Source organism: Pecten maximus, chromosome 5, assembly GCF_902652985.1.
Source record: "Pecten maximus chromosome 5, xPecMax1.1, whole genome shotgun sequence".
Taxonomy (NCBI): domain Eukaryota; kingdom Metazoa; phylum Mollusca; class Bivalvia; order Pectinida; family Pectinidae; genus Pecten; species Pecten maximus.
Genome location: NC_047019.1, coordinates 16,121,212 through 16,193,300, shown reverse-complemented (window position 1 = coordinate 16,193,300; position 72,089 = coordinate 16,121,212). Strand labels below are relative to the sequence as shown.

Here is a 72,089-nt window from a genome sequence, read left to right as displayed (position 1 = left end):
GTTATAAGATCAAAGACAATCCGTGTTTATATATATGTACACAACTACCTTATTTGGGGCTATCAGGTTGTAGTAAGCTCTATTATAATTAAACATTAATTGATCAGCTTTTCCATAAGAATCTCTAGTGTTTGAGATCGAATTCGATTAAGGATAAGACCCTGTCGACTTATGTTTACGTCTCGAGCGATTCATTTCCCGAGGTAGCTTTAGAGTGCATTGTTATGAGGTAAATTTCAATTATCCCCCTCAAACCAAATAGCTAAGTTTTTCAAACGCGGCGAGTTTTATTACAGCCGATTCACTTTCAGTGCGGAGCGTTCGATTACATATCCAACTACAAGCACTCATGATGTGACGCAACTCCAGAAATGTTTACATACTCAGCGTCTTATCTTGGATAACAATAATTACACGAAGTGTTGTAATTGCTGTAGAGATTTGAGATGGAGTGTCTTGTTTGTACTTATATTAGCACAAGGATTTAATCACCCAGCCCCCGCGTTAGATAATACACAATCACAAACATAGGTCTCCGATCTATTATGTGGCGTTACACACGCCAATGATAGCAACCCGTATATCTAAACGGTATGGCGATCTGGTATCGGCATCTCTCGCGGAAATTGAAAGCCAATTCAAATAAAACATTCCAAATTTACCGAGGAATATAGCATGTATATATTCAATCGGATGTATACTCACACAGATTATCGATCTTTGATAGCCCTTATCGTGTTTGCAGCAGGGCCCCTCAAAGGTTTTGCCTTGAAATTGCGATCACATATTGACATAAGTGCATGAACAGTATTAAAATTTTAATCCCGAAACGGATATAGGCAAATGAAGTCCTCTGAAATTGTATCAACACCCCACAGGACTAGAATGCCGAATGGCTGATTTTGAATACATTAGTCTGCATCTACGTCATTTTGTGTCAATTTGATGGGAACTTATGGAAAATTTAGAGTGTTAAACTAGTATGAAATATAGAAAGTATATTTTGTGTACATATTTTATTTTTTTTTGTATTTCTCGAACTTCATTGCAAAACCCACGCAACGTCGTGCCACGCGTGATCTTGATGCCGTCATACGTAAGGTGTAATATGCATGACGTCATACTGACCTTTGACGCCGTCATACATGACGGGTTTTTAGGATATCGTCACTTATATACGGTTAGTACCCCAAAGATCTTGGATTTGCCTCCGTCAGCACAAACATATACGTACTACTACCATAGCTGAAGAATTGGCTTTCTGTCAATGGTATTATATAGTATTATAATAGCATTAGTGTGAAGGTTAATCAAAGTTAACAAACATCCATTGGACTCACAACAAACTGTGATACTATTATACAACAGAGCGTGGTCGAGATGGGCACGGTATTACGTAACTGATGGGCGTGACCGAGACAACCGTTAGAGTGTGACGGTAACCTAAGATGACATCGATATGCTAACGACAAATGTTTTGTGTCTGTCGAATTTCTTAACATTTCATTATTTGGTTGTATAACAGTACCTCCAGGATCATCTTTGGGTAGATCTACCCCGGTTTCCTACCATATCTCCATGTTCTATCAATATTGTGGCCGGGGAATGTCCTTCAGCTATGTCACAAGGGCGTGTTACACCTCGTGTCACAATAGAAAAGAATGCCTTGACATCCCGGGGCATGCTCTCTGACTTATGCCAATATTTGGTGATAAACGCCTCTCTTCACGCGCAGGGGTAACGAGCGCCCCTGTAGGTATCACGCACGCGACTATTGTCATCTTTCCTGACGTCACCCTGATCGCTGGGAGTCTTGGAAGGCAAGGAAGTGTTGACACTGGGTCCCCGAAGGTGAAGCGCCGGACGGAATTTGACACAACATTGACAAGTTTAGTGAAATGTCCTATTGACCAATTACAGGAAATCAACATTCCATCAGTCAATGGTGGTCAGTTGGTCAGTTATTGTGAAGGCTCGGTAAGGAGATCACAGGTCATTATCAGAAAATGGTCGCCCATTGTTATGTTGTAATCTTCTATTATTCCCCTTCCCAGGTCCCGGGCCAGTAACATCACAGATTTTCTAATTATAATTTCATGGTAATTTTCAAATTATTCCAAATCGTGTTGACATGTACAATTACCTGTTAGTGAAGATCAATATTGGTTTTTATACATTTCCTGATATCTTGAAAAAAAAGAAAGAAAAAAAATAGAAGATGATTACGTTAGATTCAGTGAACACAACCACAATTAGCGATTACTGGTTTAAATCAGATATACTTACTCAACATGTGATATTCACAATCAGAATATATATAGAGAATACATATCAGTTACAATTGTTTTTTCAATGTCTGAAAGAGACACTTGGTACATCCTTGAACCTGATAACATTCATCCCTGTATCCCCCACACCCCCGCATACCGACAAGAGAGGAAGGAAGTGTACGGCCGGGGTTAGATGGAACATCTTGTAAATGAAGTGATGTACTTGTGAAACTGTAACTCTGATATTGTTACGGAGAATATGTAAGGCTAGAGGGACTATGCTAAGTGACCATTTTAATTGTTGTCGACTTTGTTACTATTTCCAGACTTGGAATGCTGGCAGACGACATCTCGGTATGGTAGGCGGGTGAGATTCACATGCACTGTCACACGTTATAAGGACATGCATTACATGTTCTCTATAATATATACTGTGCTATTCTAGTGTAAAGGACGAAGCAAGGTCAAACAATTAATGTGTTTTGTATATTGTAGTGTATAAATGTGTATCGCCCGGCGGAAATTGTGTACATTGAAGACGAAATAACATGGGTTTGGACCTAGCGAATACCGGATTGCGCAATGCAAACTCATAATGGCAATGTTGACGACTGAAATAATCAAACTGCCATATGCAATATTAACACTAAATACATGAATGATAATAAAGGAAATTATAAGGTTCAATTCGCATAACACAATGTTAATGTTGCACACAAGAATGCAATAACGGATAATGTAATATTTACTTGAATTCCGTTCCATAGAACAGTGTGAGTCTCGCGCACTACATAGTGCATATAACAAAATAGCATGAGTCTGGCCCCTTACAAACTCTGACAATTGGAGCCCAAACTATGTGTTTCGTCCCTTAGATATGTACATTATCTTTGTATCTGACTAAGAAAGTGTTTGTTTATGGTTATCATTATAAAGTTCGTCTTGCCAGTACGTTATTTATACTTGGCAAGGATTTATTATAGATGAAATAATATACACGCCTACAATGTTTATCATATATTCAGCTTTTATCTGGAATAGACACTATGGAGAAAGTGGCGGATTATACAGGTTTCCGGATTATTTTTACCTTTTTTATTATTAGATTGACGCTGGTCATATTACAAAAAGTGTCGCCATGATTTCAACGACCTCAATAGCATCCATAAGACCGATCAAAGATTTTATAGCTAGACTTGGCTTCCTGACAAATGCTATCACAAACACATTCAAACTTATTACATACCTGAAGATACAAATAACTTTAGAGACAATAACTCCAAAAGGTGCTGACGGCAGCATAATTTAAAATCTCGTTAATTGTTCCTTGCGTTCTACTAACAGAATAGGTCATGTTGATATGACACCGATAAATGTCCCGATATGTCTCGTGGAATGCTGGAATCTCGAGGTTCAGGTCAGGTCCTATCAAGTCGACTTTATAACAAACACTTCCAAACAATTCTCACCTTTTCAACGTGAGTAATTTTTCATTCTGTAATCGTTTGAATTCGTCCTACACCTATTTTACTACCTGTGACTCTAGCCCGTGGTGTGATTAAAACTATATATCATTGCAGATAGATTTATTGCAAACTACATTTCACTGAATTACCTGGATGACGTAGTGATACGTCATACTTGATGAAATTGTTCTCTCAGGCCTTGGTACGCGTACCTTTCAACCAAACAGCTATTAATAAAATCTTTGAAATTGAAATTTAATCAATTCTCATTGGGAACGATTAAACTGTTAACACAAATGTTTTGTTTGTGTGTTTTATGCATGCATGTACACGTTTTATACTTTAATAAAAATACTTTTTCGGCAACGTGATTGTTTTATTACATATCTGTTTGGTATTAATTGATTAAACAGCTGTTTAAGTCCAATCGTATCAGTCTGACTTTTTTAATACCAGCACATTTGCTAAAGTCATTGGTGTGCACGTATTTCCAATAAAAATCATAATCAATCATAGTATTGGTGACAAAAGGACGTTACTCCATATCGTATTCTATTTTACAAGACGCTTTTTCCAAAGACATGAAGCATTGTACATTGAGACATATACTCATGATGATACAACATTTTCCATTTTGAGACACATATTGTAAGATAAGACATTTTCCATTTTGAGACACATATTGTAAGAAAAGACATTTCCCATTTTGAGAAACATATTGTAAGACAAGACATTTTCCATTTTGAGACACATATTGTAAGACAAGACATTTTCCATTTTGAGACACATATTGTAAGAGAAGACATTTTTCATTTTGAGACACATATTGTAAGAGAAGTCATTTTTCCACTCTGAAAGACACTTCCCTCAGACACTGGCCCGTATTCGTTATAATAAAACAAAACACATTAATATATTCAAAAACGTTTATTGTTACCAAGAGATGGGTATACACGACAATAAATAAAGGTAAGACATTTTCCACTAAAGACACATATACAAGACACGCGAAAGAGGACAAGACAATTAACAAACTGAGACGTATACTCACACAACTAAAAGACGACAAGACACGTTACAATTTGATACATACTCAAGAGGACAAGACACATTCAACTATAAGACACATACTCAAGGAATGGACACATATTCAAGGAATGGACGCATACTCAAAGAATGGACACATTCTCAAAGAATGGACACATACTCAAAAAATGGAAACATACTCAAGGAATGGACACATACTCAAAGAATGGACACATACTCCGATAATGGACACATACTCAAAGAATGGACACATACTCCGATAATGGACACATACTCAAGGAATGGATACATACTCCGATAATGGACACATTCTCAAAGAATGGACACATACTCAAAGAATGGACACATACTCCGATAATGGACACATACTCAAGGAATTGACACATACTCCGATAATGGAGACATACTCAAAGAATGGACACACACTCAAGGAATGGACACATACTCAAGGAATGGACACACACTCAAGGAATGGACACATACTCAAAGAATGGACACATACTCCGATAATGGACACATACTCCGATAATGGACACATACTCCGATAATGGACACATACTCTAAGAATGGACACATACTCAAATAATGGACACATACTCAAAGAATGGACACATACTCAAGGAATGGACACATACTCTAAGAATGGACACATACTCAAGGAATGGACACATACTCCGATAATGGACACATACTCCGATAATGGACACACACTCAAAGAATGGACACATACTCCGATAATGGACACATACTCCGATAATGGACACATACTCCGATAATGGACACATACTCTAAGAATGGACACATACTCAAGGAATGGACATATACTCAAGGAATGGACACATACTCAAATAATGGACACATACTCAAAGAATGGACACATACTCCGATAATGGACACATACTCAAAGAATGGACACATACTCAAAGAATGGACACATACTCAAAGAATGGACACATACTCAAAGAATGGACACATACTCAAGGAATGGACACATACTCAAAGAATGGACACATACTCCGATAATGGACACATACTCAAGGAATGGATACATACTCCGATAATGGACACATTCTCAAAGAATGGACACATACTCAAAGAATGGACACATACTCCGATAATGGACACACACTCAAGGAATTGACACATACTCCGATAATGGAGACATACTCAAAGAATGGACACACACTCAAGGAATGGACACATACTCAAGGAATGGACACACACTCAAGGAATGGTCACATACTCAAAAAATGGACACATACTCCGATAATGGACACATACTCCGATAATGGACACATACTCAAAGAATGGACACATACTCAAGGAATGGACACATACTCCGATAATGGACACATACTCCGATAATGGACACATACTCTAAGAATGGACACATACTCAAATAATGGACACATACTCAAAGAATGGACACATACTCAAGGAATGGACACATACTCCGATAATGGACACATACTCAAGGAATGGACACATACTCAAATAATGGACACATGCTCAAGGAATGGACACATACTCAAGGAATGGACACATACTCCGATAATGGACACATACTCCGATAATGGACACACACTCAAAGAATGGACATACTCCGATAATGGACACATACTCCGATAATGGACACATACTCCGATAATGGACACATACTCCGATAATGGACACATACTCTAAGAATGGACACATACTCAAGGAATGGACATATACTCAAGGAATGGACACATACTCAAATAATGGACACATACTCAAAGAATGGACACATACTCCGATAATGGACACATACTCAAATAATGGACACATACTCAAAGAATGGACACATACTCCGATAATGGACACATACTCCGATAATGGACACATACTCCGATAATGGACACATACTCTAAGAATGGACACATACTCAAATAATAGACACATACTCTAAGAATGGACACATACTCAAAGAATGGACACATACTCAAGGAATGGACAAATACTCAAAGAATGGACACATACTCAAGGAATGGACACATACTCAAAGAATGGACACATACTCAAGGAATGGACACATACTCAAAGAATGGACACATGCTCAAGGTTTGGACTCATACTCAAGGAATTGACACTTTCAATTTTGGGGTACATTCTCAAGAGTACAAGACACTTTCAACTTTTAGACACATACTAAGGAATGGACGCATTCAACTTTTAGACACATATTTAAGGAATGGGCGCTTTTCTCTTTTATACACATACTCAAAAGGACAATGCATTTTCCACTTTGAGACACATACTCAAGGAATGGACAGTTTCCATCATAAGACACATACAACACTCAAGAAGGCAAGACAGTTTCCATTCTGAGATACCTACACGGTGTTTCTTATCAGAGTTTATTTTACACCAATGGGAAGTGTCTGAAGGCGGAAAATTAACAGGGGACGCGGTGGCCGAGTGGTTAAGATATCCTGACACTTTATCACTAGCCCTCCACCTCTGGGTTGCGAGTTCTAAACCCACGTTGGAAAGTTGCCAGGTACTGACCGTAGGTCGGTGTTTTTTCTCTGGGTACTCCGGCTTTCCTCCACCTCCAAAAGCAGGTACGTCCTTAAATGACCCTGGCTGTTGATAGGACGTTAAACAAAATAAACAAATGAATTAACGGGAGACTCATCTTCAAGATCAGGAACATTTTGACTGCAGGAGATGCATAGAAATGGACTTGATATTTAATACAAGGAGACATATTTCAAAGCACAGCCAAGCGCTCAGATGTGTATCAAAATAGATGAACTTGAGTTCAAGTCACCAGAGAGAAGTTGTCTCCCTTCTGATTCTGATGATACCGAGAGTTGCCAGCTGTTGACCCATGCTATAGATTTGTTAACAGAAGATCTCAATAAACCATTGTTGGTAGCTGCGGAAGACAATGTGCTTGTTAATCTCTGCCCGACGTACGATGTATATTTCGTTTCATTTATAAATATGATTGAATTGGAATCGGGCTACATATTATTCCTATACTGTGATGTATTCATAATACAGAGACGTCACTCACGATGCCGTAGAAAACTACCCCTGGTAAGTGATAAAGATTGTTAATTGCATCTTAGTATTAAATATCATATATATTACAACATACAATTGTTATTTCTTAAGTTATTAACAATCTATTGTGGCCGTAAGGCAGTAACAAGCCCCTATCCTCGGGTCCCCACCCCGCCCTTCATCCCCTTCCCACTCATTGGTGACATTCGTTATCCCACACACAAGACTTTCTTGTTTCACACTCGAACGTCAGTAATCCAATCGTTAGGGACATTGTGATGGCGTTGATTAACTTGTCAAAATATTAAAAATCCAAAAGACCTTCGGGTGCTTACATCAACCCAAGGGAGATAAATCTTTATACTTTAAAACAGTAATAATAACGAAAGAAAAAAATGCCAACAAAAACAGCGAAAATGCCAACAATTTCATTTATTGATTATGGAATTTTATTTTAATTAATAGTCCGATATCAATTGCGACCCATATCCGGAAAGTGATTAACTAGTTACCTTCCTTTAACAATCAACATTTTCAGAAACTCTCTTTTTTATTGCGGTCATCTTTTCTATAATATCTATAAAATTGGGAGACAATCAATTCCCGGAGACAATCAGTGGGAATTGATTGTCTTAAAAATCAATATATGATTCCACGTCGCAATATTACCTACTTTAAGCTGTTCTGTACACTATACTCAGTTATTGTGGTTTCTGTATAGAAATTTCAAGAGTTACGGCGTCAAAATTGCTACAGATGATGACATATTCTGATGGATATAGACGTATAGGTAATTATGTATCATAGTTTGGTAGCGTATCTACAGGACATCACATGACCTTTGAGCCAGATTTAAAGCAGATCGCGTATGGCGACATCTTCAATGCACGCACTAATCACGGGTATTCCACAAAGCCATACACGAAGCCTTCACCTCGACAGAAAATTATACTGATGGTTCGACATTTAACGGACCAGGCAGATCTGATAACGATCGCTTTCTTTGTCAATAAATATACAAATATTCATGATTATAAACAAACATTTATACTCAGTAGTACAAACAAGTGTGATCGCACAGTAAATAGACAGATTTTGATCAAAGTGCTTCTAGGTTTTAGACGTATTTTGACACAGTCTTATCAAGAATCTGATCGATAACTCGTTCAGTGAGTTAAACATATTTTATAACGACAAAAGGATTGGACAAACGTTATAACAACTTATAACAGTCAATTCAATAACAATAACATTATATACAATAGATGCAATTTCAAAATTGATATACACTGTGTGTATATACAATGTATATATATATATCGGTAGTGACGTCATTATTTCAACATTAGTTTGACATTAGTGACATTCAAGGTCTGTGAAGTGTTTTTGCAGTTAACTCAAAAAGTGACCTCGTCAGCATCATCGTTGGAAAATAAATTGCAGTAGAAAACACTGGTGCTCTAATATATGTTATGGGACTGTACACGAGTATTGGAATTTCAAACGAGTTTAATTATTTGATACACCATGAACATTTAGGAAAACGGCATTATAAATTATTCAACGAGTTTGATAAATTCCATATTGTATTAACACGAATCTGAGATTATAGTTATCAACTAAATCATATTCACGAGAAAACATGCGAAAATTCTCATTTATCCCATCATCAGATTCGGCTAATATCAACTCGAATGGTAAGTTTTCCCTCACTAAAACAATCATGTGACGTCATCACGACGTCTTTTTTATGACGTCACACTATTGTTATTACACATGCATCAACATGATATAAAACGCTTTGAATGACATTCATTTATGAGATTTATAAGCATAAAAACGTTCATGGATGCATCCGCAGGATCTTTACCCGTTTGAACCGGATACTTATCATTGGATATTATAATGATTTATCGGAGACATTTCCGGACCAATGATGAATGTTGTTTTGACCAGGAAGTGAAAAGTCAGTCACACATGATGTTTTGGTGTTAGGCTACAGCACGTTCACTTTACATAACTTAATAGACACGTTAAAATATACAATGATATGTCGGGCTTGCAGAATATCCAGGTTTGAAGTACAAATGTACTTTTATATGTTGGATTTCTTTTCATTTTGTCAAAACATGCAATTTCTTAATTGAAATGTGAGAAAAATATCATCAACAGTTTATTACTTTATTGATATCGATCATCATTATTGCGATTTCAGGTTATTTTGGTAGGTTCATATTTCATAGTATTGCTTTCATAAAATGCAAATTACGACGGTGTCGTTTAAGATATTGAAAGACATTGCCATTTAAAAATACTTTTTATGTAAGTTGAAATTAACAGGACAGGTGTAAAATTACCACCTCTTTACCATCTGTGGTTATAAACAGGGTATATGTATACCGAAATCGACAACGTCTGTGTAACGGGATTTTACTGATAAAATATTGATATCAAAAACACACGAAAGATTATATGTTCATCGGTCCATGGCTTGAAGTGAAAGCTGGCGAATAGCGACGGGTTGGGGTCCATACCGGGTGTGTACTGTCTAAACGGGTGCCAGGCTCAACCCGTTACTGAAATATTTATCGAACGACGTTATGTGAATAGCTGTTAAATGCATCTGAGAATGTGTCGAAATAAAACTTCAAATTATCCCAACCTGTTGTCGAGATAATTGCACAAAATAATGCCGTTACATGAAATTTTACAGAAAATATTAAATAATTAAATGAAATTTTCATTGCTACATTGATAGCAATTATTTTTGCCTGATGTTATTTTTCTAAGCAGATGCTTGCCGTTTGACGTAAATTTAATCCCGGGCGCCGGACTGGCTCTTAAACTGTCACTGCTTACGCGTAGTGTTGACACAGATGTGGCCAGGCCGGAGCACGATTGGTCGCTAATGGACTAACACAATTGAAAGCAAATAAACTTTCAATTAGTCCAGACTACTAAAAGTGATATATAATATATCTTTATTTGCTTAAATCTTTGTATATATTTACCAACAAAATTTATCCAATTCAGTTTCCCGTAAAGCTTTTGTAGAATTTTGCTTATATTTCCAAAATGCTCAGAAACCATTGTCCGATAATAAATCCCTTTGTTTCTTAAATCGTTTTACACTTAACTATATCAAGACAGATCTAATTAATATCCTAAATAACAAAAGCGTCCTTAAAACGCCACACTCGCGCCATTACCACACCCTTCTGTATAGGTGCCTCCCTCCCCCTCCCCCTCCCGTTATAAATGTCCTCATTGTTCTCTCTTTCTCTGCCTGAAAAACCGTCCTATTACGACCCTGGGTGTTAAAAGATATTGTTGCCGGTCGCTTTAACGCCAACATCTCGGAGAAAACGTGACAATATAACGTGTTGTATAAGATTTTTTTTTTCTGAAACTGAATGCAAATGTTATTTGAAGTGTGTATTTCATAGACAGTGTTGGTAATGTTGTAATAACTCTTTTGACACTTCTTTTTGACAACCCCCCCCCCCCCCCCCCCCCCCAAAAAAAACCCAAAACAACAACAACAACAACAATGATTTATATGACATTCATTATCTCCATCAAATGATTGTTTGATAATTATGGTTGTATTATAATGGTTGAGGTATACAGTGTTACCTTTGACCGTTATTACGTCATAATTTCGTTTCCGCTAATTCATTATCGAACGGCCATGCCGATATAGAGCTCTATTTGATATGTAGTTGGGCACTGTCAATATGCATGTCAACATCTGATTTGGTGAACTGGCTATTTCTTTACCAGAGTTATGGTCATTAATCCTAAAAGATAATTTTTAATGAAATTTTTCACAAAAACAAAAGGACCAAAATTTGAGAGCGTTGACGTAGTAGAAAAAAACTCAGATAATGGTAACTACAAGTGAAGAATTTCTTGATTAAGGGAGCACTGTATATCATAAATAAAAAAAACAATATCTGGGCTTCACCTTCACCTCAAAACATATGTTTTTCAACCAGGCCAGCTGTCACCCTTGCTCAACCAATACCCGGTTCCTTTGTGTTAAGTCATAAGCAACGCAAGCCTATTCACATGTGTCCAAAGGGAAGTTACTCGTATTGGAATATATTTGGTAGATAGTTTCCTGTCTAGTATCACTTACAAGTATAAAAAAAAACACATGCAAAAAGCTATCGATTTTTTTTTTTCATTTTTTTTCCCAACAGGGTCCTGAGTACTAATTACAGTCTAGTTTGATTCGTCCTAGTGATCCTACTACCCACTGAATAGGGGATTTATATCTAGAGATGATTTATCATATTCTTTACTTCCTGTCTTCATCTTTCTATCCAGTCTGTTCTTCCTTTTGCGCTTTGATTTCTTCCGTTGGTGTCTCCATGATAACCGCTTTTATACGACAGTGTCTGTTACTCTCTCATTTACATCCGTCCTCATATAAAATCTCGCTGTTGGTGTCCCCTTGACAACCGTCCTTATACGACCCTGGCTGTTAGTGTTTCCTTGACGATCGTCCTCATAGGACCCTGGCTGTTGGTGTCCCCTTGGCAACCTTTCTCATACGACCCTGGCTGTTGGTGTCTCCTTGACAATCGTCCTCATACGACTCTGGCCGTGAGTGTCCCCTTGATAACCGTCCTTATACGATCCTGGTTGTTGATGTCCCCATGGCAACTGTTCTCATACGACCTTTGTTGTTGTTGTCCCTTTGAACCTCGTGCTATTACGACCCTGGCTGTTGGTGTCTCCTAAACAACCGTCATCACACGACTCCTGCTGTTGGTTTCTCGTTGACAAGCGTCCTCATAGGACCCTGGCTGTTGGTGTATCCTTGACGATCGTCCTCATACGACCCTGGCTGTTGGTGTCCCCTTGACAACTGTCCTCATACGACCCTGGCTGTTGGTGTCCCCTTGACAACTGTCCTCATACGACCCTGGCTGTTGGTACCCGTATTAACAACCGTCCTCATACGACCCTGGTTGTTGGTGTCCCCTTGACAACTGTCCTCATACGACTCTGGCTGTTGGTGTCCCCTTGACAACTGTCCTCATATCACCCTGGCTGTTGGTGTCCCCTTGACAACTGTCCTCATACGACTCTGGCTGTTGGTGTCCCCTTGACAACTGTCCTCATATCACCCTGGCTGATGGTGTCACCTTGACAACTGTCCTCATACGACCCTGGCTGTTGGTGTCATCTTGACAATCGTCCTCATACGACCTTCGCTGTTGGTGTCCCTTTGACAATTGTCCTCATACGACCTTGGCTATTGGTGTCTCCTTGACAAGCGTCATCATACGGCCCATGCTGTTGGTGTCTCATTGACAACCGTCCTCATACGACCCTGGCTGTTGGTGTCCCATTGACAACCGTCCTCACACAAACTTGGCTTTTATCGTCTCCTTGACAACCGGTCTCATATGACAATGGCTGTTGTTGTCCTCTTTGTAACAGTCCTAATAGAACGAACCTTGTTTTTCGTTTTCTCCTTAACTACCGTCATCATATGAACCTGGCTGGTGGTGTCTCTTCAAAAAACGTCATCATAAGCCCTAGCGGTAGGTGGTCACCTTGACAACCGTCATCGTGCGACCCTTGCTGTTGGTGTCATCTTGACAATCGTCCTCATACGACTCTGGCCGTGAGTGTCCCCTTGATAACCGTCCTTATACGATCCTGCCTGTTGATGACCCCATGGCAACCGTTCTCATACGACCTTTGTTGTTGTTGTCCCTTTGAACCTCGTCCTAATACGACCATGGCTGTTGGAATCCCCATTGACAACTGTCCTCATACGACCTTGGCTGTTGGTGCCTCCTTGACAACCGTCCTCATACGACCCTGGCTGATATATCCCAAAAATGGACTCCCTGTCAATGTTAGATGTATCCCTAGCATTAGTTTTCTGGGACAGCTGTGATGATGTCCGATACCCACCAACGAGGACCTGGTGTTATAATATATTACCAGAATGGGCCTAATTTCATAAACGTACCTTAACGTAGGCGAATTATTTTCCTTTCTATTTAAAGGGAAATCTTAGCTGAGGAACTTTAATACATTCTGTAAATCCTTTCCCGTGGGGAAATTTAAGTTAAGATATGTCTGTATAAGTTAAAGATGCTCTAAACAAAGTTGAAAATTACTAAAATGCACCAGACCACAAAGTTCCAGCTAACTATTATAGAGGTAGCAGACTGATTTAGATTTACCATTCAAGATTAAGGATGGAGTGCAGTTCCCTGACATTTTATTTAACTTTATCACAGAACCCTCGTAAATAGTCCATTATGCTCATGTAATACGTTGTCGACTTTTGAACTCGCTGTTTTAATACAATTAACTATCTTATACCCACTGAAATATTATTGTTTGGTGACAATAAACGAAAAATGAGGACAGCTGTTTGATTGTTTCCGGAGCTTTATCGATGAGATTCGAGTGATTGTTAATAGCTTTAACCGCACGACGCTTCTCACATTTAGACTGCACTATGCCATAGGCAACTTACCCGTATTCTATAATCCCACCTATTCACTTTCTCTCTACTCCTGATTTTTTCTACGTCCATCCATTTTATTCTCACATTTATGTATATAAAAATAACAATTAATAATAATAATAATGATTACCTAAACAGCTTTAGAAACGAAGTCGGATTGAGATAAGTTGTAGAAATTGTTTCTGGATCCGATTAATATGCGTTAATGTATATCTTTATATGAATGAAATAAATTTTATATACAAGAACAGCCTACACACTGCCTGTAACACAACTGCATAAAACTGTAGCCACGGTATCAAGTTAATAAACACCAACCAATGATGAATGAGTCGTGCGGGCTAAATTGTTACTTCTGTGAGTACAGGTATCAATTGTTATGCTTTTATAATAATAAGGTGATACAATATATATATGCAAATGCACTTACTGTGTTCTCCTGGAACATGTATTTCCAAACATATTTTGCCTAAATTAGCAACAGCTTGATAAATTATATGTTAACAGGCAGACTCATGTAGAGGCTAACTAGATTGTATTGAGAGTTACCTCCCCTATGCCATGCAAATATCATCGAAGTGTCATACGATTTAGAGCATCCAGATTAATCCGGCCATCCAAAATCTTTTAAAAAGGGTATAGATGCATCATTGTTACATTTTCTACTATTATAGAAGGGGCTTGGAGGCTCTGGTCATTTATTATTATTTATGTAACTATAACAACTGTGATTAGACCACGTGTTGTCCAAGTATCCTTTATGACTTTCATCATTTGTATAGGTCTATTGTTCGATATCCTTTTTTGATTGTTTGATTAATGATATATTGCACGGACCTGTTCCATGGACAGGGATATGCTATCTCAGCCCGATCAAGATTGAACTCAAACTCTTACACCCGGGTCGAGATATTCCTGTCCGCGGTACGTTCACGTGTTTGATTACTTTTCTCATTTATATACATGTACTGTACATAAAAAGGTAACAAATTGTAAGGTGTTGTGAATCTTGTGAATGATTTTCTTTTTCTTACCCTGTTTACCCTCTTATGTATCTAATATGGACTTTACATCAATGCAAGGAAATGCTGACGTGACGTTATTGAATTGTCGTGACGTGACGTCATTGTAATGTCGGCGTGTTATGGTATTATTGACGTGACGAAATGTAAATGTTGAGAGCAAAGAGCACGCGTAGAATCTAGCTTGTCTTAACCTAGGGTAAGATTAAAAGAATTTTTTCATCCCCTTTGGGGCGAGACAGGGGACTCTCAACCTGAGGGGGTGGGGATTCTTAATTTGCCAAACACGAGGCTTGTTCCGTGGGTCTGTTCCGTGGAAAGGGATATCTAAATCCGAGTGTAAGTGCCAGTGAGCACGAGGCTTGCCGAATGCTGGCCAGCCAAACTCTTACACGAGGGTTGAGATATCCTTGTTCTCGAAACAGAAACATGTTTGATTACATGTATTATGATTTTGTTTTCATCGCATCTTCTACACACTCTGCTGCTCACAATATCGTAAGGTCATCATTTTATGTCGAGTAACCATGTCGTAAACGATGACGTCATCAATTTTCACGCACATTTCAAGAAATCTTGTAGCCTAGATGGCTCGATGAAAACTTTTCATAAAAAACTTACATTTGCTAACATTTATACGAGAAAAATAATCAAACATGGGTCTGTTCCGAGAACAAGGATATCTCAACCTTCATGTAAGAGCTTGGCTGTCAAGCCTCGTTCTGACTGGCCAAACTCTTACATTCGGGTTGAGATAACCCTGTCCACGGAACAGACCCATTATAGACGTCGAGTCTATTAATCTTTCTCCTAGCAACCGCGGGATAAACCTGTGATATATTTGAGAATAACACAATCTTTCATCTCTTTTGGGTAGAAAGAGTTTGTTACGTTCCCAAACACGAGACTTGTCGAGTGATTAACAATCTTCCCCCAAGGGTTGAGATCCCCCTATGTCATCCCTAAAAGGGATGAATGATCTATATTTGACTCTTACCATGTAAACCTGTCGTAACCGATGACCAGAGTAAATGTAGATATGACAATTGTTTTATTTGATTTAGGCCTCACGTATTACAGTAATAGGTGTATTTGCACTTATATGTACATTTAAACTTTATTTTATTCGTTATCCGACATTTGCTGTGTCTATTGCTACTAAATACTCCATTTACTGGCGTGGCTATTGTGCAATCCTTTGACAGTAGTTCCAGTGTCCACATTACGGTATGGTGTCTGAACATAAAACGCCTAGTCCTTGAATTTGACTAATTATGCAATTTCAATCTGTGTTTGGCTTCTCCCTTCAAAATATATAGCAGCACAGTTTAAGGTGTTCAGGCGGTTGTGTGACGTAAAAGACATCACCTTGACCTTCACCAAGGCTACTGGGGTTCTATTTCCTAATCGGGTGTGACAAAAATGGTCACCTGGCCAACCACGTGGGTTTTCCCCGGGTACTCCCACTTCCTCACACTTCATTGACTAAATTTATTGTTAAAATAAATGAAATAATTAATTCACAATACTGATGTCCTTCCTGTTTTACCATGTATCATTGTTATCCATTTGTTAATGTTCATATTCTCTGTACCGTACTGTTTATGAGAATAAACAATTGTCATTGTCACATTAAAACTCTTAAGATATGAAGAAATCACCTGCGAAGATCAGCTGGGTTTGTACAGATTTTGACATCACTTGATCCAAACCACCATTGATGGACATCTGTGTAAATCCTTCGGTAACGCGTATAAACATCCGGTTTGTGCATTCGCTTACAAAGTTCACAGAACGAAGAATAGGCATCAAAACGCGCTTGATAATTCGTTCTCCATTTAAAATACTCCGAATATAAAGTTTCATTTTTACGAACGTAATTCAGAAACCGTCCTAATTGGTCAATGCCGTTGAAATCTACGGAATTTATAAATGATGCCGGTGGCAGATATAAGGAGTATAAATCGCCAATGCCACGGGTTATAGGTATAATGTCATGTTCGTTGCTGTAAATCTTAAAAACCTTTTCTGTGATATAGTCTCTACATAAAGAATTCTCGAATGACAGGTAAAACTTGTAAGGCTTAAGGCATGCGTGGTCCCTGCCCCTAGCGCACCTGTTCGTACCACAAGCTCCAAATATATCCACGGATTGTGTGGTCTGGAGTGTTTTTACATACTCTTGACGTTTGCTCTGTGTTTTGCAATGGGAGACAAACCAAGCCGTAGAACGGGCGTTCCTCGTCGGCTTTGGAACGTTTGTGGAATTACGTACGGTGAAAAACTTCAAAGTTGTGTTCGGGAGCAACGCAGACGGATTAGGAACATTCCTAAGTTCTCCGTACAGATGCGGGAAATCCGAATCCCTGCGGTAGGTCATTGTCCAGTTAAAAAGTCCTTTCCATTTTCTCATTGGAGCATGGTTTGGCGGTGCCTCTTTACCATGGAGGACCCATATCTGCCCTCTCTTCTTCGGCACCGGATTTGAACTAAGACGTGGGCCGAAAAATATCACAACGTCTTTATTAAGGAAATGTTTAGCTCCAGTAGACATTGAACAGTTACTAGGACAACCCCTGAACACGTTGTTTTTGTTGAACCATTCAGGAGGATTATAAAAATGCATGTGAACTTGCCGTGGCTTTAGTATGATGTTCTGTAGAATCGACACATTTTTGAAATCTTTGTATGATAATCCAAGGGCTGAAACCATCCCTGGAAAGGCTGCTAGGATGTCCGTCTCCATGGTAACGTATATCATAATTGCAGAGGGAAAGAATGTTACCGCCAGTACCATAGCCATGACACGCCTGCAAATATACAAATATAACTTAAAAAATCGTGTGAGCAAATGCACAGCTATCATTACATCATGTAGATGAGGACGGTGATGAGGACGATGATGAGGACGGTGATGAGGACGATGATGAGGACGGTGATGAGGACGGTGATGATGACGATGATGAGGACGGTGATGAGGACGGTGATGAGGGCGGTGATTGGACGATGATGAGGACGGTGATGAGGACGGTGATGGGGACGGTGATGAGGACGGTGATGAGGGCGGTGATTGGGACGATGATGAGGACGGTGATGAGGACGGTGATGGGGACGGTGATGAGGACGGTGATGAGGACGGTGATGAGGACAGTGATGAGGACAGTGATGACGATGATAATGTTTTGTTTCCAGATAATTGATGTGAATGTCTTGGCTGCTGTTGCTGTTGATGATGTTTCTAGATGAATGATTTGCTTTACTTTTAATCAATTGCAGTTAATGATGATGAAGACGAATTTTTTTCTACAGTTGTGAGCATCGAGTGCATTAGAAAAAGCATTGTAGTGTACACATAGTGAACAAGGAAGTGAACTAGACTAAACATTGTAATGTATACATAGTGAACAAGGTAGTGAACTAGACTAAACATTGTAGTGTACATAGTGAACAAGGTAGTGAACTAGACTAAACATTGTAATGTATACATAGTGAACAAGGTAGTGAACTAGACTAAACATTGTAGTACACATAGTGAACAAGGTAGTGAACTAGACTAAACATTGTAGTGTACATAGTGAACAAGGTAGTGAACTAGACTAAACATTGTAATGTATACATAGTGAACAAGGTAGTGAACTAGACTAAACATTGTAGTACACATAGTGAACAAGGTAGTGAACTAGACTAAACATTGTAGTGTACATAGTGAACAAGGTAGTGAACTAGACTAAACATTGTAGTGTACACATAGTGAACAAGGTAGTGAACTAGACTAAACATTGAAGTGTTCACATAGTGAACAAGGTAGTGAACTAGACTAAACATTGTAGTGTATACATAGTGAACAAGCTAGTACACGAGACTTAACAGTGTAGTGCACACATAGTAAATAAGATAGGACACTAACCTAAGCATTGTAGTGTACATAGTGAACAAGGTAGTGAACTAGACTAAACATTGTAGTGTACATAGTGAACAAGGTAGAGAACTAGACTAAACATTGTAGTACACATAGTGAACAAGGTAGTGAACTAGACTAAACATTGTAGTGTACATAGTAAACAAGGTAGAGAACTAGACTAAACATTGTAGTACACAAAGTGAACAAGGTAGTGAACTAGACTAAACATTGTAGTGTACATAGTGAACAAGGTAGAGAACTAGACTAAACATTGTAGTACACATAGTGAACAAGGTAGTGAACTAGACTAAACATTGTAGTGTACATAGTGAACAAGGTAGTGAACTAGACTAAACATTGTAGTGTACACATTGTGAACAAGCTAGTACACTAGACTTAACAGTGTAGTGTACACATAGTAAATAAGCTAGGACACTAGACTAACCATTGTAGTACATACTTAGTGAACAAGGTAGCGAACTAGACTAAACCTTGTAGTGTACACATAGTGAACAAGCTAATACACTAGACTAAACTTTGTAGTACACATAGTGAACAAGGTAGTGAACTAGACTAAACATTGTAGTGTACACATATTGAACAAGGTAGTGAACTAGACTAAACATTGTAGTACACACATATTGAACAAGGTAGTGAACTAGACTAAACATTGTAGTGTACACATAGTGAACAAGGTAGTGAACTAGACTAAACATTGTAGTGTACACATATTGAACAAGGTAGTGAACTAGACTAAACATTGTAGTGTTCACATAGTGAACAAGGTAGTGAACTAGACTAAACATTGTAGTACACACATAGTGAACAAGGTAGTGAACTAGACTAAACATTGTAGTGTACACATAGTGAACAAGCTAGTCCACTAGACTAAACATTGTAGTGTACATAGTGAACAAGGTAGTGAACTAGACTAAACATTGTAGTGTATACATAGTGAACAAGCTAGTACACTAGACTTAAGAGTGTAGTGCACACATAGTAAATAAGATAGGACACTAGCCTAAGCATTGTAGTACATACATAGTGAACAAGGTAGTGAACTAGACTAAACATTGTAGTGTACAAATAGTGAACAAGGTAGTGAACTAGACTAAACATTGTAGTGTACACATAATGAACAAGGTAGTGAACCAGACTAAACATTGTAGTGTACACATAGTAAATAAGCTAGTGCACTAGACTAATTATTGTAGTATACACATAGTGAACAATGTAGTGAACTAGACTAAACATTGTAGTGTACATAGTGAACAAGGTAGTGAACTAGACTAAACCTTGTAGTGTACACATAGTGAACAATGTAGTACACTAGACTAAACATTGTAGTACACACAGTGAACAACGTAGTGAACTAGGCTAAACATTGTAGTGTACATAGTGAACAAGGTAGAGAACTGGACTAAACATTGTAATACACATAGTGAACAAGGTAGAGAACTAGACTAAACATTGTAGTGTACATAGTGAACAAGGTAGTGAACTAGACTAAACGTTGTAGTGTAAACATAGTGAACAAGGTAGAGAACTAGACTAAACATTGTAGTGTACATAGTGAACAAGGTAGTGAACTAGACTAAACGTTGTAGTGTAAACATAGTGAACAAGGTAGTGAACTAGACTAAACGTTGTATTGCACTTGGCTAGACATTGCAGTGGTCACATAATGAACAAGCTAGTGAACCAGACTAAACATTGACGTGTTTTTATTTTCTGGTATATCTGACTACGTAATTTTAGATAACTATCAGAAAATCCGCCATTTTTCGACCGACTAGAAGTCGTCACTATGATATTGACGACTTAAGAACTGATATGATAACTGTACGTCCTGGTAAAACAGATACAGACAACCTGATTATACATGTACATAGGGTTATCAGCATTATCCACATAAATATAAGAAAATGAAAAAACTGGAGCAATGCCGGTTAATTTGTGTTTCTTCTTGACAGGAACGATCTCAAAACATATCAATTCACTTATAAGAACGAAATACAACGAATTATCTTTTTATCAGAATCTATTTTACATCATTGAAAAAAAAATGTTCTAAGCCAACAAACATATAGGCTGCAGATAACTTTAAAAGTAATTGGGCTGATGAGAGACATTTCAAACATTTGTTTTCTTGCAGATTTTCGCTACCTTCAGTAAACGAACATCGACACATCATATATTGATGCCAGTTCTGTGTCCAAAAAGGTCTCAAACACAGCATGTTCATAGCAAAATTTCTTAAACGGCAGTAATTTGTGGAATGTTTTGTTTGGTTACCGAACAACTTTCATATTCTCATGACGAACACAAGACGAGCTTCCTACAGGGGAATGGAGGGCCCCCGATGCGACCCGAAATGCAAAATCAATGTTTATATGACAGATTGGTGAAAGACCTTTCAAAAATAATTATAAATGTGCATACATAGTAAGATTATATAAATATGATATAATAATCACAAAAATAATCCGACTTACTTATCTCTACACCAACCCAGAGTATCCATTTCTTCTCGTCAATATTTTAGTGTTTGTACACGATTACTTAGTACACATTACCCTACAAAAGCCCAGTGTAACACTACACTGTATATCGTCAAGGCTCATCGACTTTGAGAATCAGTGCCTAAATCTACATGTGTGTTTTAAATGATTCAAGTCTGTAATGCTAGACTGGTCAGGGTTAAACAATGCATGTGATTTGTAAGATCATTTAATTATTTTTTTGTTCATTTTGTTTGCTGTGTACCCGCCAGGGTCATACCGCAGACATTTTTTCTTTACAGGTAAGTCAGTTCAATACTCTTCTAAAAAGAAATAATATTGTTCAAGATACTAAAGCTGGGAAAATAAAAACTTGACATCGATAGAAAAAAGAAGAAATATAGAAAATTCAATGGGAAAATATAGGAAGGTAGAAAAAGCTGAATAGGGAAAAGGAAGACTAAATGGGAAAAAGAAAAAAGATAGAGAAATCTTAATGGAGAAAGAAAAAAATAGGAGACCTAATGTGAAAAAGAATAAAGATAGAAAAAGTTGATTGGAAAAAAGAAGAAAGACAGAAAGCTGAATGGAAAAAAAAGAAAGATGAAAAGCTTAATGAGAAAAAGAAGCAATCGGCACATTTAGATTACATCGAATAAAATGAAGTATAATACGTACCCAAGCTTGTCGGATTGATAATTGTGAACGGCCAAATAATAATTTGTTGGCTTATTTGGAAAATTTTATCAATCTAAAACGAGAAAATTAGGACGTGGAAACTAAACAAGAAAGTATCATTAAAAATGTTGAAACATTTCACTGACAATTTTAGATAGATATTTGAAGACGATGACACCGATTTTAGATATTTTAATGATATTGGTTTTGATGGAAGTTGATAAAGACCAATGAAAAAATTGCAAATATGCTATTTTCTTGTGCGATATGAAGTCATGTGTGTACTATGTTGTAAGATTGTTAACTGGGGCCAGATAGTGTTTATATATTTTCCTCATTTCATTTTAATTATCTATATTTGATTTATAATAATCCCTCTTGTTGGCCCTGAAGGGGACACTAACACTGTGACCCACATGTACCTATCTTCATGTTGTAGAGGTCATCACAGTGATATATGTACAGGAACAAGTGCCGAACACATATAGTTGTTTGTATATCAGATAAACATCGATAAACAACTATGTTTACATTGTAACCGTGTTGATAATGACTCACACTGTATTCAAACAATGAAATTGAGACTTGTGTAACTCTTCGCTGAATACAGTAACTTTCCACTCGGAACTCCTCACCTCCGTCTGCCAACAAGTTTCGTAGAAAATGATGAGGGTTTCCAATTGGTAACTTTCATCAAAGCAAACCACTACGATATCGAATCGGCTAATGTGTTCCAAATGAGTATACGGCGTGGCGAGCTGTTGGTTTACCTGTTATATTCAGATATCTGTATTTAAATAGGGATATCTCTATTTCAATTCATATATCTATTTTTTATTAAGGCATCTGTATTAATTAAATAATAAGATAGATATCTCTTTATTTGATTAAAAGATATGAGCTCGCTTTTGTCATCGTGATCACTACTGTTGTGTCATCATAACGGATTTCACGGAATTGTAATGAGTGTTTCATTCCTTTCGGAGTGTTATCTGAGGTGAATCATAGTAACACATTTGTATATTTATGTATTTCGTATCTAGAACAGACTAGGCAATCATTTAGAAAGACAAAAGGCTTAAATGTTTTTTTTTCCCTTTTATATCCTGATAATACATCTGCATCTTTATGTATTACGTGTTCATATGTTGATAATCGCTCTAGAGCAGACAGGCGATTGTCTCATTCATTTAGAATGACAAAAGGCTTAAAGGTTTTCGTTTGTTTGTTGTTGTTTTTGTAACCAGGGGATATGTCCTTCATTCAAAATGAAATAAAGGCATTCTTTAATCTAAATTGGTTTAATATTATGTGTTTTCATTTATTCAATATCAATATCATAAAAAATGTATGCCTTTTGTTTAAGGTATTAACTTCAATCACAGTACCTGTACGAGTGGTGGCGTCAACATAACCGTTTCACTGTTGTGATATATTGTGGTGTTAATTGATAGATTTCATCTTAACTCATAAAAATACAATAAAACACTCTTGATACTGTAAACTTTTACCTTTTTTCTTATTCTAGCGTGGTTTTCTTTTTGCGCTGAAATAATTCCGCTTAAATATGATTGCGCTAAATACAATCTTTTACTCTACAGTGTATTTTGAGTGCATCCATTAATTATTGCACTTAATTGTCAAAATTCGGTGAAGTTTTAGTGGACTAGAATAAGTAGATTTGATTAACTATATCAAAATACCCATCCAAAAGGTGAACCAAATTCCACCAATGTGTCGTTTGTTCTGAGTAAACAGAGCTTGTCCTATAAGGAGGTGTGAGGGTTATCTAAAGAAGCAATGTGTGTGTGAACATAAAAGTTTAGCAATAGACAACTTTTTCATAAACGTATATATATGTAATTTTGTATGTGTAGAATATTATTTGGCATTCATTTTTGGAATTTATTTTCATTGTGCAAATCAAAATAACTGACCTCTGTTTCAGAATATGAACCCAATAGGGGACAGATATATTATCAGCCACACGCCATTTTTGCTTATATTAATAAAGTTCCGCGGGATGACGTCAAACAATAAACACAATGATAACAAATCACGTGATACAGATTATCCATTTTCACATTCATTAGTGCGTAACGAAACATCGACGCAATCGCAATCAACATTGAAGTCAGAACGACTCTGAATTCGATGTCAACAGTGATTACAGTGTTTAAACCGATGTACGTCATTCCCGGAACTTACGTAGTAATCTATTTTAAGAATACTGGGAAACGTCATAACGTACTTTCATTATTGAAGGAAAGTTCTACACAGGGGAGAGCATGTAAGTGTTTATTGACTACTATATCCGTAACCAATCTAATACTCTCTGTATACAAACGTCTAATGCTAACTTATCAGTATACCAAACACACAGATGTTAATAACTTGTTTAACTGAGGTTAAATATACATACTATCAGCTGATCTGTGACTCCGTCCATTGTTCGGATGTTGTGACTATTAAACCTGTTCATTTGTGAGGCTACATTATTTTATTTTGACAATTGGTAAGTTTGTGTGACTATATTTTACTGGCCACGTCAATTGTTAAGTTTGTGAGGCTATATCTTACTGGCCACGTCAATTGTTAAGTTGGTGTGGCGATATTTTACTGGCCACGTCAATTGTTAAGTTGGTATGGCTATATCTTACTGGCCACGTCAATTGTTAAGTTGGTGTGGCGATATTTTACTGGCCATGTCAATTGTTAAGTTTGTGAGGCTATATCTTACTGGCCACGTCAATTGTTAAGTTGGTATGGCTATATTTTGCTGGTCATGTCAATTGTTAAGGTCAATGCAAATAGTAAATTAAGTGATATTTATCCAGATTAAAAGTCACTATATGTATTCTGTTGCAATTAAACAGAACTAACTTTACCAATTATTGATATGTGCCATGGCTATCCATGGCTTTTGATTTTGATGTTTAATTTTTAATTTCGGCAAAACAAGTATAACATGCAAGTTTCAGGGAAAAAAATGAAGTTCATATAGATTAGACATATTGCACAAAATAACCTTGCCGTTACGGTCACAAGTACAAAAGGTCAACGGTCAAAAGAGAATTGACGTGTATGCTCTGTACACCATGTCCATTGTTTATTTGTGTGACTATACTCTGTATACCCTGTCCATTGTTTGTGTGACTATATTCTGTACACCCTGTCCATTGTTTGTGTGACTGTATTCTGTACACCCTGTCCATTGTTTGTGTGACTATACTCTGTACACCCTGTCTATTGTTTATTTGTGTGACTATATTCTGTACACCCTGTCCATTGTTTGTGTGACTATACTCTGTACACCCTGTCCATTGTTTGTGTGACTATACTCTGTACACCCTGTCCATTGTTTGTGTGACTATACTCTGTACACCCTGTCCATTGTTGTTGTGTGACTATACTCTGTACACCCTGTCCATTGTTTGTGTGACTATACTCTGTACACCCTGTCCATTGTTTGTGTGACTATACTCTGTACACCCTGTCCATTGTTTTGTGTGACTATACTCTGTACACCCTGTCCATTGTTTGTGTGACTATACTCTGTACACCCTGTCCATTGTTTGTGTGACTATACTCTGTACACCCTGTCCATTGTTTGTGTGACTATACTCTGTACACCCTGTCCATTGTTTGTTTGTGTGACTATACTCTGTACACCCTGTCCATTGTTTGTGTGACTATACTCTGTACACCCTGTCCATTGTTTGTGTGACTATACTCTGTACACCCTGTCCATTGTTTGTGTGACTATACTCTGTACACCCTGTCCATTGTTTGTGTGACTATACTCTGTACACCCTGGTCCATGTTTGTGTGACTATACTCTGTACAACCTGTCCATTGTTTTGTGTGACTATACTCTGTACACCCTGTCCATTGTTTGTGTGACTATATCTCTGTACACCCTGTTCCTTGTTTGTGTGACTATACTCTGTACACCCTGTCCATTGTTTGTTTGTGTGACTATACTCTGTACACCCTGTCCATTGTTTGTGTGACTATACTCTGTACACCCTGTCCATTGTTGTGTGACTATACTCTGTACACCCTGTCCATTGTTTGTGTGACTATACTCTGTACACCCTGTCCATTGTTTGTTTGTGTGACTATACTCTGTACACCCTGTCCCTTGTTGTGTGACTATACTCTGTACACCCTGTCCATTGTTTGTGTGACTATATTCTGTACACCCTGTCCATTGTTTGTGTGACTATACTCTGTATACCCTGTCCATTGTTTGTTTGTGTGACTATACTCTGTACACCCTGTCCATTGTTTGTGTGACTATATTCTGTACAACCTGTCCATTGTTTATTTGTGTGACTATACTCTGTACATCCTGTCCATTGTTTGTGTGACTATACTCTGTACAACCTGTCCATTGTTTGTTTTTGTGACTATACTCTGTACACCCTGTCCGTCCATTGTTTGTGTGACTATACTCTGAACACCCTGTCCATTGTTTGTGTGACTATACTCTGAACACCCTGTCCATTGTTTGTGTGACTATATTCTGTACAACCTGTCCATTGGTTGTGTGACTGTACTCTGTACATCCTGTCCATTGGTTGTGTGACTGTACTCTGTACATCCTGTCCATTGTTTGTTTGTGTGACTATACTCTGTACACCCTGTCCATTGTTTGTGTGACTATATACTGTACAACCTGTCCATTGTTTCGTTGTGTGACTATACTCTGTACACCCTGTCCATTGTTTGTGTGACTATATTCTGTACACCCTTTATATTGTTTGTTTGTGTGACTATACTCTGTACACCCTGTCCATTGTTTGTTTGTGTGACTATACTCTGTACACCCTGTCCATTGTTTGTGTGACTATACTCTGTACACCCTGTCCATTGTTTGTGTGACTATACTCTGTACACCCTGTCCATTGTTTGTTGTGTGACTATACTCTGTACACCCTGTCCATTGTTTGTGTGACTATACTCTGTACACCCTGTCCATTGTTTGTGTGACTATACTCTGTACACCCTGTCCATTGTTTGTGTGACTATACTCTGTACACCCTGTCCATTGTTTGTGTGACTATACTCTGTACACCCTGTCCATTGTTTGTGTGACTATACTCTGTACACCCTGTCCATTGTTTGTGTGACTATACTCTGTACACCCTGTCCATTGTTTGTGTGACTATACTCTGTACACCCTGTCCATTGTTTGTGTGACTATACTCTGTACACCCTGTCCATTGTTTGTGTGACTATACTCTGTACACCCTGTCCATTGTTTGTGTGACTATACTCTGTACACCCTGTCCATTGTTTGTGTCGCTATACTCTGTACGCCTGTCCATTGTTTGTTTGTGTGACTATACTCTGTACACCCTGTCCATTGTTTGTGTGACTATACTCTGTACACCCTGTCCATTGTTTGTGTGACTATACTCTGTACACCCTGTCCATTGTTTGTGTGACTATACTCTGTACACCCTGTCCATTGTTTGTTTGTGTGACTATACTCTGTACACCCTGTCCATTGTTTGTGTGACTATACTCTGTACACCCTGTCCATTGTTTGTGTGACTATACTCTGTACACCCTGTCCATTGTTTGTGTGACTATACTCTGTACACCCTGTCCATTGTTTGTGTGACTATACTCTGTACACCCTGTCCATTGTTTGTGTGACTATATTCTGTACACCCTGTCCATTGGTTGTGTGACTATACTCTGTACACCCTGTCCATTGGTTGTGTGACTATACTCTGTACATCCTGTCCATTGTTTTTGTGTGACTATACTCTGTATACCCTGTCCATTGTTTGTGTGACTATACTACTGTACAACCTGTCCATTGTTTCGTTGTGTGACTATACTCTGTACACCCTGTCCATTGTTTGTGTGACTATATTCTGTACACCCTTTATATTGTTTGTTTGTGTGACTTTACTCTGTACAACCTGTCCATTGTTTGTTTGTGTGAATTATACTCTGTACAACCCTGTTCATTGTTTGTGTGACTATACTCTGTACACCCTGTCCATTGTTTGTGTGACTATATTCTGTACCACCTGTCCATTGTTTGTTTGTGTGACTATACTCTGTACACCTGTCCATTGTTTGTGTGACTATACTCTGTACACCCTGTCCATTGTTTGTGTGACTATACTCTGTACACCCTGTCCATTGTTTGTGTGACTATACTCTGTACATCCCTGTCCATTGTTTGTGTGACTATACTCTGTACACCCTGTCCATTGTTTGTGTGACTATACTCTGTACACCCTGTCCATTGTTTGTGTGACTATGCTCTGTACACCCTGTCCATTGTTTGTGTGACTATACTCTATACACCCTGTCCATTGTTTGTGTGGCTATACTCTGTACACCCTGTCCATTGTTTGTGTGGCTATACTCTGTACACCCTGTCCATTGTTTGTGTGACTATACTCTATACACCCTGTCCATTGTTTGTGTGGCTATACTCTGTACACCCTGTCCATTGTTTGTTTGTGTGGCTATACTCTGTACACCCTGTCCATTGTTTGTGTGGCTATACTCTGTACACCCTGTCCATTGTTTGTGTGGCTATACTCTGTACACCCTGTCCATTGTTTGTTTGTGTGGCTATACTCTGTACACCCTGTCCATTGTTTGTGTGACTATACTCTGTACACCCTGTCCATTGTTTGTGTGGCTATACTCTGTACACCCTGTCCATTGTTTGTGTGACTATATTCTGTACACCCTGTCCATTGTTTGTTTGTGTGGCTATACTCTGTACACCCTGTCCATTGTTTGTGTGACTATACTCTGTACAACCTGTCCATTGTTTGTGTGACTATACTCTGTACACCCTGTCCATTGTTTGTGTGACTATACTCTGTACACCCTGTCCATTGTTTGTTTGTGTGGCTATACTCTGTACACCCTGTCCATTGTTTGTGTGACTATACTCTGTACACCCTGTCCATTGTTTGTGTGGCTATACTCTGTACACCCTGTCCATTGTTTGTGTGACTATATTCTGTACACCCTGTCCATTGTTTGTGTGACTATACTCTGTACAACCTGTCCATTGTTTGTGTGACTATACTCTGTACACCCTGTCCATTGTTTGTGTGACTATATACTGTACACCCTGTCCATTGTTTGTTTGTGTGGCTATACTCTGTACACCCTGTCCATTGTTTGTGTGACTATACTCCGTACACCCTGTCCATTGTTTGTGTGACTATACTCTGTACACCCTGTCCATTGTTTGTTTGTGTGGCTATACTCTGTACACCCTGTCCATTGTTTGTGTGACTATACTCTGTACACCCTGTCCATTGTTTGTGTGACTATATTCTGTACACCCTGTCCATTGTTTGTGTCACTATACTCTGTACATCCTGTCCATTGTTTGTGTGACTATACTCTGTACACCCTGTCCATTGTTTGTTTGTGTGACTATACTCTGTACACCCTGTCCATTGTTTGTGTGGCTATACTCTGTACACCCTGTCCATTGTTTGTGTGACTATACTCTGTACACTCTGTCCATTGTTTGTGTGACTATACTCTGTACACCCTGTTCATTGTTTGTGTGACTATACTCTGTACATCCTGTTCATTGTTTGTGTGACTATACTCTGTACACCCTGTCCATTGTTTGTGTGGCTATACTCTGTACACCCTGTCCATTGTTTGTGTGACTATGCTCTGTACACCCTGTCCATTGTTTGTGTGACTATACTCTATACACCCTGTCCATTGTTTGTGTGGCTATACTCTGTACACCCTGTCCATTGTTTGTGTGGCTATACTCTGTACACCCTGTCCATTGTTTGTGTGACTATACTCTATACACCCTGTCCATTGTTTGTGTGGCTATACTCTGTACACCCTGTCCATTGTTTGTGTGGCTATACTCTGTACACCCTGTCCATTGTTTGTTTGTGTGGCTATACTCTGTACACCCTGTCCATTGTTTGTGTGACTATACTCTGTACACCCTGTCCATTGTTTGTGTGGCTATACTCTGTACACCCTGTCCATTGTTTGTGTGACTATATTCTGTACACCCTGTCCATTGTTTGTTTGTGTGGCTATACTTCTGTACACCCTGTCCATTGTTTGTGTGACTATACTCTGTACACCCTGTCCATTGTTTGTGTGACTATACTCTGTACACCCTGTCCATTGTTTGTGTGACTATACTCTGTACACCCTGTCCATTGTTTGTGTGGCTATACTCTGTACACCCTGTCCATTGTTTGTGTGACTATACTCTGTACACCCTGTCCATTGTTTGTGTGGCTATACTCTGTACACCCTGTCCATTGTTTGTGTGACTATATTCTGTACACCCTGTCCATTGTTTGTGTGACTATACTCTGTACAACCTGTCCATTGTTTGTGTGACTATACTCTGTACACCCTGTCCATTGTTTGTGTGACTATACTCTGTACACCCTGTCCATTGTTTGTTTGTGTGGCTATACTCTGTACACCCTGTCCATTGTTTGTGTGACTATACTCTGTACACCCTGTCCATTGTTTGTGTGACTATACTCTGTACACCCTGTCCATTGTTTGTGTGACTATGCTCTGTCCACCCTGTATGTTGTTTGTTTGTGTGACTATACTCTGTACACCCTGTCCATTGTTTGTGTGACTATACTCTGTACACCCTGTCCATTGTTTGTGTGACTATACTCTGTACACCCTGTCCATTGTTTGTGTGACTATACTCTGTACACCCTGTCCATTGTTTGTTTGTGTGGCTATACTCTGTACACCCTGTCCATTGTTTGTGTGACTATATTCTGTACAACCTGTCCATTGTTTGTTTGTGTGACTATACTCTGTACACCTTGTCCATTGTTTGTGTGACTATACTCTGTACACCCTGTCCATTGTTTGTGTGACTATCCTCTGTACACCCTGTCCATTGTTTGTGTGACTATGCTCTGTCCACCCTGTCCATTGTTTGTGTGACTATACTCTGTACACCCTGTCCATTGTTTGTGTGACTATATTCTGTACACCCTGTCCATTGTTTGTTGTGTGGCTATACTCTGTACACCCTGTCCATTGTTTGTGTGACTATACTCTGTACACCCTGTCCATTGTTTGTGTGACTATATTCTGTACACCCTGTCCATTGTTTGTGTGACTATACTCTGTACACCCTGTCCATTGTTTGTGTGACTATATTCTGTACACCCTGTCCATTGTTTGTGTGACTATACTCTGTACATCATGTCCATCGCTTGTGTGACTATACTCTGTACACCCTGTCCATTGTTTGTGTGACTATACTCTGTACACCCTGTCCAATGTTTTTGTGACTATATTCTATACACCCTGTCCATTGTTTGTGTGACTATACTCTGTACACCCTGTCCATTGTTTGTGTGACTATACTCTGTACACCCTGTCCATTGTTTGTTTGTGTGACTATACTCTGTACACCCTGTCCGTCCATTGTTTGTGTGACTATACTCTGAACACCCTGTCCATTGTTTGTGTCACTATACTCTGTACACTCTGTCCATTGTTTGTTTGTGTGACTATACTCTGTACACCCTGTCCATTGTTTGTGTGACTATACTCTGTACACCCTGTCCATTGTTTGTGTGACTATACTCTGTACACCCTGTCCATTGTTTGTGTGACTATACTCTGTACACCCTGTCCATTGTTTGTTTGTGTGACTATACTCTGTACACCCTGTCCGTCCATTGTTTGTGTGACTATACTCTGAACACCCTGTCCATTGTTTGTGTCACTATACTCTGTACACTCTGTCCATTGTTTGTTTGTGTCGCTATACTCTGTACACCCTGTCCATTGTTTGCTTGTGTGACTATACTCTGTACATCCTGTCCATTGTTTGTGTGACTATACTCTGTACACCCTGTCCATTGTTTGTGTGACTATACTCTGTACACCCTGTCCATTGTTTGTGTGACTATACTCTGTACACCCTGTCCATTGTTTGTGTCGCTATACTCTGTACACCCTGTCCATTGTTTGTGTGACTATTCTGTACACCCTGTCCATTGTTTGTGTGACTATACTCTGTACAACCTGTCCATTGTTTGTGTGACTATACTCTGTACACCATGTCCATTGTTTGTTTGTGTGACTTTACTCTGTACAACCTGTTCATTGATGATAATGAAGTCAATTTCCCAATTATTAATGTTTGGAGAGTTATATCCCTATTACACATACCTATGTGATCCCAGTCGATTCAATATTGTGTGACTATAAGTACTATAAGTACTTGTTCCCATGATGACAATTTGTTTGTCAGAAGTCGACTTGTGACAAAAATATGACAAAACAAAATTTCAATATTGAAATTTTTAAATAAAGGTTTGATGGGCGACATCACGATTTCGTTTGGTAATATTATATTTCCTTTTCGGGAAAGTCAGACGTATTCGATGTTTGTTTTTATGCCTAATAGTTCCGTTGTCATCACCCTAATTCTCTTTTCGAGAATACAATTTAACCGGGAATTTACATAGATCTGTTTGACGGTCGGCATTGATTCAGCAGAAGACGTTTAACTTTCTGGAACACCTGGTCTTATTCACCTTGTACTTTTTCAAGTACAATGTGAATCTTTTTTTTTTTATCGTATTTTACCCCCGTTTTATCTATTCATAGTTTGAATTACTGTTACATTTTTATGGCGGTATTCTCTGGTTGAGGACTTGACATAGCCTGGATTTCACCCAGAATTTCCTTCACTGGCGTCGTTGATGAAGTAGAAAACACACACACTTCCGGAACACCTGGTTCTCCTTCCCTATGTTTTTAATGGTCTCGGTATATATCTTCATTTTGTTATTATTATTGTTATCTCATTATAGCTTACATTCAGTTGCTTGTTTCTGATTCATTTCAGATGCTGAAATCGCACAATGGATTTAAGAAAGGCTAGAATGATATACAATCGCCTGAAGACAGAAATGCATAATGCATATTACACAAAGACAATGGTCGACAATCTGGAAAATTTCAGAACGGAGGCTTCAACACATCTGCTTGGCCCTGGTCTATACCAATATCAATCTTTCCTCGAGATATGTCAGAATTTAGAAGGAAAGGGAGTAATTGGCTGGGATAAACTAGGAACTCTTAAAGACCTAGTACAAACAACAAGTGGAGGAGAGACACATCTGCTTGAAATGATCAACAAAGCTGAGAATGACATTCAGGGTTTATCAGGTCGAGTTTTCATACCTTAAGAATACCACATATAACAACTAGAATATAAGTATTAACACGGAAACGAGGAATAATACATAGCCAAACATTTAAATTTGATATTTTAAAACAAAGAACGTCATTGACGCTATCATTAATTTTAAATTATTGTGCATTTCCTTGTCAAAGCTGATTTTTTAAACTGAATTTACATTTGGTTGGTTTCACGCTGAATAACATCAATATAGAAGTTGTGACATAGAAGCAATACGTCGTTTATTGAACACTCATTTAAAAACTTATTTTGTTCCGTTACTTGCATTGTTCCATTTACATTTGTAGGAAATATCCAGCAAACGCGAGTAGTCGTTCCCGTACAAGACACACCCGAAGATACCGTATCAGGTTGATATATATTAGATGTTTCAAAACTCAATACTTATTCAACACATTCAGTGATCACCCTGAATGATCCACATTGGTATAGACTATTAGAGATTTGGAAAAAATATTGATCCCATATAGAACTCAATACCATTTTGGTTTCTCATCAATTTTAACTATTTTTGGGTATGAAGAATCCAATGCAGAGTTGTGCCTAGCCGACAAATGACTCGAAAGTGGTCAAAATGACAGTTCAAAATGGCCGCCAAAATTTTTGTATATTTTGCATTTGTAGAATTTTGTTATACGGTAATCAAGATAAAACAGCACCATGATATCATTTTGGGTTGTTTTGTTTATTATCATAAGCATAAACAAACGGTTCTGTGTACTTAACACATACTCTGAGGTCAAAACTATAGATAGATTCCAAGATGACCACCGAATTGAGTGTAGTGGCATTCTTCACAAAATAAATTGTTCCGGTGTATGAACTATCTTCAGGTTTAACCAAGTCCTTTTGATCATTAATACCTACTGTTCCATCGATAGGTTGCTAACAATTAATGTGAATCATAGCAAATATGTTTTTGTCAAAATAAGAGTTATGTTACTTCCAAAAGAAACGCCAGAATATCAAGCAACATTTACACATACACCAGGCGGATGTTTCTCATGACAGAGACGCGCCCAGTGCAGTTTCTCCTTGAACCATTTACACCTCATGTTATTGCAAACCGTGCTGCATGTCTGACAGGCAATAATCTCTCGAATAGCTTTCGGAATAGGTTCCTTTGTAATCAAAATGGACTGTATATTCTCGTCCTTTGTAGTCCAGCCTGCACCAGTAGATGTGGGGGCGGCGATGTTTGGAAGACCTATATGAGCACATTGCCATATCTTCGATTGATAGAATGCTCTCTGCATGTGGTGTTTGAGTGCATCTGAGGTGGGAGGCATGAGTTCCGGTTAAGAGCTACTCAGAAGCATGGTTTCACGCAGAGTGTCAGTTTTTGTCCGCGTTTCGCTCTCATAGAGTATGCATACAAGATGTTCCATTTTAGACAACGTTTCGTCGTTCCGCTGGCATTGGTCTGATATTCCTTGAAGTATATTAGGGTTATCCTGTAATGTCTTAAGAGCTTTCGGCTTTCCAATACCATGCAAAAATAACACTTTGTACGATTTTCCGTGAAGGATTTTCTCAGCCTTGAGGGGTCTGATGACTTCAGCCTTGATCCCATGTATCTTTAAGACCCTTATTCTCAACATAGTCACCAACGGTGGCTTGGAAGCACATACATGTACTTGTGTGAAGACAACAGAGACGAATTATCACACGATTTTGGTTTTCTGGAATAGACCACTTTAACGCCATTGCTTTACAAAACAGTGCTTGATCAACAATGAAAGTTGCATATTTGTTGCCAACGTGATCAGCTACATATATCCCGTGGCGAAACGTAGTGTTTAGAGTACTGTAATCATCGGCAGGTGCGTTTAGTAGGGGGCATATATCCCACTTCTGTTCTTCATATTTCTCTTTCTTCAATGATAGATTGATTAACAGAGGTCCAATTGCTGCTCTTCGAAGTTGCCCTTTCCAAAGTTTTTTTTCATGCTTCTTGAAAACAGAAATGCAATATTTATTGCCCGTGGTACAACTCCTTGAGATTTGTCAGTACGAAATGTGTCCAGTGTCACGTGGTCTATACTCTGAGTAGGAGGGTCTTTACTTATTGGAACTTGTACCTCTTGGACTGCACATAGTATGTCAAGGACGTGCAATGATCTCGTGGAGAAGACAATTTCATTTTCGCAATTTAAAGCATCATTTCTCTCCAGGTACTACTACATGCTGTGTGCCATGGTATCCCATGTTGCCCGCTGTTGATGATTCTTTCGCAACATCTTTATTATCGATACCCTGTGTAACTGGTTTTCCTGGTAACAGATCTCGCGGAAGCACAGTACCAGTTACAGGATCAAGACTCTCGAGTGTTTTCTCGGCGAGTGCATTATCAGTAGCAAATGTCTGTTCATATGTCATACACTGTAATGTACGATGCAAAAGGGTAACAAGTTGGGAGCTGCGAGTGTGCTGGCGGACTGACATATTATATTGTTTGGGGGAATGTTTGTACCGTTGGATACTGCATATAAGAGATATTGACCAAAGCCGAGGACATTCCGTTTTCTACTAACATCTAACATCTAACATCATCTAACATCTACAGGTTTACTGTGATTAAAACCATCATGGAAATCCTGTCCCCCAAGCAGAAGAGCAAGAAACATGTACAAAGACTCTGGGACACACTCCATACAATTGTCATCGTTAAGAGTAGATTTAGTGTTTTTAGGCTGTTTTATCAGATCGCCTCTCAGCTGTAAGGCAAAATGAACAAGGGATAGCATCTCGTCGTCATTGTATGATGGTAGACTGAATATTTCATCACTGTCTTCTTGTCCAGACACCAAATCTCGCTTTATCAAGTACTGGTAGTTTACACGGAGCAATCACGTCGTCATCCAAAATCATACTGTGTCCTCTTGCCAACAATTGCCAACAGTCCTCGAGCAGGACTGCGCGACACTGTCAATGGTACTCCTTAGATCTCGGCAGACTTGCAGTAGAATAAATATTATGTGAGTGCGCTGCCTCTCCGGAGCTGTCATCTTCATCCATGTCATCAATCACTTCACGGACATGTCGGATACAGTTTCTGTGATAGAGAATATCACCAGCCATTTCGTCAAACTGCTATTTCGAGCTTAGTCAAAAGCTCAAAGTCAGTCTTTGCCTTTCCTTTAAAGCATAATTAACATTGAATGTGGCGACACGGTGAAGGGGACTTGATTCGTCTCCACAGCAACATATAATGCATGTTATTTTGTCGTATGGGTTAGAGTTACTCCGAAGAACCCTGTGTAGCGGAGGCAGCCATCTGTTAATTTTAGCCTGGCTCGTGAAATTAGGACGACAGACATCTCTGTGCCAAACGAAGCTAGGATTTCAGTAACTGCATACTCGGCCTCTATAATACCTATTGCTGCACTGAAGTCCGTTTCCTTTTTCTTTTTGCGTTCCTCGGCAGCTGTTCTAAGTGCAACTAATGCATTCTCTGCTATTTTTATTACAGTATATATTTTGTGCCTTTTGTGTTGGCATATTACACAAAGGGATAAATCATAATCAATACCACGTTTAAGATAGCCTTACACTTCCATATTTAATCATCAGTACAAAATAATAAAACAGAATTTTTTTTAATTGAATTAATACTTATCTTTTCAGTAGGATGTGCCAATGACTTTTAAACATTTTTAGGTATACAGAAAATCAATTCAGCATTATAGGAAAGTAACACAATCAACAAAGAAATAGCACATATTTGGTGGCCATCTTGGATTTCGAGACGCAGACAAACTAAAAAAAAATATTATTTTCAATATACCTTTTTATATAAATTAGTCAAGTAGTAACATCATTTAAACAAATCAAGCTAGCTGATTTAGGCTGTCTTATGTCCTTCACTAGATATGATTAAGGCTGTTTTACGTCTTCCCATCACTAGATATGATATAAGCTGTTTTACGTCTCCCCATCACTAGATATGATTTAGGCTGTTACGTCTATTTAGGCTGTTTACGTCTCCCATCACTAGATATGATTTAGGCTGTTCTACGTCTCCCCTTCACTAGATATGATTTAGGCTGTTCTACGTCTCCCCATCACTAGGTATGATTTAGGCTGTTTTACGTCTCCCCATCACTAGGTATGATTTAGGCTGTTTTACGTCTCCCCATCACTAGGTATGATTTAGGCTGTTCTACGTCTCCCCATCACTAGATACGATTTAGGCTGTTTTACGTCTCCCCATCACTAGATATGATTGAAGCTGTTTATGTCATGGACTTGAAATAGTTAGTTACTAATACAAATATATACCTCACGTACTTTATAAACTTTCTGATGTAATTAAATTGCTTCAATCGTAAATAATGATCAAGATGAAAAAATTGGCATTATCTAGCGAGAATATTATACTTCTCTCGAACTTTATAGGATGCCGATTATGTTAGTGTGAAAGAGAATTCAAAACGATATCCAGAAAAAAAAAGCTAGAAAGAAACATTAAGTCCGAATAGATTGCAATGACCGAATATCACTAGGTGAGCGTTGTCCTTTATCGTAATTGATTAAAAAAAAAAAAAAAAAACAAGCAACAAGAATAAATAATATTGACAAAATTTACGGTGCTGAAATGGCTTGGTGCTAGGTACATACTGACAATACATTATATATAGTTATAGTAGTGATGGAATGGCTTGGTGCTAGGTACGTACTGACAGTACATCAGATGTAGTTATAGTGGTGATGAAATGGCTTGGTGCTAGGTACATACTGACAGTACATCAGATATATTTATAGTGGTGATGAAATGGCTTGGTGCTAGGTACATACTGACAGTACATCAGATATAGTTATAGTGGTGATGAAATGGCTTGGTGCTAGGTACATACTGACAGTACATCAGATATATTTATAGTGGTGATGAAATGGCTTGGTGCTAGGTACTTACTGACAGTACATCAGATATAGTTATAGTGGTGATGAAATGGCTTGGTGCTAGGTATATACTGACAGTACATCAGATATATTTATAGTAGTGATGAAATGGCTTGGTGCTAGGTACATACTGACAGTACATCAGATATAGTTATAGTTAAACATGTAGACTGCTTTATATATAGTAACAAAATCATAAAAAAATCAAAAATCGCAAAAGATACGCATATAATTTGATGAAAGTAACGAAATCTTATAAATATACTATATCCGAGATAAAATAACGGATTCCATATATTTTTAATACATTCAGTTACAATTACGATATCACTCCGAATCTTATTTCACTATGTATTTAAGGAATGCATATGGAAGACTCAGAAATGAAAATGATTTGACAGTACATCAATTTTTACCAGGTCCTGCAGGAAACTTCCATAAGACGAATAGTTCAGCATTACCATACAATGATATTCAGATTATTGGCAAATATGACCTAGACAAGTATGTTGGACTTATCCAAATAACTGGTCGCCTGGAGGATTCTGGAACAGGATTTCGTGTTGGAGAAAAATACCTCATGACTGCCTATCATGTCTTTAAACGTACTATAGGTAAGTATGACTCTTTACCTATAACGCCATATGAACTTGTTTGATAACATCTAGTGCTTCCATGAAATTATTGCGAATTCCCCTAGAAATATCTTTATATAAATATAGTCTCTATCAACCATTTACTAATGAAAAATCTCCAAGGCTAAAAATGAAACTCCAGATTTATTTCATAGAATGTATTTTACTTTAGATACATGACAGTGTATAGTATCACTTATAAATAAAACAATAAGTTGTATCTTTCATCAACATGTTATTTTTACACTTTCTGAAACAGATGTTATGTTCTGTTTCCACCACTTAAAATTAATGCTTAATTGATAAAACAATGATTCTTTCTATAAAATGGCATATTTGGAAATCAAAAAATGAAGTCAAATTTGAATTTAAGTGGAAAATAGGTGAATAGTGAATACTGCCATGGATTCCTAACAAATTGCAGTCTTAATGCCTTTCAAGAAGTACCTATTCCAGTGACACGTGTATTGATTGATACAGAGTGATACTTGTGTTTTGTATCATATCTTAGCGGGCTGAAGTTAGCTGCGGGTCCGTTATTCGTTATTGGGGATTCCATTAACCAATCAGCTGTCAATAACGAATTCGCTGCCGATTTCGGATTCATTTCTTTATGTTTAATTGATGTTTCTTTTTATCGACATTTTGACGTTGTGATTTTAATTACGAATCCGCTGCAGCGGACCTTAAAACTTATTGATATTCCATATAACAAACTAGAAATAGGGTAAGGGTAGTGACTAAGCTAGAATAAAAAAGGAGGGAAAAATTAACGAAGAAAATTACTATATTGATTTTAGTAAAAAGTTGTGTCACATCAATTAACAGTAATATATGTATGCATTTTCGTGCACTGATCTGTTTGATCCGTTATCCGATTTCAATATTGATAATTTCTCATATTGACAAGTTGTGTTTTTACAAACAATATGACAACATTCACATTAGCACAATTAAGAGCAAACCTGAAGATGGCTGTCATCAACAATATTATAAGTTAGGATTTATATTAGTTTGCTGTTATCTTATATCACAGACCAAGTCTGGGAACGGGCAATACAAAAGGTTAAACACAGTCAGAGGAAGGGAGAACTATACCGGGAAATCGAAAGTTTGTTCAACATTAGTGAAGATGAAATTACTCCGCTCAACATCAAACCTAAGAAACAACCTCTGCCATTTGGAAAGCTGTTTGAGCAATTTAGAAGACAGGACAATGGAATCAATGTAGAAGGTATTGATATAATTCATCTGAAATGTGCGATCGCTTTTGTACAATATTGATAATAATTCTGAAACACACCTGTGACTAAGAGCTACAGATGCCTGATTATAAAAATCAAATGTTAAGATAAATTTTGATTTTGTTATTAAGATAAATATAGTTAAAACAATACGACATTGGATGTATCGGGCTTTCTTCTAACTAGCATCTTAACTTTAATTATCATTTAATGAAATATCACCTTTACAATTACAGTGTTCGAGACATTGCTTAAAGAAAGTATAAGTGTGAAATTCGGATTTAAAGATGGCAAACCTACTGCTGGGGAATTTCATTTCGAATACGACATCCCGTTTGCTGATGCAGATCACGACGTCCTGGTTCTTCAAATTAGCGAAGGAGAGAACACTCTTCCACCTCCACTGCCACTAGAGGAGGAATTTGTTACGAGCTCTGTACATCTGTTTGGGTATCCTCAAGGATTCATGAAATTACTCTCCGACATCAAATGCAGCATATATGTTGACAACAACGAGCTTCAAAAAGATGTCACCAAGGCCATAGAATGGTGGAAAGGTGAAGGCCACTCATTTGAAAACCATTACGCTGTTTGTCGATATGCCGATGATAAAAGATACACAGACACTGGCAAGATGTTTCTCCAAACATCAAAACAGTTTGAACACAATTCTTCTGGATCTCCGGTCGTAGCCATTATCAACGACAGACCCGTGGTACAATTGATGTACTTGAGAGGCTATCCTGAGTTCTGCTACTCCAAGGAGAACTCCCTCCCACCACCACCGCCACAGTACCTGTTTGAGGCAGGTGTCGCCATGCCGGTTGTAACACAGCTTCTGCGGGAGTGTTGTCCAAACATCATGGGGAAATAGTTCTAAATACAATGAAATCATCAAATGTGACATTCAGCGTTTTTGCTACATTCATGAATAAGATATCAAAGATGGACTATGGTCACACCATTGATCAGGGTACAGAGTACAATGTCATCAATGTGTGTACAATATTTACATTTTCTCCCTTTGAAATATATAGATGTAAAAAAAGTAATTTTTAATTATTATTTCTTTAGATTTATAATTAGATTCGTGCACACACCTTGAACTTGTTCGATCCTATCACGGAGAGAGATGTCGATAGTTAATTTAATTTTAATCAATTTTTGCATGTTCAGCAATAATTAATCTGTCGTTGTGTGGTGTTGATTTCAGCGAAAGTTTCGCGATTGTCTCAAGCTAAGGGACATTAACGACGCGAGTGGAGATGAATGATAGTTGTTTACGTTTTCGCTGTTAAAAACAGCGAACCTGTGACGGTCTCGCATATACTGTAACTTCAAAAGTAATCAGATTAAGATGTTATTGTATTCAGTAATATTCTAACATGTTGTTTTTGGAAGTATACACTTGTTGGTTGCTGTGAAACGTGTATTTGTTTTCATAGGTCTTGAAGGGAGGGCGGTATGAGGGAGAGCCCTCGTTACTGGCGACGGCGAATATGGAGCACATTCCTTTGACTACTGTTGTAGAAATCATACTGTGTCTGTGTAATAACTATGTTTAAAATGTTCTGAATGTAAAAGAAACAGGGGGTTACAGAGATATATGAAATAAATTCTCGTAAAAACTCGGTTGTCTATCTTCGCCGAAAATCTTTGGATATTGACCCGAAATTGACTTTAAATATTTTAAATGGGAATGTAACAAAGACAAATTTGCAATCATATCCTCACCTTGTAAATTTTGAATTTTTAAAGTCTTCTAACACCTGCTGGTCTTATTCTCCCTGAAATTTTTAAGAGTCTCAATAGAATCGATAAAGTATATTTTGGTGATATTTTCCCCTCTTTTATCAGTTTTATTTAGGCGTTCTGTGTTGTTGCTTTTTGTTTCGTTATAAGATTAACCAATCTTGTATAATATTATTGCATACGATATGTGTTTATAGTAAGTATATTTGATATGCTATTTTGGTAACATGTTCTACGACTATAGTAGCTTTGTCTTAATGTTGCTTACATCATATCTTAATATTTACAATGATTGTAATGTAATTATGGAATTTATGTAAAACTAGTTTAGGAGAGACGGATTTATGAAAGCTTGTATGTATTACTGCAAATACTGTCAAACCAATAAGAAATAAAAACTTATTTTCAGATTTAATTTCTTTTGCATTCAACTTTTTTGTACTTAATATTAATTGCATAAGTAAATATGTTGTAATGTAAAAGAAGTGTTACTAGCTCAGTTTTCCGGTATAGCCTCAGGAAATCTTTCAATACATTGTCCAATTAGATATACACAGACATGTCAATAATCTCCCCAGATGTGAGAAATTGATCTTTAAATATGGAAGATATTATTTCCATATCTCTAATTGTATTAGGCGGCTAAAAGAATAGGATTGAGTACTATATATACACTGTAGTTGAAATATGTTGACTTTATTATCCAGTACATATATATAAAACAGCATGGAAAAGTACACAAATATTTCATACAGAAATTGAATCTAAGTAATCAATCATATATAGTTCATAATCTTACCTATCCTCAAGGTAAAGTAATAATATAAACTGGTAATGGCGTTACATTTGTAATATTAATATTTAAAAGATCTCATACAAATGGAAATTATCACATTTTAATGTGTCCTGCATTCACTATTTCTTAATTGTGTAATATGTATAACCATGGATAATATATTAAATCATTCATTATTGTTTATTCTGATTTTTTATTATATAAGTTCATGTGGAATTTGCATAATGAGGATGTTGGAATTATAAAACATATGTGTTTTTTCCATTAAAATATAGAACTATTAAACTCAGACGGCAATCGGGCCGCGAAACACGAATTATTAAAAATGATTTAAAATATTTCTCGGTCAATTAAACCCCTAATATGTTACATATGATATAGTTGTGCAATAAAGAACATATATTTGGGTCCTTCTCCGAAAATAATGCCAATTCAAACCCCATTTTTTTCTCCGTTTCGACAGAGACATGTATATCACATATATATACATGTCTCTGGTTTCGGTAATTCTAAGTCCGTTTCGTCAAATAATCAACCCCACCAAATACCGTTACCGCCTCTCGGTGTTCTCCCTCATAACTCCGCCCCCCTTTTTTTCGCTATTTCATGGCATTGACAAAGACAACAGACAAATATCACATAAAGAAATATTCTAGAGGCATCGACCAAGCCATATATAAAAACGATCCTTAATCTCCACTCGCGTCATTAATGTGCCTTAGCTCGAGAAAATCGCGAATCCTTCGCTGAAATAAACACCACACAACAATAGATTAGTTATTGCTGAATATGCAAAAAATTATTAAAATTGAATCAAGTCCTGCGCCCTCCAAGTCCGTTAACCTTCTCCGCGGTGGTATTATGTATAGTAATCGACTTGGCTGATAGTTTACCCTCTTGCTTTAACGTCGAATTCTTTATATTGATAATTCGTTCCGTCATTTCTTTCCTATTGGGACGATAACGTCAAGCTTCCATTTCAGCTTCCATTTCGGGTACAATTTTGTCCCCTTTTCCGTAAAGGACACTTCGTCACTGTTTATTACCCAACATTGTTGTCACGTGATTTAATTGTCTTTTATTTGCTCCTGTTCACAAATATTCTTCCATCATTCCTTTACTAGTTTTAATTCCCCCCCCCCCCCCCCCCCCCCCCCCTAAAACTACGGACTTATTATCCAATTTCAAATCATTACTGTCACAACACCTCTCTTTTCATTGAGCTGCACTTTTGCGATCATGATCACTAGTGTTGTGTCATCATAACGGATTTCACGGAATTGTAATGAGTGTTTCTTTCCTTTCTGAGTGTCATCTGAGGTGAATCATAGTAACACATCTGTATATTTATGTATTTCGTATCTAGAACAGACTAGGCAATCATTTAGAAAGACAAAATGCTCCAATTTTTTTTTTTGTATGTTTTTTTTTTGGGGGGGGGGGGGGGGGTAATGTTTTTGGTTTTTTTGAACCACGGGATATGTCCTTCATTTGTAATGACATAAAGGCATTCTTCGATCGAAATGGGTTAAATATTTTGTGTTTCCATTCATTCAATATCAACAAATTGTATGCCTTTAACTTCAATTCCAGTACCTTTAAGAGTGGTGGCGTCACCATAGCCGTTTCACTGTTGTGATATATTATGGTGTTAATTGATATATTTCATATTTACTTATAAGTAAAAACAATAAAACACTCTTGAAATACTGTAAACTAACATATTTTAGCTGTTTTCCTATTCTAGCGTTGCTTTGCGTTGAAATAATTCCGCTAAAATATGATCGCGCTAGATACAATCTTTTACTTTACAGTGTATTTTGAGTGCACCCATTCATTATTGCACTTATTTGTTCAAATTCGGTGATGCGCATGTTTTAGTGGACTAGAATAAGTAGATTTGATTTAAACTAGGTAAAAAAAACCTTCGAAGATGTGAACAAAATTCCACCAATGTGTCATTTGTTCTGAGTAAACAGAGCTTGTCCTATAAGGAGGTGTGAGGGTTATCTGAAGAAGCACTGTGTAAACATAAAAGTTTAGCAATAGACAACTTTTATTATTAGCTTTGCTGTTGTCATTTAATATGTTAAGCTGTTCGTAAATTCTGACAAAATATGCCAAAGAATCATGTTTCAGGAGAACAGGTTTACCTCATGTGTATCATAATCATATAGTGCAAAACATAAGCATGCCTTTATGCTTACAAGTGCCTATATATGGCACAGATTTTCAATCCATGGTCCGTATATGTATTTAAAAATCTTTATTGTCAAGTGACTTTGATATATTAACGCGTGTGTATGTTTATGTACTTAGATGTACTTTAATAGCCTCACCACGTCAGTTCACACGTGTCCCAGGGGTCGTGTCTACTGTAGGTATACCTATCTCTGTCACCATTATTATCATATTAATAACAGTACCAGTGCAGTACATAATGTTCGGAAAGCGTCACATTTCCGGTCAACATCGGCTGTAATCTGGGGGATAGGAGTACACACGTGTGTGATAACAACACCACACAAGTACACAAATATATGATAGGAGATAAACACGGGTGGACAGTCATTCAGAACACCTCGCGCCTTTCATCAAACACAACGAATCAGCCAATGCGTTCCAAGTAGGTGTAAAGTTCCACTTGATGACGTCAAATGATTAACAAAATGATAGCATATCACGTGACACAGTTAACTCCATTTTTACATTAGTGCGTAACGAAACATCGACGCAATTGCAATCAACATTAAACCAATGTAGGCCATCCCGGAAGTTACGTAGTACAGCTATTTTAAGAGTGCTGAGAATTGCCATAAACTACTTTCGTTACTGAAGGGAAGTTCTACACAGGGAAGAACATGTAAGTGTTTATTGACTACTACATCCGTAACCAATCTAGTGCTGTCTGTATACAAACGTCTAATGCTCACTTATCAATATACCAAGCACATAGATGTTAATAACTTGTTCAACTGAGGTTAAATATACATACTATCAGCTGATCTGTGACTCCGTCCATTGTTTGGATGTTGTGACTATTTAAGCTGTTCATTTGTGAGGCTATATTATTTTCACCGTCTATTGTTAAGTTTGTGTCGTTATATCTTACTGGCCACGTCAATTGTTAAGTTGGGTGTGGCTATATTCTACTGGTCCTGTCAATTGTTAAGTTTGTGTCGTTATATCTTACTGGCCACGTCAATTGTTAAGTTGGGTGTGGCTATATTCTACTGGTCCTGTCAATTTTTAAGGTTAATGTAAATAGTTAATCAAGTGATATTTAACCAGATTAAAAGTTACTTTTCTGTTGCAATTAAACAGAAGTAACTTGACCAATTGTTAATATGTGTCATGGCTATCCATGGGTTTTGATTTTGATATATGATTTGTTAATTTCGGCAAAACAAGCGTAAAATGCAAATTTCCGGAAAACAAATAAAGCTTATATAGATCAGAAATATTACACAAAATAAACATGCCGTTATGGTCACAAGTGTCTATAGCGGGTTCAGAAGGTCAGTGGTCAAAAGAGAATCGACGTGTATGCTTTTATAAAGTAAAATCGTGTCAAACAACCGTTTGTACTACCTGCTATAGACACTTGTGACCATAAAGGCACTGTTATTGTGTGTAATATGACTGATCCACATGAGCTTTATTTGTTCTCCTGAAATATACTTTTTATGTCTGTTTTATCGAAATCAACAGGTAGCTTAACAAATTAAATGTCAAAATTAAGACACATGGATGGCTATGATACATATTAGCAGTTGGTCAAGTTAATTCTGTTTAATTGAAATAGAATAGTGATTTTTAATCTGGATAAATATCATTTGATTTACAATTTATTTACATTGTGTGGCTTTATTCTGCTGGCCCTGTAAATTGTTAAATTAATGTGGCTTTATTCTATTGGCCCTGTAAATTGTTAAGTTTGTATGGCTTTTTTCTATTGGTCCTACCAATTGTAAAATATGTGTGGGTATATTATGCTGACCCTGTATATTGATTGTTCGTGTGGCCATATTCTGTTGACCATGTTAGAGATTATAAACAGGCTGTCGAGAAAGGAGAATTACTTTCATATCAGCGTATGAAAATATTCCAATAAAATACGGTGACCTCTATCTTGTATTTTTCCAGGTTTGAATGAATTTAATGACATTAAAACTGGCAATGGAAGAGAATAATGAAGCCATTTTGGCCCACAATGCGTTGGCAGAGTATCTGCGCAGTCAGCTTGTGGAAGAAGATTTTAAAAGGTTAAAAAATTTATTTCGAGATGTTCCACTTCAGCCAAGAGAAATGCAGGAAATTGGAGATATGACCGAATTATTCAACAAACTTCAAACCTATGAGAAAATATCAGTGGGAGATTATGAATATTTAACACAAAGACTGCAATATGTTAATCCGAGGCTTGCTTCTGACTTGGAAACTAGAGAAGCAGAAATTAGACAAATGCTGAATATAGAATAATGAACTGATATACACTCAGTAAATTTCAGATAAGTTCAGTACAGTCATTTCTTGTCACTAAAATACAGATAAATTTCACCATGGCATTATTCTATCCGGCACACCAGAGGACATAATACAGTTCAACCGCATACTATCGTAATTATTCCAAGCACAACTTCTCTTCTGAAATGAGTGAAAAAAGATAATTTGGCAGCAAACAGAAAAAGTCGGAGCAATTAATGGGAACACTTGACAAACTCAGTTGTGACAAACTCAAAAACAAGTAAAAGATCATGAGGAGCTACCAGAAATAAAAAGAAATGATATTGTACATGTAGGACAGTGTTATCAGTAGTGTATGCGAACATTCCCACCTTCATGGGCGAAGTGGATTGTCGGTTGGTCCCATCACCGAAGCTTCCGATATTTACAAATAATTCAAATCATTAAAGGACACACTCATTTAAGTCATACTACTCAAATGACCTTCGTGTGTTCGACTCCACAAAAGGGTCCCTTAAGAACGTCACGTTCCCCTTCATATCTTGACTGAATACAAGATGTAGGTATATTGTGGATGACTTTTCCGTATCGGATGCTCATATCGAATAACATACATTTGTATCGAGCACTGCGTGGCGACAGTACAACTACATAAATCTCAGGTTTGCTTCATCCTTGTACATGTTTTCTGTATACACATACACGTATATGTTGTTTACTCTCTCCATTGAAGCATTCGTGAATAAATCAATAGTTCATTTTTCCTTTCGCAATCTTTTGTTTTTTCTGGTGACGAAGATTTATCAAAATAAGTTCAATAAATCAAAAATACGTTGAGTGACAATCTTATAAGTTTAGTTAATATGTAACATATAACGTCAGTAGCTGTCATATAACGTCAATAACTATCATAAAACGTCAATAACTATCATATAACGTCAGTAGCTATCATATGATGTCAGTAACTATCATATAACGTCAGTAACTATCATATAACGTCAGTAACTATCATATAACGTCAGTAACTATCATATAACGTCAGTAACTATCATATAACGTCAGTAACTATCATATAACGTCAGTAACTATCATATAACGTCAGTAACTATCATATAACGTCAATAACTATCATATAACGTCAGTAACTATCATATAACCTCAGTAACTATCATATAACGTCAATAACTATCATATAACGTCAATAACTATCATATGACGTCAGTAACTATCATATAACGTCAGTTACTATCATATAACTTCAGTAGCTATCATATAACGCCCGTAACTATCACATAATCTCCGTAACTATCATATAACCTAGCAATTATCATATAACCTCAGTAGCTATCCTATAACGTCCGTAACTATCATATAACGTAAATAACTATCCTATAACGTCAATAACTATCGTATAACCTCAGTAACTATCGTATAACCTAAGTAACTATCATATAACATCAGTAACTATATCATTATAAGCCCAGTTAATATGTAACACATAACCTCTGATACTTTCTTTTAAGTTCAGTTAATACGTAACATATAACATCAGTAAATATATAACCTCCGTAACTATCATAACGTCAATAACTAGATATAACGTCAGTTAATATCAGATAACCTCTGTAACTATCATATAACCTCAGTAACTATCATATAACCTCATTAACTATCATATAACCTCAGTCACTATCATATAACCTCAGTAACTATCATATAACGTCCGTAATAGCTCAGTTACTATAATATAACATCAGTTACTATGCTATAAATTCAGTAAATAACATAATTAACAATTAGGATGGTTAACAATTAGGAAGTTAGGATGTATCATGGTTAGCCAAGGGCTTCGTTTCAATCATGCAATTTGCTAAACTGTTTCGGCAAAACATTTTCATGTTTCAGGCATAAACCTTCAAATGCAAATGATTGTTGTGAATAATATTACAAAAATATGGCATATAGTGAGGCTTTCTAAAAATCAAAAATGCTAGTGTTAGACAAGGTGCATCACTAGCTACTAGAAATAGATTCCAATTTGTGTCTTTAATACATCATCATGCATTTTCTGAGTCGTATATTGTAAAATTATTACATTTCCGTAAAACTGTTATATATGCTCGATAAATCAAATGATAGAGAACACTGTATATTTCCCCATGTACATACCATTAAAATTGGTTTTAGAATATTCAAATAAATATAATTCACACGATAGCGAAATATAAAAATCTAACTAAAAAAACAAAGCGATCGTTTTATTCCCAAGGTCCACATTATGTATCAAATATCACTAATTCAAAGTCCCTATGGCTCCACATACAGCGGGAAAGATATCAATCTTTTGCCGGTTCCTAGCTGGTATATATATTAAGGCATGTATATGTTTATTACTTAAAATAGATATAATCTAATAGCTCTAAAACTGCAGTCCACATGTGTGGGGTTGTTCGTGTCCATAGTACCAAAACGAGTGGACAGTCATTCAGAACACCTCCGAATACAGTACAACACAACAAATCGGCCAAGGAGTTCCGAGTTGGTGTACACAGTCTATTAATAAAATTCCTCGGAATGACGTCAGATAAACACAATAATAACAAATCACGGGGCACAGTTAACGCCCTCTTTACCTTCTTTAGTGTGTAACAAGACTTTTTCCTGTTGTATCGAAGTATTTACAAACAACCTGAATCGATTTATATGTATTCCATTTCCTCATAACATTATAGGGCCATTCGGATGATTATAGGGCATTCCCAAAGATTACGTGGTTAATCTATTTTAAGAATACTTGGAATTGCCACAACATACTTTCATTATTGAAGGGAAGTTCTACACAGGGAAGAACATGTAAGTGTTTATTGATTACTATATCCGTAACCAATCTAATACTCTCTGTATACAAACGTCTACTGCACACTTATCAGTATACCATATACATAAATGTTAACAATGTGTTTACCGAGGTTAATTTTACATAACTGTTCTGTGACCCAATTCATTGTTAGTAGGATGTGGGTATCTAACCCGTTCATTTATGAGGCTGTATTCTGTACACTGTCGATTGTTAAGACGGTGTAGCTATATTCTACCGGCCCTGTCAATTGTTGGATATGTTTGGCTGTATTATCTTGAACCTTGTTTAGTTTGGGTGGCTATATTCTGTTGACCCTGTAGGAGGTAATACACAGGCTGTCGGCCATCTTTGAATGTAGATCGAGGTACCTACCGTCATATCAGTGTGGTGACCTGACCTCAGTCGGATATATACACAAATCATGTTCATTCATGAGTACACATACTGACTTCCGCATGGGTCCCTGCCGGAGTCAAGCGTGGTAAATGAAATGAGAGGTGCAGCTTGACAGCAATACAATTGTTAAAGTTTGTCGATTCAACAGGTAGTGTGTAGAACAGTATCTCCTAGCAATGGCATCTCAAGATGATGTCCATTTAAAATAACAATAGCATAAAGAATCGCTTCTTTTTTCATAAGGGTTAATATTTCAGTAATTTCTTTTGTCACAAATTTTTATTTTCTCGGCCTCCCTGACAGTTTTCAGTTGCTTCCATTGTCATTTTCTCTCTGTATATAATGTCTTCATGTACACTTAATACCCTTAGTAAGACACCTAAAAAATCATGATCGAAACACTTTCATGCTGCCTTAGCATTTGCAAATCTGAAACAAAGATTGCAAGACAACAAATTGAGAGATAAAACGATCATATGTGTTCTATGTAATTCGGAAAACTCGGCATTTTTGAAAGTTTGTGTGGACATAAACACCTTTAAAAATAATCACAGTAGATATTATTGTTTTATTAGCTCTATATTAAAACCAATTGGTCTTGGGCAGATCCGAGATCCCTGCTTTATTTTTGTTTAATGTTCCACGCCCTCTAAACAGTTAATCGTGAAATGTCATTAAGGAAGTCGCGAAAATTTAAGTAGGACAAATATGACCCAGAAACTTCCATCCTTCAGAAAAAAAATCAAGCATGGCCCCCAGACTCCGCCTAATTGTCTTGAACCTAAAACAGTTAATCATGGAAAATGATATATTTATGATAAAACAAAAAACTATAAACAAAAACTTGAAAAATATGGTCGAGGAACTCCCAGAATTTCTATGATAATACACAACTTTGTCGAGAGCTACTGGAGACCTGGGCGATCCCCAAACCCCCGCCTTGTTTCCTTTGTTACGTACCTCCTAGACAGTTTATCATGAAAAAAATCAGAAAAAAAAACCATAAAAAAACAAAGCAAAAAACACACTGAAAATATAGATAATAAATACCATAGATCAATTTCTCAGAATGCAAATTGTTCGCCATTACTTGGGTAGCTTCTTGTGGCCCCCAGACCCCTCGCCTGAATAGTTTCTCTACTATAATTTCTGCAGCGATAAGCAGTGAAAATATCAGATTTTGCGGTGGAATTTTAAGTTTTTGCGTTTTTGATCAATTAGAGCGGAAACTTTCCGATTTTTCCAATCGAAGCGGAGATAGATCAATTTTGTTATTTTGTTGTATTTCTGAAATGTTCAGACTAGTTTTTTACACAGTACTCACTTGACGTTAGCTATTCATGCACAGATTCTCCTATAACAGCAGAAGACGCTTGAATTTCGTTCACCAGTCCTTTCAAAATGGCACCGTCAACTTGACTTGGAGTAACGTCACAAAGAAATGATGTCATTACTGATTTCACCCTACTTTTTGACACACGATTTTTCGATGTTTTCAATTTCGTTTTCCTTTAAATATAACATATATTTCACTAGTATAACAGAATATTTCGATATTTTTTCACTCGTCAAAATATCGATATTCTGTCATACTCGTGAAATATATGTTATGTTAAAGGGGAAACCGTTCAATGTCCTCTATATATCAATAAATTATTTAATTTTACGTCAGTAATGTATTAAAAGTTTGTATCAGTATTTTGACGATATTTATTTATGTTCAATACTGATATTTACTGTATCGAAATGTACGGTAAACTATGTTCATCAAAACAAAACATTAAATTGAATAAAATTTAAAATAAAGTACTTATAATATGCTTGTGAAGAAATGAATTATAAATATCCATAGGACAGTCCAATAGATTAATGTACATTATGGTTACATACCCGAGTATCTTCTATGTTAATAAAATAATAAATAAACAACTATTCGCTTCATACACTGTATTTACAACGTCACATGCTGTGCACTTTATTTTTATGTTTTGGTGGCGATGGTACATGGCATGTGGATGTGCCCATGTTTTATTGAGGACAGAACAACTTAGGCCCAGTGTGTTTTCTTGGGTATCTAGCATCCTCAAAATATTACATGGAAGTAATTCCCTTGTAGTTCCAGTCCAGAAAGGTCATCTTTGTTCTCCTCTGATATTCTCTGTTTCCAAATGCTATCGATCGTTTTTTCATGGCATATCAAACAAGCATTATTAAAAGACTCCATATAATGTATGCCAATACCGTGAACGTAATCATGTGCATACTTATAGATCTGTAATCAACGAAGAATTCCCTCCGCATCAAAGAATAAAAATATTCTCAATGAGTTCTTCCACTTCGTTAGATGATTTTACGCAATTTTTCCTAGCATAATTAAAGTGATTTTTTATGCCTTCTACTTTGGACGATAGTTCACTGTGTCATGTAATTGCGTGTGTCCTCCTTGGTCCTAATGACACTGCCTTCAGAACTTTAGCAATGCCTTTTGTAACATGACAAGTGTCATTTTCATTGGTCACAGTTGGTTGCTTAGTGCCCAGGTATTGGTTGATAGAAGAATTTCTGTTTTGTCCATGAATGTTGACATTCACTCCATTTTCTTCAAAATGGTCTTATATGTTTCCCCCCAGTTCCTGTCGTTGACTTACTGGGACATCGTCTTAAGTTACCGTTTCTGCACCGACTACCTAATGTGTTGCATAGCCCAAGACAATAATAGTGTGAGCCACTTCATCATCAATTGCATCCCTAATGCATTAACTCGTAATATCCGGTGTTGCATCAGAACAAATAGCATGCACATTTCTAAATAATGATGTTTGACATATTCCAATATCAGCACTGGTTCATGGTCTTTCATATTGAGTAAAACGAAGGTCACTTCATGCATATTTCGAAGATTTACATAGTACTTCTACATGTGATTACGTATCGCATTTGAATTTGTGCTTATCCTCGTACATAAATATGACCTTTCCAGCATGTCCACTGCCACGTATATTCTTCACATCTATGTTTTTCCTACATATCCGACTGTGTTGGTGAATTACAGCAGACATGTTTCTAATGGCTGACTGTATTGTCGAGAAGATTGCTTCCTTAGTTTCATCTTGTCTACAATGCAAATATTGATGAAACTTGCTGGTGCTGTTGTTATCCAAGCTTCGTCATCATGTTTCCTCAAATACAAGTGTTTCGAGTAGAATTTCTGTGTTGGACACATTATATAATTTCCGGCTAAATTGCTTTGTCCAGTTTGCTGAACATTTCTGGGGGTTTTTTTGGTTTTTTTTTTTTTTTTGGTTTTGTTTTTATCTCCAGGAATGGCCGTTTTAGGGTTGTTGTTTTTTCTGACATTTACACTTCTCGTTATTTCTCCTGTATCAATTACATGTCTCTCCATAGAGCAAGGTGTTTGTTGGATTCGGTTCTGCCATAGTTCCCTATAAAGACTAACTCACATGTGTAACAGGCTGAGTATTTACTAGTTAAGATAACATCCCAAATAGAGACCACTACACTTTCTTGGATATTTTGTGAAATAGGAAGATTTATGGATTATTTTCAAATGGGTTTACATTTCTGGATTGTTATAAATGATGTTCATTGTCAATACTGTGGTTAGTGCCGTTGAATTACGAAGCTAAACACGATTGTCGTTCTGGTAGCACACCACAGTAAGACAGCCTGGCCATGGGCAATTTTTTTGTTAAGCAAATAACTCCTGTATTATGATATGTATAAAAAATGAAAAAATAAATGTACACTATAATTGGTATATCCAGTATGAAGTAGTACATACAGGCTTCACATTTATTTAAAACAAAAATCAATAAATTGGTTCCGGATTTTAAATATGAGGACGTGCTATAGCGATGCTTCTGGCAGGGAACACGCAACTTCACGTCGCTCGACAATTCAGAGTTCACAAATCGACTATTAGTCGATTAGTTTCACGTCTTAACGCAACAGGAAGAGTCGATGACCAGCCGAGATCAGGACGTCCACGCGTAACGTCGCGACGTCAAGACCGGGTTCTTAGGTTGGCACACCTGCGTAACAGGAGATTAACGGCCGCTGAAACGGCAAGGAATACGATTGGTAATCATAACCGTCGAATTCATCCCCAAACAGTGATCAACAGACTGCGTGAGGCTAATTTGCGTGCAAGGCGACAGTACGTTGGTTTACCACTAACACCGCAACGTCGAGCACGTCGTATGCAATGGGCAACGGCACATATGCCCAGACGTTTTCCTATGAGACGTTGGAGGTCTATGCTCTTCACCGATGAATCTCGATTCACGTTATTTCGAGCAGATGGCCGTCAACGTGTGTACCGGCGTCGAGGCGAACGTTTTGCTGACGCCTGTGTTTTGGAACACGACCGATTTGGGGGTGGATCAGTTATGGTTTGGGCGGGAATCTCCCATGGTTTGAAGACGCCTTTGGTGATAGTCAATGGGAATTTAACGGCCGTACGCTATCGGGATGAGATCCTTAGGCCCCATGTTGTGCCGTTTGTTAGGCAGCATCATCTAACCTTTCAGCAAGATAACGCGAGACCACACGTTGCAAGAGTCTGTAGAGACTTTCTTGCGACACAGAACATTGTTCCTATAGATTGGCCTCCATATAGCCCCGACCTGTCCCCAATCGAGCATTTGTGGGATGAATTAGACAGAAGAATTCGAAATCGCCGTAACCCCCCAAATACCCTCCCTCAGTTAGCAAATGCACTCGTCCAAGAATGGAATAACATTCCAATACGGAAAGTCAATGCCCTGATGAACTCAATGCAACAAAGAATTAGAGATGTGATAACTGTTCGAGGAGGACACACACGATATTAGGGCACAGATTTCAAATATATATACTTTATTAGAGGTTATATGTAAGGTTAACTGGCAATGTTTACATATCTAAAGCATGTGCCATATTTTTCAGAATTTGGCATTTTTACTTTACACTGCTACCTCTGGAACCTCGCCCTTGTTTTATATATAAACTGTACATTGTTCCTTTATAGAGCTATGCAGTGAAAAAAGGAACTTTTTTATTCTTTTTCTTTTCAATTTTAGTAATACGTCAATTAGATAAATGGATATATAAGATAATATCTGAGCCAGAGAAAAAAAAACAAAAAAATCAGTAAATAAGTAAACAAACGAACAACTAGATAAGTAAATGACGTACTCGATGGTGATATAACATAGAACACATATCAAAGCTTGGTGTCCAGCAAACGCCTTATTTGGCTTTCAATAACCTATCAGTAATTCGAACGTAACGATCCTTCATCGTATGGTTGTAACTCTCAGGGAATAAGTCAGATAAAGTTCGTGAAAACGAAAATGACTTTGACCCATATCCAAGGTTAAAGGGGACAAATTTATTTAAACACTTAAACAACTTTGATTTTTTTCTGTAATCGAAAGGCCTCTCATTTTAGCTGCTACGTTCTTCGGGATATTCCATCGTTATACTGGCCCCCGTCTCCAGAATATTAAAATTATCAATAAAATTGAGCCTTATGATTTTGGTCCCTAGGATATGTCCGATTCTAAGTTTCAAACTAGGCGCAAATAATCTAGTATTAGAATTAAGCTTGGCACTTCTTATCGAAAGAAACTTAGAGTCTGGTTGTCAGTATATTCCATCGTCAAAGTCCCAGGAGCAAACTACTTTAACTTCCTGTTTGTGGATGTGGTGTTGCATATTTCCCAAACTACCCAAACTTTGTAATGAAGGTAAACAATGATTTCTTTGTGTTTTCCTCCAATCTGTCAGTGCCAGTTTTGGTGCAAACTTAGAGATGCTGGACTTATATTTATATGCCCGTGAACTCTTTTTTTAAGGAATATTTTCGTTGTCTTTTTCAGGTTTGAAAGAATATATTACAATAAAAATGACAACGGAAGAGAATGAGGAAGCCAGATCGGCCCACAATGCGTTGGCAGAGTATGTTGACTCTCAGCTTGTGGAGGAAGAATTCAACAGATTAAAAAAGCTATTTTTAAAATGTCCCATTAAACCGAAAGATATGCCAAACATTCGAAATATGACCGAATTATTTCAACAACTAGAATCGGATGAGAAAATATCAGTGGGGGACTATAAAAATTTTACTAAAAGTTTGAAAATCATTAATCGAAGACTGGCTACTGAAGTGGAAAAAAGACAGAGTAGAATTGAACAAATGTTGAACAGAGGTGAGAACAGAAATACGCTCATTAACTATCAGTAAAGTTCAGTAACTATCATAAAGGCTTGGTAACAATTATATAAGCTCAGTAAATAACATGTATGCTCAGTAACTGTCAGAAACGTTCAGTAACTATCATATAGGCTAGGTAACAATCATATAAGCTCAGTAAATAACATGTATGCTCAGTAACTAGCATACAACTCGGTGATTATCATAATTTTATAAGCTTAGTTGCTGTCATATAAGCTCTGAAGATATCTCTCACATTATTTTACTCTTCTAGAGAACATGGTCTTTCCTCTTGGTATTCATCACTTACTGATATCAATATAGTTATGAACTCCAGAAACTTTACACAAGATTCATCAGTTACTGGTATCAATATAGTCTTGATCTCAAGAATCGGTACAAAGATTCATAACTTACCGGTTACTTTAAACAATATCTATCACTTATTGTAATCAATATAGTCGTGATCTCCATAAACTTCACACAAGAATCATCAATAACTGGTATCAATATAGTCGTGATCTATATGTTGATGATGTAACGTATAGAAGGTAGGGGAAACAATTTACTCCATCTTCTACCTTGTGTTACTTGTAGGTCCATCAGAATGTAGCCAAGAGAGAGCAAGATATGAAAGCCATCAGCCTCCAACAGGTTTGTTATTATAGCAAATGCGAGTACCTATGTAATGTGATGTACATTTTCATATACATGCCAATCAGCTGGTGTTTCACCTGAACCAAGCCCCTTAAGAAAATGTTTTTCTTAGGGTTTTAGCTATTTCCTGAGTAAATAGCACATGCAATGGGTACTTTCTATATACGAGAATAAAGAGTAGGGTATTGAGATTTTCAAAGTAAAAAATAGACTCCTGGTATAAATAGAAAGGTGTAGGATTCCAGGTGTCAAAAGGCGGGAATTCTCCAGGTGGGGGCTCCCCTGTCCACTGTAAATATCAGGGTTACTGTCTTCCAAGTACTGGTGAGCTTTTATATGCTATTAAACCTATCAATAACATCATTTATCTTGTAGGGAAATCTTCAATCTTTAATTTGATATCAATTTCACAATACTTGAACTTCAAATGAGCGATTGAGGGGATGGAGTCATTGGTAATACCATATAGTGAAATAATTTGTTGTGTGAGACCTACAGACTTACAGCGACGACAAATACACATGTGATTTCGATAATATATTAATGAGATTAGAGTATTGAAATGTTATTAAGAACGAGGTTAAGGTCACTGTACCTATAGATATGAAATCAATTGATGCATGAAAGAATGCGATCTGCTATTTCGTTTGCACTCAGACCTTCACCAGCGCTTCCTATGGAAAGTTGCTTGGGACAACATTTTAGGTCCAGAGGTCAAGGGGTAAGATTAAAAGATAATGTTTTTTAATGAATTCTATTTTGCGTTCTTTAAATCCAGTTGTACTGTGACTTCATCCATAAACCAAGGAGTATGCTTGAGTACCTTTGAAATACAACGTTTGTGTATCATGTTGACATGTAAACTAATTTAGTTTACCATTTATGAAATAATGATATAAAATCAAATCAAATCGGAACATGAATTTGTTCAGTATACATTGTATATACATGTATTATCTAGGCTTATCCAGGGTCAGAGACTGCGGGACCTTTCTGACGTCTCAGAATTATATTAATTTTAGTCGGTTCTGTAGTGCAGTGTTTGTATATTACATTAAACATTTACATTACACTTACATTACGTTTCTAGGAAATTTCCAACAAATGAATGAAGTGGTTCCTGTACAAGAAGCAAAAGAAGGTAGGTTGATGTATTAGCCACTATTTCAATAGTTTATCTAAATTCATTCAAGTCGAAGTTAATACATTCAACTTAAAGCTGACGTGTTAACGATACTCAACGCATGTAGTTGCACGTCAAGCGTTTAATGTTAGAGTGGCAACTGGTTGACCGGTATCGCATTTTTATAGGCACTGGTCTCAAGTCTCATATCCAAGCAGATTTTAATTCAAATGTCTGCCATTTCCTTGGAAATGGTGACCGGATGATATATATTTATCACAGGGAACATCTCCAAACCATTTCAAAAATTATAAAAAAAAATGTATTATTATTGATATTTCAAAACGAAAGCTTTTTAATTTGCGTTGTCAGCTTTAAATACTGCATTGCAACAATACCATATTTTACTATTAGGAATTATGGAAAACTAAGAACTAAAAACAATGGATTTGAGTATGGCATGATAATCTACTTTACGTTCATACATGACGGTACATAATCTTGTACCTGTATATTTAAATGTTTACCAGGTACTGCAGGGAACTTCCACAGGAATGAAAAGGGATTATCGTTCACTGACATTGAGGCATTGGGGAAATCTGATCTTAGGAAGTCTATTGGAATTATTAAAATAAAAAAAGATGGCCGCTTATCAGGATCTGGAACAGGGTTTCGTGTCGGAAGAAACTACCTCATGACTGCCTATCATGTACTTGATGAAACTATTAGTAAGTATGAAATACTTATTTCGCACAATAATTGATACCGCGAATACAGTTAAATACTGTCGTATTACTTGTATATATATATATTTATTTAGCAGTGCATCAATATTCACCTATTCGCCCATATAATGTATACAGGATGCTTCCATACTATCACTTTGAAAAATACCCAAATGTTTTAACTTTCTGCTGAGAAAGAGGAATGGGTAGGACATGTTATTATGCATAATTGTTGTCACTTGTGAATTCGTTGTTAGTTGTACGCAATTATATTACAGAAAGTTTATGGAAGCTGGCATTAAGGAAAGCTGGGCAAAGTAATTTCAAACAAGCAATATATCAGGAAATTCAACAACTTTTTGAGATTTTGCCAGATAAAATAGAACCGGACCATTTCAAACCTAGCCAGCAACCTCTCCCATTTGGGAAACTGTTTGAGTATCTACATAAAAGTGGAGAACAGACAGAAGGTATGGAATGGCTTTGTGAAGTACAACTCAAATAATTTAGATAATCTATTACAATTCTAAAATAAAAAAAAAACCTTAAAGGGGCACTCTTGACTCGACAGCCTGACAGATTCGTAATGAAGTTATGCTCGAAGTTACACTTGGTACCGACAAATCACACACATTGAAACTAAAAATTACTTCATCGAACCACAATAAATGGTTTTGCAAGTATACTGTGTATTTGTCTTATCATGGTACTAAATCTGTCGTCATTTCCTTCATTTACATGGCCCACGTGTGTATACCCTGCATATTTATGCGACTGTACATGTGTGCAAGTTTAAAGCTGACAGTGCAAGTTAAAAAGCATCCAATTGAAATTAAAAAAAAAAAAAAAAACCTGTACAGATTTCCAAAAATCGTTTCCGAGACAATCCCCAGTTATGGTAGTGTCGTATCTAAGGACGGGCAGACATTGTTCTTTTTTGTTATGCGTGGATACAACCAAGCCGCCGCTGCTACAAAAAGAACGTGCTTCGTCACACTCGCATTCACTCTAACCTCAGGTGTTCACGGTGACACACCTGTATCTTCTACACTATATCTGTACACCACGTGACCTACAACTATATTCGCGAACGACACCAAACAGAAGCACTTACCTGTAACTTGAGCAGAAAGATGGTCAGTGTCTCTCAATTATCTTTCAAATCTTGTTGAAAATAAAGTCTCCAAATAAATGCTTGAAAATGCATAAAGAATTAATCCCAAATACACCCGTACTCTATCCATCTTCTCACGTGTTTTTCGTGGGTGCAGCCATTTTCATAACTAGTGAACAGTCCGAGGAGTTCCGATTTTTACTCGTATCCTACACTAGCACTCCTCGGATGCTTTCCTATTGTCTACACTACACTAGGGCTGTTGTGCGGTTTTATCACGTTTTAATTGCGTTATGGCACGTGCACAAATAATACATTTGTACGAAGACACGGAAAATATTTCGATGGAAACTATGGATATAATGATGTAACAGTTGTAAATTTGTTCTTGCTGCATATCTCACAGGAAAGGTAGGAATTTACTCATATTTACTCTGTTTATAATTTCATTAGGTACATGTTTTGTTGGGGCCCAAATAGTTTGTGTTGTCAATACTTTCTTTTCTTTCTTTTATTGTAAAATAAAATATATATGTATATATATAAAGTTACCTCTTCAAATTCCATATTCAAGTTCCGTTATGTGAACAAAAACTCATTTATGTTTGTATTGAGAACGTATACTATGTATAATGGAGAGATGTGTCGCTATGCGCGTGTATCGATAGACTGATACTTGTCTCAATGAACGCACGCGCTTTTATAGCGGCTCGTATCTACACATTACAAAAAACAAAAATGTCTGCCCGTCCTTAGATACGACACAACCATAATTGGGGGATGTCTCGGAAACGATTTTTGGAAATTTGTACATGTATTATTTTTTTTAAATCTCAATTGGATGCTTTTTAACTTGCACTGTCAGCTTTAAGTTCATTTTCTTGTGTAATATTTTTAATGTTTTTGATATTCTCAACTCATTTACTAGCTATACTTACCATAATATAATTAATCAAGGAAAAACGAGCTGTCATTGAGGTTTATCATAACAACAAAAACGATCGGAGGAGTCTTAACGGAATATTCTAGTGCGGAGGGGTCATAACGGTATATTCCAGTGCGGAGGGGTCATAACGGAATATTCCAGTACGGAGGGGTCATAACGGTATATTTCAGTGCGGAGGGGTCATAACGGAATATTCCAGTGCGGAGGGGTCATAACGGTATATTCCAGTGCGGAGGGGTCATAACGGAATATTCCAGTGCGGAGGGGTCATAACGGTATATTCCAGTGTGGAGGGGTCATAACGGAATATTCTAATGCAGATGCACAGCGGATTTTCTCTACAAATATGATATTTATTCCATCACATTTAGTTACAAATATGAGTGTAAGCTTCTTTCATTTATGAATATTATATATTACTGTGCAACTCATATCTGTCGTTCGAACGAAGGAATGCCCCTTTAATGCTTTTCAGTTTTTAAATTTAATTCAAATATTATTATACAAATGGCTTGCCTATTGAGATAAATAATCTAAATAATAATATATAACATATAACAACTACTTTCGATATTACGATATTTAACATATATACTTTTTGTTTAATGCAAATTTATCTTCACAATTGCAGTGTTCGATACATTGTTTAAGCAAGCTGCCAGAGTGGAGTTTGGAATGAAAGATGGCAAAGCTACTGCCGGAGAATTCTATTTCGAGTACAACATACCATTTGCTGATGAGGCTCTTGACGTTCTTGTCCTTGAAATTGTGAGTGAAGGAGATAGCATTCTTCCACCACCACTACCACTGGAAGAGGACAGCATTAGAGAACGTGGACATCTGATTGGGTACCCGATAGTCCAGACTGAAGTTGATCTATGGTCGGATGTAACATGTAACATCTATACTAACAATAGATATAACGAGCTTCAAAAAGATGTCACTAAAGCTATAAAATGGTGGAAAGATGAAAGAAACCTCATGGTTGAAGGTGATTACGCTGTTTGTCGTAATATCCCTAAAACCAATTGCTCAGCCACTGGTGAAATGTTTCTTCACTCATCAAAGGAGTTTGAGTACCGATCTTCTGGGTCTCCGATCTTTGCCATTATCCACGACAGACTCGTTGTACAATTGATGTACTTGAGAGGCTATCCTGAGTTCTGCTACGCCGAGAGGAACTTCCCTCCACAACAGTACTTGTTTGAGGCAGGTGTAGCCATGCCGGTTATAACACAGCTTCTGAGGAAGAGGTGTCCAAACATCATGGAAAAATAGTACCGAACGCAAGAAAACAACCAATGAGGAAGTCTTACATGGCTTTTAAGTAATCATGTAAGATTATAAGAACTTAATTTCATTTTATTGAATATAGATATGATATGCAAAACATTACAAATAAATTGAAATGGGATATAGAAGCAGGTTTCATTGCTGTTTCAATGAATTTGTTGTAATCTTGAAAAATGGGCGGCAGTTGGAAATGAAATGATATTTCTAGTCCTTACTCGTTTTTAGTCGATCTACAGGATTTTTTTAATTTTTTTTTTAAAGTTTTTGGAAGTTTTTCGTTGATATGTTTAGTATATTTCTTTAATATCACATAAATATGAAGCTTTATTGCAGCATAGTAAGTGTTGTGTAGTTACGAATACTGTTTATCTAGAAACATGGAAATTATAATTACTGTTATTGAGGAAAATATAGCTGATATTTCCAACAGTCTCCTCATCTCAACCCTGATTGATTGATTGATGGGGCTTAACGTCCTTGTTCCGGTTATAACCGAGCCTAGGACACTCATCTCAACCCATTACAGTTGCACCTATTTAAGCATTGAACTGCTTTCAGTTGGAAGTTATGGACTGATGAATGCCAACTGGACAAAGGCAAATTTAATGAAGCGCACTAGCATCATAGTAATCATTATAGTGTGTACGTTAGCGGTGTAAATGTCTCCTCGTCCATTCATGTATCTTTGTAAGTTGGCAACTCAACGTAAAGCGTCGCTCGATCATGTTTGTTTGTTTGTTTGTTTGCTTGCTTGCTTGCTGTATTTATCGCCCCGTGAACAGTCAAGGTCATTCTGAAGCGGGCCTCCTTGAAGTAGTTGATGACTACCTCTCTGTACAACATACGCGAGGTCCGTCACATTCCATGTAGAACAATTAGGACAACGCGTCTTGCTAAGAACTAAACCACGGCACCACAGACCAGTACAAAGCATTTCGTGACTAAAGACTAAGTTTAATATTATTGGGGTACTTTGTCGGCATATTTGGACTTTCTTGTGTTATTTGCCTCATATAGATAAGGATGAACGTTTATCAGCTTTCTCATTGTAAAAAAGTTCCTTAAATGCGAACTTGATCTTAAACACGGAATTGTCATCCTTTGTAGAGGTTTTGCCATACTTGATCAGATAATAAAAAGTTGTTAGACTGAAACACTTTTTATTGTAAATAAAAAGATTGTTTACGATACTAACTCATGAATTCCATTAACATTTCATTTGGCCAATGTTTCGTTTCAGTTTTATGATAGGGATGTGGAAGATATACAGTATATCAATATAAAAATGGACATTATGTTTGTCGAACGAACTATTAATTTAATTATCAGTAATTCACTTTATTGTTGTTGGTGTTTTGTCTGTCTAATGCTCAAACATTGAACTTAATCAACTACATATGTAGTTATTTTAACAAACATTTTTATTATGAAATATAATATTCATTTCACATACATGACCGTTTCAAGATTTACAAGCAGCACCACTAAAACCCAGTATAAATTTGAAGGTCTACGATACCATGATCAGGGAATTGACTCTTAAGTTGAATAAACGATTTTAGAAATACCTTCATTGTTTTGTTTTCACTCTCATAAGCGTAATCAAAGAAATTGAGAATAGTTTTCCGCCAACTCAATAACAGATAGAATTTAGCATTTTAATTCAACATTTATATGCTGCCTTATTTAGAATAGTACTTAATTTAAAACATTTTTTGAAACAAAGATCCCAGACAAATGTCTTTACGGGCCCTATAGACAGGTAGTACAAATGAAGTAAACATTATATTCATATATGATTAATATATTTCAGTCAATATTTTTGCAGCATTTTCCACTTACTCTTCAAATACCAAATATAAGCCAAACTCGTCAATTATATGTATTATTAATAATACCACTATCAGATAGATATCTTCTTTTCCTTTTCAACGAAAAAACAACAACAACAAAACTGGAAACAAAGCGATTTATACCCATTAAAGAAATGCGCTTTAATTATATAAAATATTGTTAGACATCCGCAGGACGACAGTCGAAAACCAGATATGCTACAGCCTCTCTTGCCCTGCGGAAGGCATCATGCGTTTTCCTCATGAACTGCTGTAAGATGTGTTGTCCGAGAGGAAACGCTGTAGGAGCTATGCTTGGAGGGACCGGAACTCAGCTTAGACCGTTCTCTCCGCAAGGCCGACATTGTCTTTCCCAGTAGGTTACTCTCTTGTCTTTTCAAAGGTAGCATGAATTTGGGGAAAGGAATCTCACGCAATTTGAGTTTCCTCATCTGATTTAGATGCCCTTCACGCATAACCTTGGCGAGTTTTGGTTGTACTAACTTAGCAGTCGTCATCTCGATTTCTGGGAAAATTATTTTCTGGAGTTCTTCACCAATAAATCTATTAGATCCTTCAATGCACAATGCGCATGCGCTTGGTCCAAGAATTTCACAGAACCCGGGAGATTTAGAACAAGAAGGGGGGACGGTTAAGGATGGATAATTATTGATAGCGACTACACTCGGATCCCGTTCCAAGTCCTTCATTAAAAGTCGAAATGGACTGTTTTCAGATGTTTCCGGTCTAGGCATACCATACCCAGGATGTGCACGAGGAGCCGGAGCTTTGTAGAAGTGCTGGATCACTGCATGATTGAATTTTGTCTGCGAGTTGTCAGTCAGATGACTGCGAGATATATAGTCCCTCTCGCGCTTTTGTTCCATATTGATGATGACATTCTCATCGTCTTTCTTCGATGGACGGTTGACTAGAAATGGCAACTCTCTTCCAGCAATATGCTCTTTCTTTAAAGAATAGAGAGATCTGTAATGACATACCAAAATGCATGATGTAAAACCTTCCTCATACATCCGTGAAGGTACTTCTATACCGTCATATACCAATAAGATGTATACCTAGAGCAATTAATAGTATCTTGATAATGTAAAATATCAGACTACAAGTATCTGGGGAATGAAGTATCATACAACAAATATCTGGGGGATACAGTATCATACAACAAATATCTGGGGATACAGTATCATACAACAAATATCTGGGGGATACAGTATCATACAACAAATATCTGGGGGATACAGTATCATACAACAAATATCTGGGGGATACAGTATCATACAACAAATATCTGGGGGATACAGTATCATACAACAAATATCTGGGGGATACAGTATCATACAACAAATATCTGGGGGATACAGTATCATACAACAAATAACTAGGGATACAGTATCATACAACAAATATCTGAGGGAGACAGTATCATACAACAAATATCTGAGGGATACAGTATCATACAACAAATATCTGAGGGAGACAGTATCATACAACAAATATCTTGGGATACAGTATGATATCACAAAGATAGTAGGGATCACAGCATTGCGTATATTTTCCGAAAACTAAGACATCAAATGAACATCAATAAGAAGGAATAATTCCTACATATCAAAGGGACCGACGATGCAGTCAAACTACGGGAAAATCGTCATTAACACACGAGGAATTGACCTAAAACAATATGTTTACTTCCTCTCGCCATGTTTTCCTTCTTCCCTTGACGTACTTTGATACCGTAAATAGGAAATTCACTTTTTGATATTCAGATCAAGTATGAGAACGTAAAACCAGTTAGATTAGGTGGTGATGCTGTGGTTGAATTCCCTATATACGTCATGCAGTAGTTATCAGGAACCCTGATTCTCATACTCATGAGAAGAGTAGCAAACTACTTAATTCCTGTATGAGAAGTGATATCTTCCATCTGAAATAATGATACTGACAGACTTATTGAAATGTTTCAATCACAATCCGATAGCATGGTAATCAGGGGGTGTATGAGCCACAGGCTTAGACTGATTGTTAGTACCACAAATAACACTATACCACTACATTATAAAGGTTATGTTATCGGTAGGTATTGGACTAACCACATTTACGAACCTATAAAAGCGACCTAATCATTGAATGTCCTCACCCTCTATCAATAGTGTTGCCCTTCCATTTGTCTGGTATATCTGGTTCATCTTCGTATTGTTCCCAGAGAGGTTCAGAGGAGTAAATCTCAAATGGATTTTTCGGCTGTGAGTGTTTCTTCTGAAACTGTGCTAGATCGAGACTGCTGCTTCCTCTACGAAATGAGGACCTTCTACGGCCTTTCAGGTAACCCTCGATGGACAGTCTCCGGCCACCTTCAAGGTACTCGTCCTCAATATGTATCTGCGACAAAAAGGCACTTGAATATAGTTATATACGTCCTAGTTCTCGTTTTGACGTTGTAGCTTGACCCAGATTGGACCTAGATTGGACCTAATTTTGACCTAGATTTGACCTGGAGGCTGGATTTGACCTAGATTTGACAAGATTTTGACCTAGATTTGACCCGGATTCGACGAAGCTTCAAACAATTTTGTTTTCTTCATTTTCTTTTCTTTTTTTTTTTTATAATTTCTCCGAATTTATCATTAAGTCCAACAGATTTGATGCTTCCTTTTTCTTCTATCCTATCTTTTTTTCTTTCCCTGTTCTCCTATCTTTACTGTTTGGATGTGTAAATCAGTGTCATATCTTTGTCATATGTTTTCATTGTCCATATTGTATTGTTTTGGTATATGTTGCGGTAAGCATCTATAATAACCTCGTTAAAGAAATAAAGAATTAAACTGTCAATTATTCTCAGTGAAGCGAAAAAGAAGCTATGTCTCGATACAACTAAATTGATGAAGAGTGTAACATTCCTCTGTGCTTGAATACCATGCGAAATATTCGATACGTCATTTCAATTTGGTGCACTATACTAGTGATTATGACATATATTCATTGTAACAGATCTACTGCTACCGTAGATATAAGTTCATTGTATATACTGTTTTTATATATGTGTTTACATTACGTTATTATGTTACAATAATTTACGCAATATATAGAATATCATCAAATTAAGATAAATGCGTCATCGGTTGTCTGCCCTTTGGTAGGATTTGTCGATATTTACACAATAGAGATGAGTGTATTACATAAATACACCTGGCTATGGTAAAGTATGTTATAGTCAGGCCTGTACCTGATATACCTTGTTACGTATATCTAATTATATTCCCCTGATCTGATTATCATTTCATTGTTACTTTTTATATTTTATCTTCCTGCTTTACCTGGTCAGTTACGGAGAGAGCATCAAAGATATGATTTATTTATAAACTTTACTAAGCATTAACTTAATTTCAGAATCAGTCAACACAAATATTGTATAATTTACTGATGTAACCCTTTGTTTTCTACTTAATTTCAGAATCAGTCAACACAAATATTGTATAATTTACTGATGTAACCCTTTGTTTTCTACTTAATTTCAGAATCAGTCAACACAAATATTGTATAATTTACTGATGTAACCCTTTGTTTTCTACTTAATTTCAGAATCAGTCAACACAAATATTGTATAATTTACTGATGTAATCCTTTGTCTCTCGGTAAAATGGAAATAATTCCTACCGATGAACGCCTCCTCCCCGACCTATGACGTGCACCTTCTGGTAGATCTGGTAGTATGTCATTATCCTCCTCGACCTCAGCCATGTCCCTGCTGTCGTGTCTGGGAATACACAAGTTCCAAATACATATCAAATCATACACAATGCCATTCTTGTGGGAATTATGTTGATATATGAATCATTTTTGTCCGTTTTAAAAAATGAATAAATATGTTGATATTTTCAGTACAAGCGCCTTTCTAGTACTCTGAACACGAAAAAGGCCATAACATTATACCCCGATTTTATACGTTATTATACTATAGTAATTTAACCATTTATAATTTAACGTTTTTTTCCTGTAATGTCGTTACACTAAATATAAACTCTATAAAGCCTAAATTAAGATGACAACACAATACTTACCGACCGATCATCAAATCATCTGTCTATATCAGAATGAACGCCATTTTGTTTTCCCAAAACAATACAGATTTCTGGTCCGCTATGTTACCTCGTTCTAACCTAATCATAGGCTAATCCGATATGACCGATCCATATTTAAGCTTCTCTTGGGCAAGTGTGTATCGCCGATAATCCGGATCAAATGTGATTGTTTAAATCATAATCTTGGTTTAATCATGTACCAATATATTAGAGAGTGAATTTGATTTTTTTTTCGCTATATCTGATATGGTTTGTTATGCTGAAGTCTATACCTATCAATAATACTTAGCGATTAATAAATACGACTGTGTCACACAAATCCAATAAATCATATTAAGATAACAAATGGAGAATGTCTATTTTTATTCAATGTTTTTTGAGTTTGTGCGAGTACATGGTGTTATATGGTCCAATGGTTTAATTTTAGTTGTTACCCGTCAAGGTAGCTAATTTATAACTTGTGAACCGCTTTGAGAAGATATGTTGCTGTAATATAGCGGTAAATTAAACTCCAATTTATTATAGTATCAGCTGCTGATTTAACTTATATTAATTTTGCTTGCTAACTTACAATGATTTAAGCAAATACAACCTTAGGTTAACATACTCTCCTATTTTAGCTGCAGATATCCGCTAGTGCCCTTGTGTCTGTTTTGGTCCTTAGCTAATTCTCTGATTTAAGTTTTAATCTTAAGCTGTAACCAATCTTAGCTCTAACCTTGGCTTATTTTCTGACTTAAGCTATCACTCTCAGGTAGATGCTTGATTTTATTTATCACCGTAAGCTTACTCAAAATGTTAGCTACTACCCTGAGCTCAATCTTGTGTTTCGCCCTGTGTTAATTCCAGATTGAGCTGTCATCCTTAGCTTAGTTTATGTGCTTAGTTTTATTTTACCCTATGCTACATCATGATGTTAACTGTCATCCTTAGCTAATTCCCTACTTTTAGTTTTAACCATAACCTGACTACCGTTTCTGCTGTCACCCTTCGCTTTTTTCACCATTAGCTAATTCACGATTTTAGCTGTCGTCCTTAGATAATTCACGATTTAAGCTGTCGTCCTTAGATAATTCATGATTTAAGCTGTCATCCTTATAATAATTCACGATTTTAGCTGTCGTCCGTAGATAATTCACGATTTTAGCTGTCGTCCGTAGATAATTCACGATTTTAGCTTTCACGATTTTAGCTGTCGTCCTTAGATAATTCACGATTTTAGCTGTCGTCCTTAGATAATTCACGATTTTAGCTTTCACGATTTTAGCTGTCGTCCTTAGATAATTCACGATTTTAGCTGTCGTCCTTAGATAATTCACGATTTTAGCTGTCGTCCTTAGATAATTCACGATTTTAGCTTTCACGATTTTAGCTGTCGTCCTTAGATAATTCACGATTTTAGCTGTCGTCCTTAGATAATTCACGATTTTAGCTGTCGTCCTTAGATAATTCACGATTTTAGCTGTCGTCCTTAGATAATTCACGATTTTAGCTTTCACGATTTTAGCTGTCGTCCTTAGATAATTCACGATTTTAGCTGTCATCCTTAGATAATTCACGATTTTAGCTGTCATCCTTAGCTTAGTCCCTGATTTTAGTTTTCATCGTTATAGCTAATTCGCGATTTTAGTCGTCATCAACAGTTTAGTCGCTGAATAAAGTTTTCATCCTTAGATAATTCACGATTTCAGCTGTCATCCTTAGATTAGTTCCTGGACTTAGTTTTATTTTTCATCCTATGTTACTCCATGATGTTAGCTGTCATCCTTAGCTTAATTATTCCCTACTTTTAGTTTTAAACATAACCTGACTACCGTTTCTGCTGTCACCCTTAGCTTTTTTCACCATTAGCTAATTCACGATTTTAGCTGTCATCTTTAGTTAAGTCCCTGATTTAAATTTTCACCTCGAGTTAATCCATGATTTAAAATGTATATACAGTATTACATAGACATGGCCTATAGAAAATTTGTACATAAAACATTGAAAAGTAACGTGTACTTTAATCAAGCGGACACTAAGTATATCTTCGTGGGAACTTTTTTACGAAACAATGTATACTTGTAAATAATATTCATGAAAATGTATCTATAATCTGTCATCTATAGAAACACTAACGTGTCAGGATACGGTTAATTTCTTTACAAGCAGACGATTTTTTACGCTTCATATTTTCACAATATCTATCCTTTATCTTGTATGTGCATTTTGTTTATTTATTTGCTATTTTATTTATTTATTTATCTATTTTATTTATTTATTTATTTATCTATTTATTCATTTGCTATTTTCGATGAGATTCGTTGTTTGCTGTGACAGCTTGCAAACAAGACGGTCAAAATATAAAAATCAATTCCTTGGTCAAGATGAACATTTAAAAGGTTAGCGAAGTTGATTAGATTAACTTACGTGGTTGAATATTCGACATATCGTGGCCGATGGGTTGGCGCTTCAAACAAATCCTGCAGACTCATGATTTAGTCATCTGTACCTATCTATGACAGAACTACCACTGCACCTCGTGGCTAGTGCATGAACAAATGGCGTCATTTGAGTTGAGGAGGACACAACCTTTACAGGTTCCAGGAGGACATTCCCGCTGTAGAGTATTAACTCGATTTAACTTGAGTGCATGTTGGATGTTTACCCATTTTAGTTATTAGACTTAATACTTGACACTTGTTTGTACCCTAAGTGTAATTAATCTGTAATAAATACACGTCCAGACTACCTAACTCGTTTATTTTTCACATAATGAACCACAGGCACACGGTACAATATACCGGCAATCAATGGTCTTTATTGGTTATATGGAAGAGGGGCAATCGTATAGTTATTTATAATATCCTTGATAAATCGTGTCAGGCGCCTAATACACAAACGCGAAAGTAACTTTTTAACGAGATTTAAGTAGGAGACCGCACCTCGTGGCTAGTGCATGAACAAATGAAGAAGAGGACACTGTCCTTTACAATACTGAGTGTTCCAGGGGGACATTCTCGCTGTAATGAAGAGTATTATGAGTTTCAGGCGTGTCGCAATAATAGCTCGCAGCAGCTAATATTCTTTATTTATATGTATGCGACGTTAAATAAAGTGTCTTTTATCTTGTTTGGAGACAGTAAATATCAATAGATGTCTTCAAAATTGTAACATACAGCTGTTTCAAGGACTCGTCAGTGACGCTAAGGGGCAAACGTCTGGTACCCGAAAGGGAATAGATACTTATAGCATGCTTGTTAAGCAATATAGATATATATCAAAATAATTTCAATTTTAATCTCCTCATTCCATTCCATATTTAAATGACCACAGTTGTTGATAGGACGTTAAACAGTATATAACAAATCTCGTTCCATTATTATGTA

General features: G+C 36.9%; 4 protein-coding genes and 1 long non-coding RNA gene across 8 annotated transcripts; 3 read left to right on the top strand and 2 right to left on the bottom strand.

Moving 5' to 3' along the window:
• Nucleotides 1-16,383: 16,383 nt before the first annotated feature.
• On the bottom strand, nt 16,384-24,901 carry LOC117327314 (alpha-(1,3)-fucosyltransferase C-like). Of its 2 annotated transcripts, none has more exons than XM_033884241.1 (2): nt 24,843-24,901; nt 16,384-18,150 (listed from the first exon to the last, which is right to left on the bottom strand). In XM_033884241.1, the coding sequence occupies exon 2, from the start codon at nt 18,141-18,143 to the stop codon at nt 16,998-17,000; it is 1,146 nt and encodes a 381-aa protein (XP_033740132.1). In that variant the 5' UTR covers nt 18,144-18,150; nt 24,843-24,901; the 3' UTR covers nt 16,384-16,997. The 2 variants fall into 2 exon arrangements, with proteins under 2 accessions (XP_033740132.1, XP_033740131.1); XM_033884240.1 differs by lacking the exon at nt 24,843-24,901 and adding an exon at nt 21,737-21,819.
• On the top strand, nt 24,503-42,610 carry LOC117327313. 2 transcript variants are annotated; one of them, XM_033884238.1, is made up of 6 exons: nt 24,503-24,710; nt 33,306-33,628; nt 33,950-34,012; nt 38,984-39,178; nt 40,236-40,433; nt 40,680-42,610. In XM_033884238.1, exons 2-6 carry the CDS (start codon nt 33,322-33,324, stop codon nt 41,315-41,317), a joined length of 1,401 nt encoding a protein of 466 aa, XP_033740129.1. In that variant the 5' UTR covers nt 24,503-24,710; nt 33,306-33,321; the 3' UTR covers nt 41,318-42,610. The 2 variants fall into 2 exon arrangements, with proteins under 2 accessions (XP_033740129.1, XP_033740130.1); XM_033884239.1 differs by having other exon boundaries at nt 24,697-24,935.
• A 2,934-nt stretch (nt 42,611-45,544) lies between these two features.
• On the top strand, nt 45,545-48,226 carry LOC117327318. Its single transcript, XR_004532614.1, has 2 exons — nt 45,545-45,854; nt 47,138-48,226. It is a non-coding gene; the product is annotated as an uncharacterized LOC117327318 (long non-coding RNA).
• A 1,977-nt stretch (nt 48,227-50,203) lies between these two features.
• LOC117327317 lies at nt 50,204-64,356 on the top strand. Its single transcript, XM_033884244.1, has 7 exons — nt 50,204-50,311; nt 56,597-56,926; nt 57,529-57,585; nt 58,679-58,729; nt 59,242-59,439; nt 59,715-59,906; nt 62,128-64,356. The coding sequence occupies exons 2-7, from the start codon at nt 56,623-56,625 to the stop codon at nt 62,772-62,774; spliced, it is 1,449 nt and encodes a 482-aa protein (XP_033740135.1). The 5' UTR covers nt 50,204-50,311; nt 56,597-56,622; the 3' UTR covers nt 62,775-64,356.
• LOC117327316 lies at nt 63,051-71,320 on the bottom strand. Of its 2 annotated transcripts, none has more exons than XM_033884242.1 (4): nt 71,131-71,320; nt 68,297-68,396; nt 66,780-67,021; nt 63,051-65,608 (listed from the first exon to the last, which is right to left on the bottom strand). In XM_033884242.1, the coding sequence occupies exons 1-4, from the start codon at nt 71,193-71,195 to the stop codon at nt 64,870-64,872; spliced, it is 1,146 nt and encodes a 381-aa protein (XP_033740133.1). In that variant the 5' UTR covers nt 71,196-71,320; the 3' UTR covers nt 63,051-64,869. The 2 variants fall into 2 exon arrangements, with proteins under 2 accessions (XP_033740133.1, XP_033740134.1); XM_033884243.1 differs by lacking the exon at nt 71,131-71,320 and adding an exon at nt 68,701-68,830.
• Nucleotides 71,321-72,089: the final 769 nt, after the last annotated feature.

Excerpts from the sequence above, each read along its gene's own strand:
- LOC117327314 (XM_033884240.1), bottom strand. The coding sequence starts at position 21,765 with ATGGATACTCTGGGTTGGTGTAGAGATAA. Across the intron at positions 18,151-21,736 it reads CTGGGTTGGTGTAGAGATAA|GCGTGTCATGGCTATGGTAC; the intron begins GTAAGTCGGATT and ends GTATATTTGCAG.
- LOC117327313 (XM_033884238.1), top strand. The coding sequence starts at position 33,322 with ATGGATTTAAGAAAGGCTAGAATGATATACAATCGCCTGAAGACAGAA. Across the intron at positions 33,629-33,949 it reads TGACATTCAGGGTTTATCAG|GAAATATCCAGCAAACGCGA; the intron begins GTCGAGTTTTCA and ends TTACATTTGTAG. Across the intron at positions 40,434-40,679 it reads CAATGGAATCAATGTAGAAG|TGTTCGAGACATTGCTTAAA; the intron begins GTATTGATATAA and ends TTACAATTACAG.
- LOC117327317 (XM_033884244.1), top strand. The coding sequence starts at position 56,623 with ATGACAACGGAAGAGAATGAGGAAGCCAGATCGGCCCACAATGCGTTG. Across the intron at positions 56,927-57,528 it reads TGAACAAATGTTGAACAGAG|GTCCATCAGAATGTAGCCAA; the intron begins GTGAGAACAGAA and ends TGTTACTTGTAG. Across the intron at positions 58,730-59,241 it reads TGTACAAGAAGCAAAAGAAG|GTACTGCAGGGAACTTCCAC; the intron begins GTAGGTTGATGT and ends AATGTTTACCAG.
- LOC117327316 (XM_033884242.1), bottom strand. The coding sequence starts at position 71,195 with ATGAGTCTGCAGGATTTGTTTGAAGCGCCAACCCATCGGCCACGATAT. Across the intron at positions 67,022-68,296 it reads CGGGGAGGAGGCGTTCATCG|ATACATATTGAGGACGAGTA; the intron begins GTAGGAATTATT and ends TTTTTGTCGCAG. Across the intron at positions 65,609-66,779 it reads GGCAACACTATTGATAGAGG|ATCTCTCTATTCTTTAAAGA; the intron begins GTGAGGACATTC and ends ATGTCATTACAG.